The sequence below is a fragment of the Erigeron canadensis genome, chromosome 1, assembly GCF_010389155.1.
Source record: "Erigeron canadensis isolate Cc75 chromosome 1, C_canadensis_v1, whole genome shotgun sequence".
Lineage (NCBI taxonomy): Eukaryota > Viridiplantae > Streptophyta > Magnoliopsida > Asterales > Asteraceae > Erigeron > Erigeron canadensis.
In genome coordinates, this window is record NC_057761.1 from 56,176,196 (window position 1) to 56,235,011 (window position 58,816).

At 34.7% G+C, this 58,816-nt stretch overlaps 10 protein-coding genes across 11 annotated transcripts; 6 read left to right on the top strand and 4 right to left on the bottom strand.

Annotated features, from left to right (window-relative positions):
* Nucleotides 1-1,228: 1,228 nt before the first annotated feature.
* On the bottom strand, nt 1,229-4,380 carry LOC122609824. Its single transcript, XM_043782769.1, has 4 exons — nt 3,897-4,380; nt 2,895-3,180; nt 1,900-1,977; nt 1,229-1,388 (listed from the first exon to the last, which is right to left on the bottom strand). The coding sequence occupies exons 1-4, from the start codon at nt 4,163-4,165 to the stop codon at nt 1,338-1,340; spliced, it is 684 nt and encodes a 227-aa protein (XP_043638704.1). The 5' UTR covers nt 4,166-4,380; the 3' UTR covers nt 1,229-1,337.
* Nucleotides 4,381-7,663: 3,283 nt separating this feature from the next.
* On the bottom strand, nt 7,664-9,321 carry LOC122608583. Its single transcript, XM_043781682.1, has 2 exons — nt 8,455-9,321; nt 7,664-7,918 (listed from the first exon to the last, which is right to left on the bottom strand). The coding sequence occupies exons 1-2, from the start codon at nt 9,109-9,111 to the stop codon at nt 7,811-7,813; spliced, it is 765 nt and encodes a 254-aa protein (XP_043637617.1). The 5' UTR covers nt 9,112-9,321; the 3' UTR covers nt 7,664-7,810.
* Nucleotides 9,322-12,736: 3,415 nt separating this feature from the next.
* LOC122611120 (eukaryotic translation initiation factor NCBP) lies at nt 12,737-15,645 on the top strand. The gene is made up of 6 exons (XM_043784093.1): nt 12,737-12,960; nt 13,948-14,043; nt 14,121-14,225; nt 14,344-14,421; nt 14,695-14,814; nt 15,325-15,645. The coding sequence occupies exons 1-6, from the start codon at nt 12,841-12,843 to the stop codon at nt 15,454-15,456; spliced, it is 651 nt and encodes a 216-aa protein (XP_043640028.1). The 5' UTR covers nt 12,737-12,840; the 3' UTR covers nt 15,457-15,645.
* A 529-nt stretch (nt 15,646-16,174) lies between these two features.
* On the top strand, nt 16,175-19,774 carry LOC122585605 (pentatricopeptide repeat-containing protein At3g13880). Its single transcript, XM_043757727.1, has 2 exons — nt 16,175-17,865; nt 18,437-19,774. The coding sequence occupies exons 1-2, from the start codon at nt 16,175-16,177 to the stop codon at nt 19,170-19,172; spliced, it is 2,427 nt and encodes an 808-aa protein (XP_043613662.1). The 3' UTR covers nt 19,173-19,774.
* A 203-nt stretch (nt 19,775-19,977) lies between these two features.
* Nucleotides 19,978-22,306, top strand: LOC122579963 (tubulin alpha-5 chain-like). Its single transcript, XM_043752233.1, has 5 exons — nt 19,978-20,176; nt 20,507-20,721; nt 20,799-20,998; nt 21,234-21,742; nt 22,006-22,306. Exons 1-5 carry the CDS (start codon nt 20,064-20,066, stop codon nt 22,304-22,306), a joined length of 1,338 nt encoding a protein of 445 aa, XP_043608168.1. The 5' UTR covers nt 19,978-20,063.
* Nucleotides 22,307-22,947: 641 nt separating this feature from the next.
* Nucleotides 22,948-26,109, bottom strand: LOC122608451 (40S ribosomal protein S5). Of its 2 annotated transcripts, none has more exons than XM_043781563.1 (5): nt 26,011-26,109; nt 25,739-25,832; nt 23,933-24,204; nt 23,607-23,810; nt 22,948-23,177 (listed from the first exon to the last, which is right to left on the bottom strand). In XM_043781563.1, exons 2-5 carry the CDS (start codon nt 25,823-25,825, stop codon nt 23,123-23,125), a joined length of 618 nt encoding a protein of 205 aa, XP_043637498.1. In that variant the 5' UTR covers nt 25,826-25,832; nt 26,011-26,109; the 3' UTR covers nt 22,948-23,122. The 2 variants fall into 2 exon arrangements, with proteins under 2 accessions (XP_043637498.1, XP_043637504.1); XM_043781569.1 differs by having other exon boundaries at nt 25,739-25,829; nt 26,011-26,100.
* Nucleotides 26,110-28,375: 2,266 nt separating this feature from the next.
* On the top strand, nt 28,376-32,977 carry LOC122607555 (homogentisate solanesyltransferase, chloroplastic). Its single transcript, XM_043780555.1, has 10 exons — nt 28,376-28,621; nt 29,049-29,170; nt 29,410-29,556; nt 30,036-30,261; nt 30,644-30,717; nt 31,230-31,322; nt 31,429-31,546; nt 31,821-31,883; nt 32,095-32,127; nt 32,751-32,977. Exons 1-10 carry the CDS (start codon nt 28,394-28,396, stop codon nt 32,823-32,825), a joined length of 1,179 nt encoding a protein of 392 aa, XP_043636490.1. The 5' UTR covers nt 28,376-28,393; the 3' UTR covers nt 32,826-32,977.
* A 317-nt stretch (nt 32,978-33,294) lies between these two features.
* LOC122608209 (IQ domain-containing protein IQM6-like) lies at nt 33,295-37,001 on the bottom strand. The gene is made up of 8 exons (XM_043781299.1): nt 36,572-37,001; nt 36,345-36,459; nt 36,077-36,142; nt 35,907-35,995; nt 35,492-35,579; nt 35,147-35,386; nt 34,621-34,722; nt 33,295-34,057 (listed from the first exon to the last, which is right to left on the bottom strand). Exons 1-8 carry the CDS (start codon nt 36,838-36,840, stop codon nt 33,401-33,403), a joined length of 1,626 nt encoding a protein of 541 aa, XP_043637234.1. The 5' UTR covers nt 36,841-37,001; the 3' UTR covers nt 33,295-33,400.
* A 2,751-nt stretch (nt 37,002-39,752) lies between these two features.
* On the top strand, nt 39,753-43,111 carry LOC122608469 (serine/arginine-rich SC35-like splicing factor SCL33). The gene is made up of 7 exons (XM_043781577.1): nt 39,753-39,856; nt 40,199-40,343; nt 41,024-41,101; nt 41,595-41,759; nt 41,893-42,015; nt 42,325-42,447; nt 42,878-43,111. Exons 2-7 carry the CDS (start codon nt 40,207-40,209, stop codon nt 42,990-42,992), a joined length of 741 nt encoding a protein of 246 aa, XP_043637512.1. The 5' UTR covers nt 39,753-39,856; nt 40,199-40,206; the 3' UTR covers nt 42,993-43,111.
* Nucleotides 43,112-43,951: 840 nt separating this feature from the next.
* Nucleotides 43,952-47,167, top strand: LOC122585687 (histone-lysine N-methyltransferase ATXR4). Its single transcript, XM_043757809.1, has 7 exons — nt 43,952-44,308; nt 44,873-44,928; nt 45,061-45,187; nt 45,621-45,690; nt 45,977-46,156; nt 46,699-46,770; nt 46,885-47,167. The coding sequence occupies exons 1-7, from the start codon at nt 43,964-43,966 to the stop codon at nt 47,001-47,003; spliced, it is 969 nt and encodes a 322-aa protein (XP_043613744.1). The 5' UTR covers nt 43,952-43,963; the 3' UTR covers nt 47,004-47,167.
* Nucleotides 47,168-58,816: the final 11,649 nt, after the last annotated feature.

Genomic DNA, 58,816 nt, shown 5'->3' on the forward strand with positions numbered 1-58,816 from the left:
TAACTTTTGCAAAGTGACAACTAGGTCACAAAACCCCCTTCTTTCTGAATTACTTTTTCAACAATTGCTTAATAAAGTCCTTGAGTTCGACCTCAGATTTGCCAAGTCAACTCTATTGCATACGATCTGGTACACTGCATGCAAGTGGGTAGTAGACAGTAACTAGGTAATTCGTGTTATAAATTTAAAACTAGAAAATATATATAGAAAAAAAAAAAGGAAGGGGGGGGGGGTTGGCGGTGGTTATGCGTTGAAAGAGGTTTTAGATATTTGATATATGGAGAAATGTTAAGTAAAACATGCAGTACCTATCTTAGATAAAACAGGGGAAATTATGTAAATTTCAAGGAGGGGGGGGGGTATGTAAAATTAATGAAGGGTTATGTATGTCTATGCGTTGAAAGGTTTAATTTGTAATTTTTTTTTAATTTGACAGTATCCAACCTTAGATAAAGTCTGCGGTACTAATCATTTTCTTTTTATATATTTGTATCAGAAAGTACTACAGTTTCCATACGAAGTTGACAAAAGGGAAGCGTCTTGTGTACTTTTGCAAGACTATAGTAATCGATTTTTGTATCAAAATTTTCTTGATCTCTCCAAATGCGTTAGCAACTCAATCCACACCATATTTCTTAACCCATACTTTCAATTTAATTTTGTATTCCATCTCAATTTTATTTTTCCAACCAACCCATGGGTCTGCAATCTATGCCCAACCTATATCAATGGCAGCCGTGTTTTCATAAGGATCATGTGCAACCTACACTCCAACCCACATACATTATCAACGCCTAATAAAAAGCATCATCTGTTCAACTGAAATTAGTTTTCATCTTAAAATTAATGCTTAACAGCATTGTCTATGCATATGCTTCATACTTGATTTTAATTCACAAAAATATTCGTAATTTATGAGAAATTGAGAAAACAAAAATATTCGTAATTTATGAGAAAACCCATTTGTTGAGCCATCAACCATGGGTTCATTTATATCCATACTGGGATTTGAATCCAAAACCTTCAAATAACAATTCATTTATTAATGGTCGATAAAATCATCTCTTTGTTAGATTGACAAAATAAATCAATAAAGCTATTAATTGTCAAAGTTGAATGTAGTACTTTTAAATATACATGGCAATTGCATTACTGATACATCATCATGCCATCCATTACATTAGAAGGGTAACAAAATAGCATATACTGGAGATACAACAATGCTTGAGACAAAGAAAAAGCAATGGATATCATAGATTTCATTCTTACGGTTATTAATTAATATAGATGTACAAATACTAGTCCAAAAAAACCATAATTGAAGAGTTTACAAATCATCATTCTGAATCACTCTCCATGTTTCCCATTGCCTTCAATCCAGTTGGTCTCTGCATGCAAATTCAAAAACATTGTCACAATTATCATATGACTTTTTTACTTTACCAGATCAATAAAGTAGTACCATGATACAATTATACTTTTGTACTACATCGTTTCTAACAATAATTCCTTTGGGATAAGTTTTGGACGAATGTTTATAATAGGAAATAACTAAAGTTTTGTGTATTGTATATAAACAACTTTAAAAAATGTTTATTGTATGTAAGAAAACATACGTGACAACCATATAGAGGTGCCACTTGGCTGATTTTAATTGGTTGAATACATTTCTTACATACAATAAACATTATTCTCAAGTTGTTTACATACAAGACACACAACTTTAGTTATTTTCTACTATAGACATTCATTCAAAGTTTGTTACATTTCAAGATACTTATCCCTAATTCTTTTTACAGATTTGGTTATGTTGGCATCTTTGTAACATTACTGTCAAAACAAAGTTTATTGATTAAATTTGACGTAAACTCATTGTAAGTAAAATGGTTATGAAAATACCTTCTTGGTGCTCTTTTTTTCTCTGACCTCATATCTCTCTTGGCACATATCGGTCAACCATGCCCCTGGACTTACTAACTGCTCCATTTCAATTTACAATTACAATAAAAGAGGGTCATGTTAGAAGAATATCAGATAATATGGCCAAATAAAAAAAAGAGTATTGGTGTAAGAAAATAATCATTTTTCAACTAGTATTCTTTTCTTTTCTCCCACCAATGGCCAAAATTCCACACAATCAAGCACAACCAACTTGTACCACTTGCAACAAAATTTTCAAATTGTGATTAGTTGGATATTTAATTTTTTGAGGATGTCATATTGTCATATATACTTTCTGCATGTGGTTAAACTATATATAAAAGTTACAATTAATGCTTCTCCCATATTAAGATTTATTTATATCACAGGGATAAATTATGAAAAATGAGGTCAACTAAAAGTTTAGACAATATCAGCGTGAAAATAAATAAAATAAAAAAACATTTATACATAATATATTTTTCCAAAAGAAGGTAAAACAAACAAGTTGTGCATTAATAACATGTACCTCTTGCAAAAAAGAAAACAAGTAACTCGGCTTTTCTTATGTTCAAAACTAGTAGAGATCAGGAAAAAGTACACATAAATTGAAGACTCTCTTTATACAAACTTGGAGAAGAAAAAAAAAAATTCCCAAATTAAAATGCTAATACAACGTAGCACAATCAGCCAATCACCTTTTTACCTTTTTATTAAAATCTTAACCTTCAATTACTTTAAAGATGGGGTAAAAAACCCATTACATGCTCAAATGAATTTTCAAAAAAAATATGAAGGAAAGAAAATCAATCCATTTATAAATGGTAAAAATCTATTTACACAAATTAAGTAAAAATTTGAAAACCAACTTTATGTTTTATAAAACACATACACAAACTCACAAAGGGAGATTAGTGTGTGTAGGAAGAAACATAGAAGATGTAAAAAAATTTGAAGATAGAGTATTTACTTACAAGTATAGTTCTTTGGATAATCTTGGGCCTTTTCTTGGGCCTATGAGAAGGCTTACAACCTTTCATTGCCATGAAATCTTCTTCTTTTTCTTTGCTTGTTAATGCTATGTATAGTTTTGGCCATACATGTTTACTTTTACTATTACTGCTTTCATTTACCCCTCCGGCGCCGCCGTCTACGGCGGAGATCTTTGGCTTCTCAACCACCCCCGCCGCCGCATGCCCCCTTTCCGATGAGGATTTCCGGCTGCTCTCCGATCTTAAAGTGGTTGCTGCCTCAGAATTCCTGCAACAAAATTTCTTGATTTTTTGTAAATTGTGAAGCACAGGCTATATGGATATTTTTTTTAATTAAAGATTATGTTTAACAAAATACCCAGTCTGTACCAAATTTAGTATTTATTTATCTCTGGATAGCAGAAATTAAACAAATCTATGTTTCATTGCAGAATATTGAAGAAAACCAATTAGATATTATTAATTTTCTTAACAAAAATTCTCATCTGGTAAATGAAACAAAGTTTCTTGTTTTATTGCAAATCAAACAAATTTCTTGTTTCATTGCAAATACAGCAAATTTCTTGCTTTATTATAAATCAAAAAACTTGATTTATGCAAATCTTGAAGCACACTCGATGCAAAATTCTATAATTTTTCCTGTTTACACTCAAAAAAATTGTTTTTAAGTTTAATCTGAAACATCAAATCAAACCCATTAAAAAGCTTCAATCTTTGGTGGATTTCTCCTTTCAATCACAATTATAACAAATCCAATGAATTTTCTATTAACAAATCTCTCCCCTTTTAAATAGATATCTGAAAAAAGAATACTTTTGAGACTTCATTTATAAGATCAAATCAAGACCACTAGAAAAGTTTCAAGCTTGGATGGATTTCTTGCTTTAAACGTGGAAATACAACAAGCCCATCACATTTTATTTAATTTTGTTAAGTTTTAAAGATTTTTTTGTAAAATATAAAATTGTCAAAACTATTTTTTACCTTGTGAGACGAGTAGGTGGTGGTGGATGTGGAAAAGGAGGTTCATGAATATCATTATTATGATTCTTATCGGAACTAAAAGAAACAAAATGGGAATTAATTTTCCGGCGAATTCTCCGGCGACCGGAAACTGCAAAAGACGGGTCAGTAGTATTATCATCAGGGTGTCTAACTCTAACACATCTAAGCCTTTTTTTATTTCCCCATCTTAAAAACAAATCTGTTGTGCTTTCTCCCCCTTTGGCTAATCTTTTTTCTAATTTTTCCATTTTATATAAAGAAAAAAAAATCAGCTATAAAATTTTCATGAAAAAAAGAGAGAGGAAAGATCTGGTTAGAGAAATATGAAAGTGAGACAGATCTGAATGATGGAAAGTGGTTAAGTTAAGGAAAATGAAAACACACAGTGAATGGTGTATTGTGTGTGTTTTTTAAGTTGATGAAATTTGGAGGAAGAAGGAGGAGGAGGAATGTGTTGGTTTTCATGAGTTTCATCTCTGTATTATGGAAATGCAAGTTTATATATGTCTTTGTGGGTGTATGTATATGTATAGTTTTGTTGTTGTGAGATAAGTTGAGGGATGGTGTGTGGTGGCCCTTGGATCTTAAAATCAACGGTGGATGATGATTGACACGTCTTTGGTTTGAAAAAATAGAAAAAGAAAAGGGGCAGTTAAACTTTAAACTTTTTCTTATTTGTTTGGGCTTTTGTTGGTTTTTGAGTTTTAAGTTGTATAACCCATATGTTATATTAGAAGGCCCAAAAAATAGATTGTCAATTGGTATAGTGTTTGAGTTTTAACAGCACGGACTTTGTATAATGTCAATTGGTTATACCATTTTCGTTGTTACATACGAGCATAGTACTCGTATGTTGCGACGGATATCATGGATGGCGGTGTCCGTGATGTTGTTGATGATGGACAACGGCAGTGCTTATTGACGGAAATAAAGGGGTGTGTATTGTTTTGGTATATAGAAAGAAGGAATATTTTGTGTTTTGTTATAAAGGATGGGTAATTTGATAATTTTCCATGTCTAAAAAATTATAAACTTTTAACATCACTCTATAGATAAGGTTCGTATATGACTTATCGTTATTAACTTATTACTAGCACGGTACCCGCGCGATGCGGCGGTAGTCATGACGGTGACGGTGTGATGGTTGGGCAACGGTTGGTGATGGAGCGACGTTGAGTTGTGTATATAATTGATGTAAAAGGTTAATGGACATATTTTAAAACATAAAGGATTGATAGTGTAATTTAATCATTAATATTAAGGAGGTAGTGTATGTGAAAGTTTTTTTAAGGGGTGCCAAATAAAAATATTACATATTTTTTAACATTACCAAAAATAAAAAGGGTTATTCTTTTTATAATATAGTATGGATATTGATTTTTTTTCTAACACTATGTTAATTCATTTTGTTCCACTATTACACTTATTATTCTTATATATATGCTAGACGGGGTAAGATTGTGCAAAAGTTGCATAAGGGATTCAAGTAAAAAAAACCTCCTAAATCAATATCTTGTGATGTTTAGGAGAAAGTCTATAAGCAAGATTAAGTCCACAAAATCTATTTCTAAGAACAATACTCAGCCTATGTTAAATTGTTAATCATGTATTGTACTTTCTCTGTATGGTTAGAGCATCTGACCTTTTGTTATAGACTTGATTATACCTTAGGGAGAGTGTACTTGCAATTATTATCGTGAAATCCTAGATGTGAACAGTTTAAAAAAATACACTCACTTTTCAAGGCGATTCCCTTAATTTAATCAGTTTACAAGTTCAGTGATGGCGTATACCCTCCGGTATCACTTACGGTCGTCATTAAGGCTACGAGATTACTCATTAACCCGAAACTGATTGTACCACAAACCAATGACGTTTATGCTCGTACACTGCAGAATCGTACTGGGACCTCTAAACCAAAGAAACAAAGCTTGTTACATAACGCAACACACCGAATAACGGCTCCCTGCCAAGGAGACGTCATACACCAATGATCACCCTCCCTTGGTGCCTATAAATAGAAGGCCTTGGCCTCAGAACAACACACACTAAATTCATGCGATACACACACTTACACAAGGATGGAACTTTTAAGGGGCCAAAGGGGGTTCCAACCCCTCCAAATTTTTATTTTTAGTACCAATTTTTTTATATATTTTTCAAAAATAATTTTCATTTTACATATTAGCCTCTCTAACAAAGCTAAATTTTATGTCTTATTGAATTTTGCCCCTCTATAACAATTGTTCAAGTTCCGCCATTGCACTCACATACTTCATATACTTGGTAGTGTGGAAGTTGTCCATACCTCCATATCAACTGGGAACTGGTAGCAAGTCCTCATTAAACCCTTTCACGTTCTAAACAAGATTAACCCCTATGAAATTAAGTATAAATATATACATATTAAGCCGGTGTAAATTTATGTTTTAAAACATTTAGCAAGTGAACGTTTTAAACTTTAAATTGTTATTTGTTGACTCGTTAGTATGTCATCTATTTTGGGCGTTAACAACTCAACTAGGGGGGGTTTTGTGGCCCAAAGAATCTAAAACATGGACTTGGCTCAAACCCACAAGAACTTTCTGGAAACCACCGTTTGCTTATTTAAATACACCGTCAGTGAAATAATATATGAAAGGTAATTCTAAATTCGTTTATAAATCCTATTGTGTTACCAAATTCTTCTTTCTTTTTAATTTTTTTTTTAGTTTTTATTTTAATTATACTTTCTTTTTCTTTTGCTATTCTTCATATTCAATTATATAAATTTTACTGGAAAAACGGTGTCCAATAATCTGGTTGGATACTTCCTGAGGACCAGCTATATCCAAGTTCGATCATCTGACCAAGATTGTTCGTTTATCTTTGAGCTTTCTTTTGTCGATATCGATACATTTACATCTAAATTAAATATTATACGAGTGATCAATGATACATGTGTCCAATTCATAAATCTAACCCATTTTTTATTTTACATAACTTTCGTGTGCGCGCTAAATTGTTGCGAGTGTTTATCAGTTATGAAAAACAATTAAAAGTTAACTTTTTAGCAATTTTTATTTGTCTGCCGCCGGCCGGATAAAAAATCTTTTTGGGTCATATCATCATAGTTTATATAATTCTTTTAACTATTTCCTAAATATTTTCCCAAACTATTATAGTGGATTTCCTTATCTTGTTAAGTTAAATGAAACTATAACTCGTGATCTTTTTGTATGAATAAATTCGACAATCATAAGATCTAAGTCCTTGTTGCTTTTTGTGATCGAATAGAGTTACGTGCACCAAATATTTTGACTTTTTTGTACGCTCGTCCGTCCTTGTTGACTTTTCTTTCTCTTTTGGATCAATGTTTTAAGACATAAGTTGATATATTAATATTAATATATAGATTAAATAAAAGAATGACATCAATTGATAGGTTGAAAATGATATCTTTGAACATTTTGTCATGTTATATAGGCTGTAAATTTGTAATCTTCGTATGACCCATTCTACGTAGTTATGAACTATTGTTAAACAATGTTCGTTATTTAACAAGACGCTAACCATTGGTTATGCCCTAATTGCACCCTTGGTTCATTGATATCCAATTTATATTTGGGAATTTGCTTTTGCTATTTACTCTGCATTATGAGCTTTATATGATGAACTGATCTAGAACAATGAACAAACTTTATATTATAAGCTAAAGCCAACTTACCAAATACAACTTTAGATTAGAACAATGAACAAACATAGCATTGGCACAACTTCATAAAGATCACATAATCATAAGCTTTTTAATTTACATGGATTATTTACTTAAAATATATATTACACACATATATATACAAATGGTATGAAATAACCGATACCAATATCTTTGCAATTTCTAGATGGCAATTGTGCTAGAGACTTTCATACTGTCCACCATATGTGATTTGGGCCTTAACCAATGGAACTCCTCTAACCGCTGACATTGCTTCATTTGCCTTTTGCACCACTTGCTTTATCCTCTGACCATACATACATACATACAATTATATACGAGTAGTAAAAGATAAAATAAAATATAGACAACTTTAATAAGAATTTAATATAAACTTGTTTTTACTAAAACTAATAATGACTTCTAATTCATCCTTCTAACACCCGAATATAGTCTTGATTATAATCACGACATGAGTACATATTGTTCATAACTTCATATATTAACACTTGTTCCGTACTTCCGTATGGGTTATTTATTTATGATTAATTTAAGGTTTATAGATCAACACGATATGTAATTTTTTGTTTAAAGACAATAATTTATGTGTCATCATCAATTCATCATATATGTAACGATCCTTCTATCATGTATTTTTTTTTAAAGACACGATTTAAGGGTATATATGATAGTGAAATGATATTTGTACCACAAAATTTGATAAAATTAACACTGTTATGCAATACATATTTGTACAGTATGATAAATGCATTAAAATTTGTGATATAATTACCGCTTTCCTGATAGATATGTATATTTATAAAACAAAGTGTCCATACATACCTTGTTTTCTGGGTAGATTTGAATTGTAAGCTTTTGTTGTTTGTGCTTTCTACCATTCCCAAATATGATGATGCAAATTGTAGCAGCAGCCATGCCAACAGAACAAAAAGCACCAATTCCACTTAAGCCCCACTTCCAGAAGTTCAACTTGTTGTTACTTTCCTCCCAAGCAACTATTTCTTGCTTGATCATCTTTGATGGTGATGAACAATCGACTATATGATCACCACTATTTTCTTCATATTGAAACGACTGTGTTTCAATATGAGACAAATTGGATTCTTGGTGAGAATCCAGTTTCATTTCGACAAATTTGTTCTCTTTCTTGAAGACAACTTGAAAGATCGGATCTTGATCCAACTTTAGATGATCATCATCTGATCTTTCTTTAGACTCGTTAATCAAACTCGGTAATTTAACCTCGTCTTTATGATCCAATTGGGACGTGCAAGAAACCATTTGCTTTTCAATTATTGGTTCATCATCTTTGACTAAATTTTGAAGGTTGTGTTTAGTGTTGAAGTAATTCGATTTGAAAAAATTTGAGGGACTCTTGACATAATTTCTTGAAAAGATTTTCTCATCATCCCCATCATTATGGACTTCAAGAAGCCCATCATAACGAATGTTCACCCACTCTTCATCTTCAAGATCCATCCTAAATTTGCATCAAAAGTCTAGCTGGTAGTCTTCTTGGATTCAAGAAGATTCAATTCTAAATAGATCGAAAAGTCGTTGACATATGACGAATTAAATTGTTGAATGATTGAAAGGTGGTTTAATTAGTGGGGATCCTTCACTTGGAGCATAGAGGTGTCTTGTTTCTCTTGGATTGGAAGTATAGAATTTAAGCACAAGACACTTCTAAAGTTTTTAACATATATGGTGAATCGATGATGGTGTGGATGATACATGACATTGGGACATCATTATCCTTTTCAAAACTTGACAAATTTGAGGTGGTCCATGGGACCTACATGATGTGTACGTATATCATTTCATCAAAATGGTTTTGATATATATGCTCCCTTTGATATTTAATGGCGAATTTTCTAGTAAAGTTAGTTTACATTTCTTTGTCACCACAAAATTATCTATACAGGTACAAACCTATATGACCGTGAGTAAAAGTGAAGCTATGCATGAAGATTTTATGGGTATCTCTCACTATTAAAAAAAAATATGATTAATAATAAAAATATATACCTATAAGAAAACTTACAAGAAAAAGACATTATGTAATCTTATTCTCCATGTTAGAAGGTGCAATATATGATATAATTTGATGATCATGTAACCTGTAAAAAGAGATAACAAACTAACAAAGGCCTGCCAGAGTGCCAGGCATGTAAAACCTATCTCTATAGGTGGAAGGTTATCCATACTTTATTACTCCGTATTTATTTATTGCTTTAAAATTAAATATTGCAACTTTAAGGCTTTAATTATTGGGGAGTTAGCGACAATGCTTTCCCAACAAGGAAGACACATATGCTCCTTTGCACGAGGGTGTTCACGGACCGGATTGGTCCAGTTGACTAAATCTCAAACCAAACGAGCGTTCTCGATTTAACATATACTAAACCAAATTAGACCAAATATGTATCCAAACCAAATCAGGCCAGACCATGTGAGCCGGTCCGGTTTAGCTGGTTTGTCGGTTTTTAATTCTTATTCCCTTTCTTTTATTTCCATATAATCTTGTGTATTAATGACAAAGAGTCATAACGAACACTTAAAATTATAACATTTATAACATTATCAGAACACAATATATGTTTGAGCCCACGGTCAAAAGACATTCATCATATAATATTTTTCATATAGATTCCACTTAATTTAATTTACATGAGAAAGTTTAATTTCTCCAAAAACATGAAGTAAAATATTTACATAATATATATTATATTCATTATAATACCAACACATTATCATAAAATACATGTACATATATCTTTCCTTTTATTGTTGATGGCTAGATATCATCAAAAATCATATACATACATACTTTTGGTCCGGTCCGATTTATGACGATTTTTTCTTTGTTTAAACCATAACCGAACCGATGAACCTGGTTTTTCAAAACTTAAATTGTTAGATCAGACTTTAGCAACTCAATCCGACCAAACAAATCCAGATACTCTGGATTGGTTCGATTTTTACGGTTTGACGGTTTGATGAACACCCCTACTTTGCACATATAATCTTCGAATTTGGAAAAGATTAATCAACGGTTGCAACTGTTAACTTTAAATAATAAAACATCAAAAGTCTCTACTCACAAGTTACAACTTAATTATTAATTAAAATGTGGATTCAAATCTTCTATTAGCTACAGTCTATAATTTTAATCATTTCTAGTCCTCGCCAGTCGCCAACATCGAATTAATATGAAGCGGGGCTTCATGAAATATATATGCGGGTCTGTTTTTTTATTCGTATATGTATCACTATGATCGATTACTGTTAATTTGGATAAAGCGTATATCAAATTGCTTCATTACCGTTTATTTATCATTTCTAGTATTCGCCTTTCGACGCTTCACTTCTAGTTTCGGATTTTATCTTTAATTTGTTGTTGTGCTTACCTGGGGACATGTTAGTGAGTTTTACCCGAAATGTGGAGGCTAAGAGCTTTGTGCGTCTAGAATAGCAGCCAAGTTGTGCATAACTTTAACCATTAACACATTATGAATGTTACTAAGTTCCATTGGTAGTTTGAGTCGATATGCGACAAAAACAACACGTTGAATGATCTTGTATGACCCAATGTATCGGGGAGCTAATTTTCCATTTTTACTAAAACTAACGGTACCTTTTTACGATGAGATTTTCAACACTATATGACATTATCTTAATTAGGTGTTAAAAAAATATAATAATAATAAACTTTATTTCTAAAAGTCATCTGTTGGTTAATGTGCATGTAATAAGCCAAAGTTAGTTCATTGGTGGTGTTTTTATTGACCATTTCATGCCAAAGAGATCATAATATTTTATAATTTAAAATAGAGAAAGTCACACTAATTATTTTTCACTAGACGAGTCTACGATTTGATCATGTCGTACTAGACGGCTCCATCATTTAAATCTAGTTAAACTCAATACATCAAAGTTATTTTTTGTGAATGAGTTGACTAGATTAAAATTGTGAATACATGTGAAGAAATAATGATATTGATTTTTTTTTCTTAAATTTAGATATCTATACGTTAAAATGAAGGATCAGATATATCAATATTAATCATAAGATAATATCGAGTAGGCGATTTGCCAATCGCTTATTACCCCCAAGTGCGTTGAACCTCGATATGCCACCACTAGGCTTTGTTGTGCCATACAGTTTGTTGGCTTTAACATGCCTTTGACAGTTTGTTAACTTCAGTGTGTGTGTAAAACGTGATGTTGATAAATCGAAATTGATGTATACTTTATTCTACGTATTGAGTCAGTGTATTATTGAAAGAGATTAGTTTCCTCGAATCTAAGAAACTTTGAATGAATGTCTATAGTAGGAAATAACTAAAGTTGTGTGTATTGTATGTAAACAACTTTGAAATAATGTTTATTGTATGTAAGAATTTCGTTTCAACCAATTAAAATCTGATAAGTGGCACCTCCACATATGTTTTCTTACATACAATAAACATTTTTTTAAGTTGCTTACATACAATACACATAACTTTAGTTTTGTCCCACAATAGACATTCGGTCAAAGATAGTTACATTACAGGAAACTAATCCCTTATTGAAATGATGATTGCAAGTCGGGGCTGAGATTCTATGTTTTTACTCTGGTATTCTCTCGAGTTGAAATTTATGAGAGTAAAAATTTACGAGTAATGAAATTTTTATTTTTTTTTAACGTTCGTCTCACGGGACGGCTAGCCGTTACATCCATACGGGCAGACAGTCACTAGCAACCAATCCACGAAGTCGGGGACCACGGGGAGGAAAAACCCACCAATTTAACCGCTACAGAAGGCAGGACGTTAAACTGGAGGTCAAATCAAGTCTGCTCAGACTCGAACCCTTGTCTCCCGGGATTCAAACATCATTGCAAGACTTCGGAATGCTGCTACCTGCTAGTAATAAGATTTAACTTTTACTTTATGCGGGGCGATTGATTATAATATTTTGACTGATACAACTTGAAAAACTTGAGAAAAAAGGTAGATCTAAATTCGGGTTTTAATTTGCGGAGTTGGATCAAGTGGGCAAACACATAATCGGGTCAAATAAGTACGACCTGCCGACCCGTAAGATTCGTAAAAATCCCGGAAATAATCATTTTCATTTTTAATCCCCTTTTTATTTCAAGCAAAATCAAGATAACAAACTAGGGTTTCGAATTTTAAATAAAAGTAAAAACATATCCGTCGGAAAATGGATACATCAACGGAAAAGAGACCGGAATCCGATAAGAACTCACAATCGGAATACGATTCATCTGAAGATCGTGAACGTCAATCGCGTGAACTTAAAGCTGGCTTACATCCTCTCAAGGTATATATAGATGTATATGTATTTCAGTTACTGATTTTGTGATTAGTAGCTGATCTATGAACATAGCAACAAATTTATAATACAAGATTTAGTTCAGTTTTGGCTAAAATTAACTAAAAACAGGAAAATATTTGTGAACAAAAACTAATAAAAATACTGCAAATTTGTAGTTGAAAAAGAATAATTTATTTGTGTTGTTTGGGAGGTGTTTCATACATATTTTTTGCTTAGAAATAAGCTGAAGCTGGTGAGTGCGTAGGCTAGAAAATAAGCTAATACAAACACCCCTCTTAGATAGTTGTTGTGTATGGCACGTCTTGTGATAGGAGGAGTAGCTCGGTTGCCTGTATGACTTCATAGCAACTAGTTAACCGGTCTTTTGGTTTTCTGTGTGCCGAGGGAGAAGGTGTTTAATGGCCGCATTAAATCCCGTTGTAAGCGGTTGAGGGAGAGTTCTTAATCAAAAGGGCCTTGCTCTTGCTTTTGTTTACTCGTCCCGGCATTATTATTTTCTTGACATGGATATCCTTTTTATTTCACCAAATATATCAATCTTGGAATTACTCTGTTCGATAGCACACCCTTCTTTATGGAATTGGTCGGTTTGGGCCTCAAAACCTTTTGTTGGCCGGTCCTTCTATTGAAAGAGGGCACAAGCTTATATAAGTCAAATTGGTAGTTTGGTACCCTTTAGATGTGGGTCTCAGCCATTGGTATCTGTTTATGTTGTTGGATATTAGATGACATGCATTTACTCATATTACATGATAGGTATTCCTTTTAATAGTTTTATGTTTTAATTGTTGAGACTTGGTAAAAATTAAGGTTTGCTCATAACATTATAGCACAAGATCTAAAATATGGATTGTATGCACAAAGTTCCTTTATTTTTTTATCTTGGTTTAAGATTCTTTTAGATTTGTTGGCATCCTTTAGAGTTCATATTGCACCTTCTCTAATTTTGCTTATGGTCTTTAACTCTGACAGAACAAGTTTGTGTTTTGGTACACACGTCGCACACCTGGCGTCCGGACCCAGACATCATATGAAGACAATATAAAGCAGTTAATGGACTTTAGCACGGTAAAACCTTATCGCTATACTTCACCTAGATGCAAATTTGATTGTTACCTTCTTGTAATGTCTTGAATTCATCACAGGTTGAAGGTTTTTGGGTGTGTTATTGTCATTTGGCTCGTCCATCATCCCTGCCTAGTCCAACTGATTTGCATCTATTCAAACAAGGAATCCGTCCATTATGGGAGGTAGTTTGAACTTTTATCTTATTTTCGATTATTTCACTTTAGCATAGTTTTTAATTTTTACTTTAAAGTAACTTTAATCAGTTGGTTTTGTTTGGTTATTGCCTTATTGGTACTGTAGGATTCTGCTAATTGCAATGGTGGCAAGTGGATCATACGATTTAAAAAGGCTGTCTCAGGACGTTTCTGGGAGGATCTGGTAAGGAAAAAAGAGGCTATCTCTCTTTGCATATGTGTGACACTGGCCTGCACAGTTTCTTTAGTTTCTTAAAATAGTCCAACTCATTGTCACACACTGTAGCATGATTTTCTGCTACGATAAATAGCATTCCAAGATAAACATGCTTTGCAGAATGATTTGATTGAATTGATCATTCAATACCTCTAATGGGCCAAACTTATTCTTATGTTTATATCGTTAATCGTTATAGCACCTGTTAGCTTTATATTGTTTTGTTGGAGTTTGTGCTAGGTTTTAGCATTGGTAGGTGATCAACTTGATTACAGTGATAATATATGTGGCGTAGTGTTGAGCATTCGCTTTAATGAGGATATATTGAGTGTATGGAACCGCAATGCATCTGATAATCAGGTAATTTTACATTCATTACTAAAGATGGCAATGTTATCTGTTATTTCCAACGGGTCACCTGGGTAAATTTTTTGAAGCTTATCTAAAAAAAAACAGGTCGAAAGTCACTGAAAGTGCTGGTCTATTGCATACAACCTACCGAGTCTTTCTATCCAGAAGTTTTTTCGTAATCACGTTTAAGACACAGATCTTCTATTATAAAGTTCTAATTTATCTTGGGACAATGAGAGTTCCGGACCGAAACCCGTAATTTCACAAAATATAACCCGTGGACCGGACCGGACCACATATTTCACGGGTTGGGCTGGGCTCGGTTTTTTTCGGGTGGGTTCAACGGGTTCACGGGTCGACCCACATTATGATCACCCCTACTCCCTACCTAACCTGACTTTGCTTCAAAATGTGCCAAAATTACCTATTATTAATATGTTACCCAACCCTTCCATTTTGCCAATTATAGTGTTCAAATTTAGTATCGAAGTTCGTTCATTCCCATCTTTTTCTTACCAGGCTGTGATGGCTTTAAGAGACAAAATCAAACGGCACTTGAAGCTTCCCCATGGGTATGTTATGGAATACAAACCACATGACGCTTCCCTTCGTGATAACTCGTCATACCGCAACACTTGGTTGAGAGGATAGAGAAGCAGCTGAGCCTCTGCTCTTGTGCTCTGCTTATGATGGTGGATACTTCTGGTCCTTGTTCTGTTTCAAAATGCTTTGGTGTAATACTTTCTTTTGATACCAAAGAACATTTGGCATGTAATTGTCGCACCTGTGTATTTCACCTGGCTCATGTTTATGGATATTTTATGCATGATATTAGATCTAGTCACTTCGTTATCTTTTTATTCTGGTCTAACGGAAGCTATTTTATTTTTCATTGTGGGGGTACACGTTTTGGTGTGACTAGAATTTAATTGTTATACAGTACTTAAATTTTGAACTATACATGACTCTTATTTTGTCATCGTTATCGTTATAAGATTATAAACTAGTTATTGAGAATGGTATTTGAGGTTTAAAAACTTTGCACTTATGTTAAAAACGAAGTCGGTGGTTTACAAATATCAGTTTTTTCACTGTATACAAGTCGAAGTATAGAGTTTTTCCCACCCAAAACAAACCACAAAATACATAAATTCAAACTACCTTAATCCTAACTAGTAACTAGTGACACAACCTAACTATTTACTTCCTGGTTTGGTCACCGGATCTGTTTCAATGGTAACGGTTTTTTCACCTAGTCTCTCAGAATTGTAACAAATGCCATTCCCAGTTATGGGTTTCTAGGCACGATCGACGCCCTTTACGCGCGATCACCTCCCCGTTGGGGATGCTTTTAGTAGTCAATAATCACATGTTTCGCCAACTAAAACCCTCAAAGATTCGATCTATTTCAAACATTGTTTCATTATCTCTCAATCAAGAATTTTGTTATTCTTTAGATAATATTACTTACATAAAACTGGTCCAATCATCATCACTTTCTGGGTGTTCATTACATGGCAAACTTGTTCAGTCACATATGTTTAAAACAGGCTATAATCCAGGCATGTTTTTACAAAATACCCTTTTGAATATGTACTTAAAATGTAACGATATGGATTCCGCTCTCCAACTGTTTGAGGAAATGCCTGAACGAACTGTCGTTTCTTGGAACTTGTTGATTTCTGGGTATACGAAGCTGGGTAAGTACATTTGTGCAAAACAAGTGTTTTGTAAAGCTAGAGTGGAGAAGGTTGGGCTTAGTAAGTTTAGTTACGCGAGTATGTTGAGTGTGTGTGCTCAAACAGGTGATTTGGAGTTAGGGAAGGTTATACATGGGTTGATTGTTTTGAGTGGTGTAGGTGTCGATGCTTTTTTGAGTAATCTGCTTGTTTCTATGTATAGTAAGTGTGGGAGAGTTGATCAAGCACGGGTTGTGTTTGATACCTGTGGTGAGTTAGATGACGTTTCTTGGAACTCGATAATTGCTGGTTATGTTAAAGCTGGTTTATATTGTGAAATGTTACAAGTTTTGGTTAAAATGCATCAAAGTGGCGTGGGATTTAGTAGTTATGTGTTGGGGAGTGTTCTTAACGCATGTTGCACTAATTTCAGGTGGTGTTTAACATGGGGAAAGTTACTACACTCATTGTCTATGAAACTTGGTTGGGATCTTGATGTTGTTGTTGGGACTGCATTACTTGACATGTATGCTAAGATTGGGGATTTAAATGATGCGATTGCCATTTTTGGCTTTCTTCGTGACAAGAATGTGGTCATGTACAATGCAATGATTGCTGCAATGCTTCATAGGCAAAACGCCAGTGATGAAATCATGAAGAATTCAGTAAATCTTTTTAATGAGATGCAAAGACATAGACTAGGGCCTTCAGAGTTTACATTTTCAACAATGATTAAAGCTTGTGTTACGTGCAAAGATCTGGAATATGGAAAACAAATTCATGCACATATTTGCAAGAACAACCTTCAGTCTGATGAGTACATTGGAAGCACACTTGTTGATTTGTACTCTTCATGGAGCTCAATGAAAGATGCGGTTAGATGTTTTGATTCAACTAATAAACAACACATAGTGATATGGACATCTATGATTGCGGGTCATGCCCAAAATGGTAAATACGAGAGGGCGTTGGCTCTTTTCTGTGAGCTGCTTACTTCTGGATTAAAACCAGACGATTTCACGATTTCAACCGTGCTTAGTGCTTGTGCAAATTTGGGCGGTGTTCGGTCTGGGGAGCAGATGCAGAGTTATTCAACTAAAACGGGAATCATAAAGTCGAGTGTGGTATTAAATTCATTGATATACATGTATGCAAAGTCGGGTGACATCGATTCTGCAAATCAGACCTTTGAGGTAGCAGATAAATCCGATGTAGTTTCGTGGAGTGTGATGATATGTAGTACTGCACATCATGGATGTGTGAAAGAAGCTTTGACCCTCTTTGACCTGATGATTAGCAGTGGGATTGAACCGAATGATGTGACGTTTCTCGGAGTTCTTACTGCATGTAGTCATAGTGGGTTCGTAGAGAAAGGACTCAGGTAACCATCTCACTTTTGCTGTTACTTATAGAGGTGACAAAATGGGTGGGTCAAATTGGTTGGATGTGGGTCATTTTTCAGTGTGAGAAAAATCAGGGCAGAATGGGTTGGGTTGTAAAAAAAAAACAATTTTTATAACCATTATCTAGAAATTAATTATTGGATTACTTATCATTTGAAAGACTGTCATTACAATTAGGGAAAAGTGGACTTAAATAAACTTAAATAGATATTTTTGAGAGTGTTGCTTTTGCTTATATAAGAAAAGTTGCTGAACTAAAATAAAAATGCGACAAAAATTGATTACCTTTCTGTTCTATTGGTGGCGGAAAGCCCTGTAATAAATATAGATAAATATTTGAAAAAATGGTTTAGGAGCTTCTATGCAATAAAAAGAAAAATACTTTGGGTAGCTTTATACTCATCAAACCATTCCTCTGTGCTAAACCTTTTGATTTGACTCTTTTGAGATAACACACAATCCGTATAATCAATGATTCAGATTTGCTACATCAACTTCATTATGTGCTTTGTTCTGATGGAAACTGTTAACTGTATTACAAATTGGCAGATATTTTGAAACCATGAAGAGGGACCACGGTATCACACCAAGTGAAAAGCACTGCGCTTGTATAGTAGATCTATTCGGGCGTGCTGGAAGACTATCTGATGCTGAGATTTTCATCACGGACTCTGGTTTTAGTCATGCTCCTGTAATGTGGCGATCATTACTAAGTTCTTGTAGGATACACAAGAACATGGAGATTGGGAAACATGCAGCCGAGAGATTAATTGAGATTGAACCTCATGCTTCTGCATCATACGTGCTTCTTTACAACATCTACCATGATGCTGGAATGGAAGCACATGCTACAAATATAAGAGACTTAATGACTAACCTGAGGATCAAAAAGGAACCTGGTATAAGTTGGATTGAAGTAGGAAACAGAGTTCATTCATTTTTGGTTGGTGATAAGTGTCACCCTCAAAGTGAAAAGGTATATGCCAAGTTAGAAGATATGTTGCGGGAAATCAAGAAAATAGGTTATGTAGATGAACGGGATATGAAAAAGGGGAATAGTTCAATAGTGAATCACCATAGTGAAAAGTTAGCTGTGACTCTAGGTTTGATTGCTTTGCCTCCATCTGCTCCTGTGAGAGTGATGAAGAATTTGAGAGTTTGCAAAGATTGTCATTCTGTAATGAAGCTGATCTCGAAAGTTGAAAAGCGAGAGATAATTCTAAGAGATCCTATCCGGTTTCATCGGTTTAGAGGTGGAACTTGTTCTTGTGGGGATTACTGGTAACATTTCTAGCAGTTGTCCACCACTTGCAGAATGATTTGGGGACATTGTGGAGTCTTAATTTCATGCACTTAAAAGAAATTTTGTCTGCAGACAGACACTTATAAGAAATGTCGTCTCCAGACATTGACAACCATTATGGATTTTTTGTCAAGATACCATCGATTCAGAGCATTTGAGAAGTTGGAACTTGTCAGACTTATTTATAAAGCAGCACGAGCATGAAACAAACCTAGTTTCAAAGGGCCGTAACTTTTTAAGTTTGAGGAGGCACGTAGACCGTGAGCATGCCCCCAAATGGACTTGTCGGAGTAGATATGATGACAGGCTTCCCTTGACGGTTTTAGTCTCACACTCACCCAACCATCGAGCCCAAAGTCTGTAATTAGGACTCCGAATTCTTTTTTATATGTATAGTAATTATTTTATTCATTTGGTAAATAGCGTGAAATCAACCATTCCTATCATATATGTCATGACCATTGTCAGGATTTTACAGTTAATTTTGAATGTTTGGCTAAATATGCCAAAAAGAGAACAAATCCTTGTAACACATTGTAAGTTAGGCCGATATTTTTAATCATATAAGTATATTTTTAACCATATAAGGATAATGTAATGTAATACATTCATTAGAAAGGATCAAAAATTCTTGCAACACATTTTGTGGAATAATAACTTACGCATTCTATGTATAACCATGTATAATGAGAAGTGGGCCGAAATAATTGCTTTCCCCACCAAAAATTCAATTCCAACTCTATAAACATCAACTTTTGTTCTTCATTGATTAGCAAAATCAGTTTGGCTCAAATTAGTCCTCTCTTTCTTTTTTCGTCTCCCTCTAGAAACGATATCCTCGTTTCCAAGAGAGATTAAGAAAGAAAGAGAGGGATGAGGGAGATTGTAAGCATACACCTTGGACAAGCCGGAGTTCAGGTTGGAAATTCGTGTTGGGAGTTATATTGCCTCGAACATGGAATTACACCCGATGGTTTTATGCATACGTATGTATATGTTATGTTCAACAAATTTAATTCGACTTCTACAGAATAGATGTTATTAAGACAATAGTTATCAAAAAATTAGTGACAAATACTTGATGCTATACAATGTTAGTGATTTTGTGAATATATATATAAAAATAAGAGGATTATTACCTGTGAATGTAACTAACTATAACAAAATGTCTATATCATGTAAAGATCTTGTATTCAAATCTCGATTATTGGATTACCGGTTCAGAGGTGGAATTTGTTCTTGTGGGGATTACTAGTAAGTCAAAAAAGTTTCATTTATTTATGACATTTGATCACTTTAAGTCATTTGGCCTGTAGCAATGCCTCATCAAATGAGGGAAACAACTCCTTCGGTACCTTCTTCAGCGAAAGCAGTTCAGGGAAATACGTCCCGAGGGCTTTGTTTGTTGATCTTGAGCCCACAGTCATCGATGAAGTAAGAACCGGTAGCTACAAAAAACTCTTCAATCTCAATCAACTCATTTCCGGTAAGGAGGATGCAGCCAACAACTTTGCCAGAGGACATTACACAGGTAACTTTTGCAATTTTAATCCAAAAATTATATGCATTACCTTGCAATTTTAAAAGTTGTGCAAAATGTATTTGCAGTGGGGAAAGAACTTATCGATCAGTGTGTGGATTGTGTAAGAAAATTGGCAGACAATTGCACCAATCTGCAAGGGTTTATGGTTTTCAACGCTATTGGAGGTGGCACTGGCTCTGGTTTAGGATCATTGATCTTAGAACGCTTGTCTAGCGAGTATGGAAAGACATTGAAACTTGGATTTACAATCTTTCCATCTCCAAAGGTAACGTAAATGTTTCAACGTACATATAATAAGCTACATATTCGTGCAAAGTGCACTGGTTCACTTTGAATCTGCTGTACATCACAACTTTGTGACGCTGATGGACAAATTTTGGGGCTTCTTGCATCTGTATTTTATTTTTCTTTTCGTTTTTAGTAATTTTGTTTGAGTAAATAGTGTTTCCCTAATTTGTCTTCTACTACCTCACCTTCTGCTATTGGTTACGAAATTCTAGGTGTCGACTGCAGTTGTAGAACCTTACAATGCCGTGCTATCCACTCACTCAATGATTGAACACACCGACATTGTGGTACAACTAGACAATGAAGCCATATACGATATATGCAGAAAATCGTTAGATCTTGAAAAGCCATCTTACAGAAACTTGAATCGCTTAATATCTCAAACGATCTCATCTTTAACAACTTCTTTGAGGTTTAATGGATCCATGAACGTCGATATTTCAGAATTCCAAACAAATCTTGTCCCCTTCCCCAGGATCCATTTCATGCTTTCGTCATATGCACCAGTGATCTCATCAGTTCGAGCTTACCACGAGTTGTGCTCAGTTCCTGAGATAACAAATGCCGTATTTGAACCATCTAACATGATGGTCAAATGTGACCCAAGGCATGGAAAATACATGGCTTGTTGCCTCATGTACCGTGGAGACATTGCTCCAAAGGACGTTAACACAGCTGTTGGATCCATCAAAACCAGGAAAACTATCCAATTCGTCGATTGGTGAGTTTAACAGGACTCACTCACTTATGTAGCAACCTGGTTATTGCATTTTGATACACAACAGCTAATTCAAACATTATTTCCTAATTAAGCCCAGGTATCTAGACAGGTGGTGATATGTGAAGGAAAGATTTGTGTTAAAATAACCAAAAACAACTTACAAAAAACACTAATATCTGATTTAGGTTATTTTGAAAAGCATAAGCAGTTTTAGTTGGTAGATTTGAAACTGTAGATTGTTGATAGAGCTTTGCGTCTTCCAGGTGTCCGACAGGGTTTAAGTGTGGAATCAACTACCAGGCTCCGACAGTAGTGCCTGGTGGAGATCTGGCGAAGACAAAACGAGCTGTGTGTATGATCAGCAACAACACCGCTGTGTCGGAGGTTTTCAGTCGGATTGATCACAAATTTGACATGATGTTCGCTAAACGCGCATTTGTGCACTGGTATTTGGGTGAAGGGATGGAAGAAGGTGAGTTCGGAGAAGCACGTGAAGATCTTGCAGCTCTAGAGAAAGATTACGAGGAAGTGCTGCAAGATGGCCAGCAAGATGAGGACTACTGAGGAATAGAAAACTCAAATTTAACCCCTAATTCACACATGAGCATATCTCATTGTAAAATCACTCCATCTGTTGTGGATAATGAATATGAAAGATCCAACGGCATCTGATCCCAATTATTATATATAGTAGAGCCTTCTCAAATATCTCTCACTCTTAACGCGTGTAATGTCTAAACTCTAAAAGGTTATGACTCTGGTGCAATCAAGGCAAGTCAAAAATGTCAAATTGATAAATCGCCGAAGTCCAATTTTCTTTATAGAAAACAGAAACTAAAATCTCAATCGACTCTTAACTTTCAAATTTAATAATCAATCAGTTACTGAAAACTTTACATCCCAACTAAATTATCGCTACCATAAGACTTTTCAGTACCAAAAATATTGGAAGACTAATCAAATTTAGTCCAAAGAATTGACCAACACGAGACTTAAAGAAAAGATTAGCTAGAACTAACCACCTTTACAATAAAAACAATTGTACAAGCAGCATAGGGTCAACTCTTTTATCTACTTAATTCAAGCTTAAATCTATTACACTTCTAGTAACATTAGAAGATTAGTTTCGGTAAAGCATTGTAAATACTAGACACAATAGCAAATCAACCTGCACTATTCACTGAGGTAGTGAAAGAACAAAAACAGAAGACAAACTCTCAAAAGATATCTAATTAATATAATGAAACTCAAGTATAACAAAGCAAGTTTACGCAAGTCACAATCCAAAACATAACATCAATCGAGGTTGATAATTAAATGCTTCACTTGAAATGCCAAAACATAGGAACCAAAATTGAGTGCCCTAACATATAATCTTGTTTAACGGTTGGCCTTGGCGACTCTTTCAATCTCATCCTTCTTCTTAATAGCGTAACTGCACAAAGAGCAAACAAATACGCACCATCAGTGTTTGTACCATAACCATAAACCGATACAATCAGAGTAAACATCAAAAGCAGACCAATCAGAGTAAACAACAAAAGCACACTACCTTTTGAAGGTGGCAGTTTCATATTAAGATATGTTTAATTCCAAATGAGTATAATAAGATTTTAACTAAAAATGGGACATGTCAGATTAGAATCCATGCACGGAGTGCTTGAAGTTCTGAAGAGTAAAGTCATCATAATTAGCTTATCCAAGTAAAGGTTTGAAATAACTTTAATAGTATACATTTTGTAATCACATGTAACACGTTATATATTTTTTATTCTAGAACATTGAACAACAAGGGTCCAGAGACGGCCCATATTGACCCAAACTGACTTGACCTGCTATGGTTTGGGAACGTAATAAACTGTACCTGTTTGAAGATCCCTTGGCAGCATTAATAAGTTCATCAGCAAGACATTCAGCTATAGTCTTAACATTCCTGAATGCACTTTCACGTGCACCAGTGGTAAGAAGATAGATAGCCTGGTTAACTCGCCTTAAAGGAGAAATATCAACAGCCTGACGCCTAACAACACCAGCAGAACCAATTCTGGTGGCATCCTCTCGTGGACCACTGCATTCACCAAAACAAACTGTATTAATAACACCATAATAAAAAAATCTACAAACCACAACAAAGAAACAAAACAGTTGCTATGAATATAACGAATACATTGGCAAATGCAGCTAATGTACCTGTTAATGACAGCATCAACAATAATTTGGATGGGGTTTGCATCAGTCAAAAGATGAATGATCTCCATAGCATGCTTAACAATGCGAACAGCCATCAACTTTTTACCATTGTTCCTCCCATGCATCATAAGAGAGTTGGTCAAACGCTCCACAATTGGGCACTGTGCCTTCCTGAATCTCTTGGCTTGATACCTACCAGCTGTGTGAGGCATGTAAATAGGGTGCTTCGAGGCAGTGGCAGTGATGTAATCCTCAACAGAAAGATCAGACATCTGCATATGCAAACGTAATATTATATGTTTGCAAATAATCATGCTAAGTTAACTTACAAATTCAAAACTTGCAAATTACAAACCATAACCCACGCATGTCTGAACCTAAACAACTTTTCAAAATCAACAAAAACATACTAAGTCAAGATTATCAAGTTTTAATACAGAGCCAAATGTTTAACATTGTCAGCATAAAGTTATTAACTTTGATAAAATGAAATGTAGCATTGTTAGATATAAATAGATGGCTTAATACGTTTATCAACATGTTTTAAATATATTTGGGGTCAAAGGTTGATAAAATAGAGTTCCAAATTTTAGCAAAACGAAGCTATATCATCGTAGGATGTATATATACAGCTTGATTAGGTACCATATGGTCCGATAAGTTTGGGTGTCAACCAACAAGCTTTCAAATAAATTTATGGCAAAAGACTGATAACCTGTAACACAAATCAGCCCACAATTGGTTGCCTATCCATAATGGGGGAGCATACCCAATTCACTCATCGGTTATGGCTATGGGGTGTCCAGGCTCAAACCCGGAACGTTACGCTAGTTGTGTCATACGCCATTGGCAGATATATTAACGTGTTATCGTATATATACTTAAGCTTAAATTAAGCAGCAACATATAAAAATCCAATATATCAAGCAACATTATTTTAAAGATAATACATATATATACACACATACAAAATAAAATTTACAAAACAAAGAACCTGAAAATCATCGTAGATTAAAGAGCATGACTTCGCAAATATCATATGTTTGCAAATAATCACGCTAAGTAACTTACAACTTCAAAACTTGCAAATTTACAAACCATAAGCCACGCATACAGTATTACAGAACACCAAAAATTTAATTTCTCCCGCATCAATTGTGTTATACAAAGCATATTGCATATCTGAACCTAAACAACATTTCAAAATCAACAAAAACATGCTAAATCAAGATTATCAGGTTGTAATACAGAGCCAAATGTTTAACATTGTCAACATAGAGTTGTAAATTTAACAAAAATGAAATGTAGCATTGTTAGATATAAATAGATGGCTTAATACTGTCTATCAGTATGTTTTCAAATATATTTGTGGCAAAAGGTTGAAAACATAGAGTTACAAATTTCGACAAAACAAAGTTATATCATGAGGTGCCATTAGGTCCGACAGGTCAGTCAGTCAATCAACAAGTTTTCAAATAAATTTGTGGCAATAAGATTGATAACCTGCAACCCAAACAAGCCCACAATTGGTTGTCTATCCAATATCCATAATGGAGGAGCATACCCAACTCACTCATTGTGTCTATGGGGTGTCCGGGCTCAAACCCGGAACATTACGCTAGCATCACACGCCATTGGCAGATATATTAACTTGTTATCGTATGTATGTCATATATATACACTTGAGCTTAAATTATGTAACAACATATAAAAATCCAATAAATCAAGCAACATTATTTTAAAGATAATACATATATACATTATATATATACACATACAAACAAAAAAATTACAAGAAAAAAGAACCTGAACATCATCGTAGCTCCAACGGTTAAAGAGCATGACTTCGCAGTGAGACTTTCCATCTTCAGTAAGAGGTGGTAGTGCCTCCATGATTCTGCTATCAAATCAAACAAAATATTTGAGGATAAAAATAATGCAACAATCAAATTAAACCCTAAAAAAAATATATGTATATATATATGTGTGTGTGTGTGTAAATATGAAGCAGATTGAATCGATGTGATTGTGATAAGTTAATAGAGATAGAAAATTTAGTTATGGGGTGGGTGGCTAACCTCAGATTAAGGTTAGGGAATGGAGGAAGCTGCTGCCGCTGTTGTGATGGTTGGTTGTCTAGTGATCTTTCATACCCATTTCACAAACCCTAATTAGGTTTATATGGTGGCTTCGTTATTGGGTTTCCCTATGGGCTTTGTTGTTGGGCTTTTGCTGAAAACTCAAACTATATAAAATACACGAAAAGAATGTTTCATATTCCATCTATAAACCCTTATAAAGGGTATTGGTTTTATCTATAAACTCTTATAAATGGTATTGGTTTTAAGAAATTAAGCAATTTTTTTATTCCCATAATACCCTTCTTACTTCTATTGTTTTTACACCTCCTCAAGTATCTACCGAAAGTACCCTTATCAAAAATTTAAACCCACAAAACACACAACATCTTTCTCCTTCGCATTCTTCGATCACCACCACCGCCTTCATTTTATATTGTCCTCATCTTCTAGCCGTTGCAACGCGCGGGTACTATGCTCGTAAACATAAATAAATATTAACGACATAACAAAACTTTTGTGCTAAAAGTTAAAAAACTGAAAGTTATGTAGCAAAAACTAAAGAAAATGAAACTTTCATGGCAAAAGTTAAAAAACGCAAGTTATGTGGTAAGGAGGAAAGGAAATGAAATTTTGGTGGTTAAAGTTAAAAAACTCAAAGTTATGTAGTAAAAAGTATAGAAAAAAAAACTTTGCTAACAAAAGTTGAAAGAACAAAGTTAAGAAAATAAAATTTTCGTGGCAAAAGTTAAAAAATGTAAAGTTATGCGGCAAAAAGTAAAGAAAGTGAAGTTTTGCTAGTGGCTAAAGTAAAAAAAACATAACTTATGTAGCAAAAACTAAACAAAATGAAACTTTGGTGACAAAAGTTTAAAAAACGTAAGTTATGTGGTAAGAAGTAAAAAAAAATAAAATTTTTGTGGCTAAAGTTAAAAATCTTAAAGTCATGTGGTAGAAGAATTAGAAAATGAAACTTTGCTGATGAAAGTTGAAAAATCAAAAGTTATGTTGTAAAAAAGACAAAAATCTGGTGACAAAAGTTGATTGGCCAAAAGTTATGTGTAAAAAAGTAAATAAAATGAAACTTGTATGACAAAAGTTAAGAAAACTAAAATTATGTAAAAGAAGGTAAAAGAAATGAAAGTAATCTAACAAAAAGTAATTTGCCAAAACTTTAGTAAAGTTATGTGATAAAAATTAAAGTGAATGAAACTTTCATGACAAAAGTAAGAAAAAAGTATAAAAAGTAAATAAAAACAAAACTTTCGTGTCAAACGTAAAAGAAACTGAAGTTATGTGGCAAAAAGTAGAAAGAAAAAACTTTAGTAATGTTATTTGATAATAAGTAAAGCGAATGAAACTTTCGTGACAAAAGTTAAAAAAACAAAAGTTTAAAAAGTAATTAAAACAAAAGTTTCGTGTCAGAAGTGAAATAAATGAAAGTTACGTAACGGAAACCAAAAAGACGGAAAAGTTACTATTCTTAAGCCTTCTACGATTGTTATATATAACAATTATATAAGATACGAGTACTAGTTTTAATTTTTGTCTGATAAATGGTAGTTTTAATATATCATTACAAAGATAATTTAACAAATTACAATAATATAAAATAATAATAATGGAGGAAACTAATTTTACAACAATAAGTCAATAACAGTACCTAATTTTTATCAAAACATGGTACAAAAGAGATAAGATATAGACATTATTGTTCTAACCAAAACTAAAGAAACCTTGGATGTGTTGCACCCAATTCTTGCCAAAACAGAATACACATCATGTGAGAGGAAACTTATATATATTAGATAATACTACATAAAAATTATACCGCCATGTTAAAAAGTTTAGTTTTTTGAACATACGAAATTACCATTTTACCCTTAATAAACTAATATATCCAATCATTACATTATCTTCTGGGAAGTATAGATGACTTTTGGGAAGAAGCAAAAGGAGCCGATTAGTCTTTTTCAACACTACAACCTCTAAAATATGTTACTTTTGAGAATTTTTATCATTGCCACATGGCAAAGTTAAGACTGGCTAATATTTTGGCAAAAATCGACAAATATTAAACCAATTAAGTTAGATAAGTGGTTAAAGTCTTTGTCTTTAGAAACAGAGGTATGGGTTTAATTCTAATGTTTAACAAGGCTATAGGTCTTATTCTACCTTTAATAAAACTGACATCGTGGTTACTTTTTATTAGAATGAAATGAAATTACTTTAATAGGAGATTAGAAGTTAAAAAGAGTTATTGGAAATAACATCTTTTAAACCAGATAAACAATTTTTACAATACTATAGGGGCAGTCTTGCAAAAAGCCCAAACAAAAAGGCAGCAGGAGGCACTTAACTTCATTCTCTCCCTCACATTTTAATGGAGTTATCACTCTCACCTTCTTCCCTGAGACTTCATCTTGCTACATCATCATCTTCTTCTTCTTCTTCACATTACAACACATATTCACCAACCATTGTTAATACTACCAAAACTTACAACCAATTCAATAAAATATTCTTAAGAACCAGCTTATTCTACACTACCACCAAAACAAGCTCATCAAGGCTCCTTTCCAACAAACGTCCCAATCAATTTTGCATCAAGGTATGCATAGTTAATCAATATATGTACATAATTTAATGCTAATTCACTTGATCATTTCTTTTCACTTGTATGTTTTGCCAATTTTGTTATTTGATTTGGGATTCTTGCAAGCATTTTATTTAACTGAGAAATGTGATATATAGTCTTGAATTTAGGGTTTTAGGTGTATAAAAGGGATAAAGTTGCAACCTTTACTGTTCTCAAAAGATTTATCTTATATGGGTATGTGTTAATTTTTATCTTCATAGGAAATTTAATGATATCGGGTTTCATATATGCGTATACGCATTTGCTGTTATTGAACGTTATTTTAGATATACACCTAGTGCTTTAATGTAGTTATGATGTAAACCCACCATCGTGTAAACAGTTTTAGACTTTGTGTTTGTGACAATAAACTTCTCAAAATACTATTTTGGCTGAACAGGCTTGTAGTCAAGTTGGTGCTGCAGGGTCTGAACCAGCGGTGAATAAGTTTGAAGCATTTAGAGATGCATTTTGGAGATTTCTTAGGCCGCACACAATTCGTGGAACAGCCTTAGGATCTGTGTGAGTAATTATTAAGCAATTACTTACGGTTCACTTATGATTTGTAGACCAATGTATTGTCACAACATTTGTTGGGTTATGAATCGACGAAATTTATTCAAAGCATCCCCTCCACATAAAGCAGGCAAACCTCTCTTTATGAAGGAGGACGTGACTACACAGGGAAATTTTGCAGCCTATGGGACTTCTGTAGCATAAGATTTCCAAACGGATAAATGTTTTCGTTGTTTTTTTTATAGGTCATTAGTAACCAGAGCGCTGCTTGAAAATCCAAATCTAATTCGGTGGTCACTGTTGTTCAAGGCATTTTCTGGTCTTGCTGCTTTGATTTGTGGGAATGGTTATATAGTCGGAATCAATCAGATATATGATATCGGAATTGATAAGTAAGCATCAAATCTTTGATACTGTGTATTCATCAAAAGATTACAGTGTTTTTTTAAATAGTGTGATATTAAGTACTCAGAATCAAATCATTAGTTGTAATAAAAGGTGCTGTGGAAAATACTGCCTGGGTATGTTACTGCTGTATGAATTCATAAATTTGTAACAATGTGATGTTTTTGGAGTTTGACATATTCTGATCGTTTAGGGAACTAATAAACAGACAGTTTTGAGATAATAAGTAAGAGACATTTTGTGAAGAATCAGTAAATTGGTGATTTTGTTTGATATCCAGTTTTGGTGCATATGGTATGCAACTGAAAATTTGACCCGTAACTCCTAAGCAGAATTTGTTTGTCCACACATCTACAACTTATCACAAGTTGCAATTATTAGATAATCAGTTTTAATAATCAAACCCAGTAATCCTCAATACAGCTTTGAGTCTTATTTTTATTTGACTTTCATTTTAATTTTCCAGGGTGAATAAACCCTATCTACCTATTGCTGCTGGAGATCTTTCTGTCAAGTCAGCATGGTTTTTAGTGTTAGCATTTGCAGTACTAGGCGTTATTATTGTTGGGATCAACTTTGGCCCGTTCATCACTTCCCTTTATTGTCTTGGTCTTTTCTTGGGCACCATCTATTCTGTTCCACCACTTCGAATGAAGAGATTTCCCGTTGTTGCATTTCTTATCATTGCTACAGTATGTTTTGTTTCTCCTCAATACAATTTCGGTACTTTTTTTTTTTATATAAGTAATTAGTTTGTTAAACTATCATAATTGACACTTCACTATTGAACAATTTACATAGGAAAAAACACAAGATACTAAGATAGCAAACACTACGATTTGGCCCAAGTTGGTGTCCTGTTTACCCATTTCTGCCAGCTTGTATGTTCCTTTTGGCTTTTGCTAAATTTTAAAAACAAGTGGTTTTGGATGCTAATTACTCAGTCAGTGGTCATAGAAAATACTTACGCACATAAGACGAACCCAATTAGCAAACCTTAAAGATCAATTATACATTTGCAAGTAGGAATGATCGATTGTGCATTCTAATATTCTAACAATGTAACATCTTCAGGTTAGAGGTTTTCTTCTAAATTTTGGCGTATATTATGCTGTGAGAGCTGCCCTGGGACTAACATTTCAATGGAGGTTAGATCTCACTCTATGTTCCACTCCCTTTGTCGCATGAAAAGAGTGGCAAAAATGCTGGTGAAAAGGGTAACAGATCAAAACTGTTAGGGCCAGAAGGGCAATCTTTTCTACTGCAGAAATATAAATTGAAATGGGCTGGGCTGAGTTGATATGCAAACATATCCTGTTCATTTGAATAAGAGAAGGTGGTTGTATGCATTAAACATAATCATATTGATTTGGGTCCACAAGCTTCCTGTATCTGTCTTTAAAGAAGGGTATTCTAGATATTCGATGAATAGAGTATCATATTACACCACCTTTTTTAAGCGTCACACCACCAAACATGCTTCACATTATTATACTGTACAACACCTTAATTCATGTTTTGTGGTGTAGGGCTAAAAATGGTTTTCATCACCCATTACTTAATTCATCTATCATGTCAAATGCGACAATTTTTGTGCTAAGTTTATCTAATATAGAACTCACCTTGGTTGATCTTTTTGATAATTTCAAGTTTTCTACAGCTCGCCAGTGGCTTTTATCACATCGTTCGTTACGTTATTTGCATTAGTCATTGCCATTACAAAAGATCTTCCTGATGTAGAGGGTGACAGAAAGTAAGTTCTGAAACATCAAATTTAAAGCTCTTCCACTCATTGACCATCTTGCAATCACTAAACTGGGTATTTCTTTTTCCTGTAATTCATGAATACGTTTTTCCAGGTTTCAGATCTCTACTTTTGCTACAAAACTTGGAGTGAGAAACATTGCATTACTAGGGTCTGGGCTTCTGCTGATCAATTATATTGGTTCAGTCGTTGCAGCACTCTACATGCCTCAGGTGTAAATCACTTTCATTTTTTATGGAATACAATTGTCTGTTTATATAAGCCCCAAACTAACAACATATGGGAGTTTAATGGGGAAAACAAACCCTTAATGAGTTAATGACTTACTGGATAAGTATTCGCTCCTTTAAATAATACATACACTAACAAGAATACTCAAAAATAAATATCTGATATTCTAATCATTTTCCCTAGTAATAACAAATATCTGATATCCCATTTTTCTGGACTGGAATCCATTTTAAAATAGTGAATTACTAAATGCAGGCTTTCAGGAGCAGCTTAATGATACCAATACATAGCATCTTGGCTTCTTGTTTGATTTACCAGGTTTGTAGTTTTACCCCTCTTTACCTGCGATACTAAACTTTTCAGATCAAATAAATTGCTTTTCAACTGCTGAACTTTGCACAGATAACATTAAGATACAAAAGTGAGAAATGGTATTGGTGAATTAGTTATTAAATTGTGTCAATTTTCTGTTTAGAAAGTAGAGAACCAATGCATTTTGTGAAACTCATCGTGCAACTATTTTATGCAGGCATGGGTACTTGAGCGTGCGAATTACACCCAGGTAATACTTAGTGACAATTGTTATAGATTAAAGGTGGAAATTTTAACCTACTTATATGGAAATGAGTCAACTCCAAATTTACTTAATTAGTAGTCAAATGGGCTAATTATATATAAGTTGGTAAAAACTGAATTGGTCAAATGGGTCTAATTCTCAAAAATCATTACACATGCATTTAATTGTAAATAAGTAACACTCAATCTCGTCTTCTGCCGGTTTTGGGTCCCAATACTGTCTTGGACGGTGTATGACAGACGTTAAGATGTAGACAACCTTACCCTCTACCTAAGGTAGAGAGGCTACTTGCCTACTTCCATGTTCTACCAAAGGTAGAAAAGGACCTCTAGCCTTGTTGGGAATGAGATCGAACCCTTGATCTCTCTTTCCAGAGACAAGGCTCCAACCACTTGCTCCAACCCAGCTGAATGTTAAACATGTATTTAAATACCTATATCGACCCGCCTGTTTTTGCCACATTTAAAATTCAGAATTCAATTACCAAATATCAATCACGAGTTTATAGATCAGTATATTTTATAGTGAGTTGTGTTACATGCAGTGAAAGCTGCATGCATCTTATACGTGATCTAACAATCCTAGTACTTCCGCTTGTTATCTTACAGGAGGCGATAGCAGCGTACTACCGTTTTGTATGGAATCTATTCTATTCAGAGTACATTATCTTTCCTTTCATCTGATTTATATTTTTTTGGGACTCTTCTATATGTAATGTATTTTTCATTATATTAAGTGATGTGCAGCCAAATGAAGGCTTAATGTAAGAGTTATCTGAACTACAAATGTAAAATATTTTAATCCGAAAGAGAGATGAAAGTTTACTTCTTGTTCAGTGATCTCTGGATCAGTAAATCAAATGGATTTTGTAACTCCTCCAAAGTCGAAAATGATGGACTACTAGGATATCTTTTTGGTTCAAATAAAAACCATGGTAAAGGATATTGGTAGCCTAATGCCCCCAAAGCTTGAAAGCAAGGTACTACTTGGGTACCCTTCGGGTTCAACTAGAAACCTTAGCAAAAGGATATTAGTAGCCCACAACTTTCAGTTTACAAGGCCTTAAACTTTTTATCTCATACTAATGTGGGATGGGTTCTTACAAAAATGATCAAAACTATTGTAACAGGATTTCACAAGTCATCAGTAGAGTGAAAATAGGCAAACACACATATTATTAGAAAATAAATTCTATACCGAAATTCCTAGTCTAGAGTTTCAAGATTTCTCTTATAATTTCAATCAAAATCAAATGTTCTCATGGTGGTTCTATATGGAAAAAGCTTACATTATCCATGGAATAGCTTTTCCTCCTTCTATCACTTCTATCTCGACTCCCACCATTCCTACAATTCAATCTCCCAGATGAACACACTTCTTCTAAAGCTCGTAACTGTAGCTCTGATGGGTAGTCCCGTACACACCCTATTCGCGGACCTGCTCCTGTTGACCATTGGCAACTAAGATGCTTAGCCAACTGAAAAGACTTCTTCTCTTTATGTGAGTTTATTCTATTCATAATCTTCTCTTGTGGGATTGGATCAACATATGCTTCTTCCCCAAAATCAAAAAGATTCCGCTTGGATACCATGAGTTTGATACTTGACAACAATTCATCTGCGATTTCATCATCATTATCTGAGGAGCTAGCAGATTCGGTTTCGGGGTTAAGTTTGGTCTCAGGTTCGTTCTTCTTGAAAGCCAAAATGATATCTTCTTTTTTTGGGATTTCGAGCGATGTGATTTTTGGCTTTGAATGTCTGGAAAATCTTGGTGGTTTAGAATCTTTGTTGTTGTAGTATTTGTGTTCGGTTTCTTCTTTAGCCCGAGAGAAATCAGGCTCGGATACACAATTTCGCATCTCGTATCCGGTCACCTTCTCATCAGGAACATCTTCCTCATCATCTGGGCTTTTCTGCATAACAAATGCCCCTTTTAGATCTTTAACTTTCAAACATATGAATAAATAACCATCTTTAGGCTATCATGAGGATTTTTATCTGTTTAAAATGTAGTGACATGGTGTTTAGATAATTAGATTTGCAATTTGGAACTGATAATCTTATTAATGGGAATGTCTTCTGATATCCAGTCTGCTTCCTGGTTGCATAATCAGTTTTTAGGTAGAGTTGCAACAAAACTGTATTAGCCAGATTTGCCGCATCTGATTATGGCAACTTGAAACAACATAAAGACATCCTAGCTCTATCTTGCAAAACATTGATTTAAATTTAAAATTCAGACCCATTATTTGCTTCTGATTATTGAATGTTATGATCATTTTCTGAATACCCACATACAAATGCCCACTGAATTCCAAAAACCCACACGGCCACACCCATATGATAAATAGCGTTTTTGTTATAGGCCATTATAACAGAAATGATCTAGAGCATAATACAACCTTTTTTTTTCTTTTTATTGCATGAGGTACAAGGGACTAGAATGCTTGATCATTTAAGTATGCTAGTTACATACCTTGATAGTTTCGACATTGATACAGTGTTGCTCAAGAAACAACATGAAGGCATCAAAGTTTTCTTCAGTTGGTAGGTAATGTCCACTGTGAGGCCAGACAGCCTATTGACGTGAAGAAACTAATATTAACCACATTTCAAGATTGTAATCCTAACAATCTTAAAGAGTAATTCTGGATCTTAGTTATAAGTAGATATGACAATTTGAACCATCAGGTTATGAATGGTCACTTTGGATAGAAATTATATCTTCATCAGGTCAAAAGGGTAAAGTAAAAAATAAAAGAAAAATGGGTCAAACGTCACCGGGTGTCTACTTGTAATGCATAAAATATCCTACGCCGTTTATTAAGAAAGCCATATAAGATACTCATTTAAATCAAAATTTGACACCAGCTATTTTTACAGAAATATGAAGAAAATTGGAAAGAGTTTTGGGGGACCTATCTCCGCCGGTACCAAAAAGTTACCTGGTTTGACTCATTAGCCAACCCGCCCATTCTCCCACTGATATTATATAGACACACCTTTAGAATTCCATCTATAATCACCAATCGTCCGGCAGACAATGTAGCTCCACCAGCCAGAAAACTTGAATGTTGAAATTTACCTTTGCGTTTCATCCCAACATACAAAATACTTGATGTGCTAAGCACAAATATCCACTTGGCATTGGTAGGGCCCGCTCTTGTGTCAATAAGCTTCCTGCTCAGCTTGTAAATAAACTTACCATCCTCCACTGTAGCTTCATAAGCCTCCCGTTCTATCTGAAAATGAAATATATAAAGAAGTTGAATTCTTGTGTTGATTTTAGCATATACGAGTACTGCTTAAGAAAATGACAACTGCTTAAACAAATCTACAAGACTTACAGGACTTAGATACTTGATGCATTGTTGTAGAAGCTTTAAGCGTGGACATTTTTCCAGACTGACTTCTTTCCCTTCCCCTATGTCAAGCCTAGGGTTGTCATAAACTGTGCAGTTTAGCCAACTTGATCTGCATTTTTTTGAGGTGGCAATGGGTGGGGCGGGTTGGGTAATGGGTCAACTCACAGTTAAAAAGGACCAGTACGGGTTGGGTTGATCCGGAAAAGTTAACGTGTTAATAACGATTACAAAGACAAATGTAATTACAAAAATTATTGTAGTTTTTTGAATATAACAATCCAAGAGGTTGGATGTATTAATATATACTATTTGAAATATACACAACCCAGACAGGCATAACGTATAACCAAATTGCCACCTTTAGTGTTTTTTTTATGTCGGTCAGATTCAGACTTACCAATAGAAAAAGGGTTGTTTGCTTTGGCAATGAAGCCATTTGACATAATAAAAATGAAGATTATGACCATAGCGATGACGGGGATCAATCTGTTTCCACAAAATGAAATATAATCACTAGATATAATCACAAAAAAAGAAATTAGATTCGTCAAGAGTAAAAAGACTTACTGCCTCGAGCCAATGCTGTAAGGCAAGTTTACACGCCTTTGCATGTTGTGACGATCCTTTCCCAACCTAAAATTGGACGAATAAGATGATTAGGAATATAAAAATACACTTTAGGTGAATTTCGACTCAGTAGACCCGTTCTGCCATTTTGACCTTTTTCTTTATCAGCAATTTTTTTACGTGTTTGATCCATTAGAGATGAGGCATAACCTATTCCACTATCACAAGTAATAGGAACAAAACCTGCAACTCTGTAAGAAATATGTACCTTTGCGGCTCTAGTTCTTGCTCTTGACCAACGTGAAACAGCGGTCTCTGGTTTTTCAATTTCAAAGAATGATACTGAGCTACACTTTAGTACAGCAAAATCTAACAGCTTCCACCTGTAAAATAAGAGGTCGAAATACTATCAATAACTCAGCAACCCCACTTCATAGATCTTGTAATCTACATATAAGCGTTGGTACCCGGTTTTAGTATAACAAAGGTACTAACCATCTATGTTCAACTAGTATTGCACAATCAGCTAGCTGTCTTCTGGTTCTGAAACTTTTATATGTTTTCTGCAACTTTAATGCTGCAAGGTTACGGTTTGTAAGGGGCTCGGGCAATGGGGATTCTGGCATAAGTAAGTTTGGTTCTGGCATTACATTATCAAAGGTTTTTGCAGGCAAAGCTTCGTCTTTTGTAGAAGAGGACACGTCAAGGGGAATGACACTTTCCATTTTCCTCTCGTTAAAGCTTAAAGATCCCCGCAGAACCATCTTTCTGGGATCACCGATTTCATAACGGATTTAAGGCGAGTCAAGTCATTGATATTTACAAATGCAGTATTATTTGCATAAATTAACTGAGGTTTTAGGTATGTATGAGATCAGCAATCTTTTCTTTAGTATCCTGATACATGAAAGATAGACATTTTAAGAACAAAAATATAACTTGATCATGAATGTCAACTTTTAAGATAGCTCATTAATAGTAAAAAAATGTTAGGTGAAACATCCATATCTTTGTTCCCCAACTAGATTTATATTCATGTAAGGTCCCACTAAATAGCTGTTTATTCATTACAAAAGGCCAAAAAATGCATGCTTAAGAACCCACTAATAAATGACTGTTAGATAGCTAAATGAAATTAAATACAACAGATAAGAGCAAAAGATATGGCAGTCGTCAATCGCACACACAGGAGTGTGTGACCTTCACACCGGGGAGGGGATGAGGCCGGTTGCGACCTGAAGAGTGTGAGTAGACCCCACTTCAATTTTTGAAATATTTATTTAGTGATGTTGAGTGAGCGTGATGTGGTGTGCGAGGTATGTAAGCCAAGTGCCAAACAAGAATCCTACAACTAGTGCTGGACACCTTGACATAGGTATTAGCTCAATGCATGATGTAATGGTAGAGGTGCGAAAAAGTGGAAGATTTAGGTTATGCTTGCTACAACAGCAAAATTAACAAATACTCGTAACATATACATATGCACACACTATATATTATACGATTTGATCAACATAAGATGTCATAGGAATACATCGTCGTCAAATTTTAGGCCATCAAGAATTAATTCTAAACCAAAATACACGATTATAATCACCCACCTAAACATTTCCTATCAGAAATTAAAAATTTTAACACCCATTTGGAAATTTCAACAATAAATCATAAGAAAACATCAAATGAGAGGCAATTATTACCAGTTTTTTTGAGCGTTAGATGAGACAGAATGGGCTTTTATGTTACACACACAAATACACAGAGATAGAGAGTATGGGTGAAAAAGTGGCGTTTAATGTTGGGGCAATGTATTATATTACCTGCAAGCTAGTGGTATATACGATCAAGATTAATTATATGAGGGCACACACAGACTACGACAATGATAGATGAAACAATTGAATTGGAGTGCTTCCAACCACGTGGCACTGATGATAGCTGACTTGTTTTGGTTGCAGTATAGTGAAAATTCAAAGGACATTATATGTTTTTTTTTTAACTCGTGTTACATATGTGTTTTTATTTTAAGATTTTGTTTAACTCGTGTCTTGATACATATGTTTTTCTACGGAGATTGTTGGACCTTCCTTCAACCGACTGATCGACATAATTTTTTACATCCGATAATCTAAATCATGTAGTAGGTAAAAAGATATAATTTAAATCGATACCTCTAAATCATGTAATAGTACGTTAAAAATAAAAGATATACTCGTATAAACTTTGAGGGTCAATGGTGTGGACGGTATGGTATGCCGGTACCAAAAATAATAGGGAAGTGATATTCGTACCACTGTTTCTGATTGATGTACCACAATGTACAAGTTTTACAACTGACTGTACAAGCCAGTATTACATAAGTATGGTACATCAATCAAAACAAATGGTACGAATATCACTTCCCAAAATAATAAGCGGCATTGCCATTCCTTCCTAGCGGTACCGTAAATGCTATTATTGGTTCGTGTTAAATATCTATTTCTATTTTAAAATTTTGTTAACTCGTGTTGTCATACATATGTTTTTCTACCGACTTATGATTGGATTATTTGACTTATATGCCATATATCTAATTTAAATACAAAACCTTAATTATTGTTCCTCATATTTTCACTCCGTAAAATCGAACCGATGAAAAATAATAGTTTGAAGTTTTGTGTAAGTATTAATGGGATATGCACTTGTACTGCACCTGCATAATCGTTCTCCCATACTTTTATTTTGGGACTGCATGTCAAGAAGCTTTGGGAGTTTAAAAGCATCGACTTTTAAAAATAAGTCATTTTTAAAATGGTATCCTTGTATGCATTATAGATTAAAAGCCTGGTGTTTGGTTCACAAAATACTTTGAGAAAGAATATAATATGAAGAAATGAAATTTAACATAATGATTTTTATTTTTATAAGAAAATGAAATCCCCAAGAAATGGAGATTTCATCACATGATGGAATGCTTATATTCCGTTGGGATGAAATCCTTTAATTTTAAACAATCAAACACACTAAGGAATGAAATTCAATTTTAATTTTATTAGATTTTATCAAATTCTATAAACCAAACGTGACCTTAGCCTCAAAACAGTACTAAAAGTCTAAAAAGTTCTTTAAGAATTAAGATCAAAGCTTTTAAATAAAAGAGCGAAATAAAATCTCTAACTCCTAATTCTATCCCCAAACACCTAACCGCATCTCTAGATCGAAGTTGTGCCAAACATAGGGACACCGGACACATATCCTTTATCTTTTTCTTTTTGGCCCTTTTTCATCGCATGGGACAAACACATGAGGGGATGAAATAATCTTGTGAATAATAAGATTGTTTGAGGGCTTAAAAAGAAATAGTATTAACATCATGGACTACAACTAACAACTTATCTATATTATCATGTAAAGCAAACTGTCCTTCCCCTCTAAGTAATTAAGAACTTGAAATGATCATATTACTCTTTTTATTTATTCACTAATTTAAACATCTTTATCTATATACCTATAATACTCTTAATAAAATAAACTACAACATAGATTCTCCAATCCTTAAATAACCATATTAACCCTTACCGCCGACATCATCGCCACAATTGCCGCAGCCACACCTTTATCGTTACCACCATCATCGCTGCATCGCGCGGGCAACCCGTCTCGTAAGATAGAAGCTTCTCGAAAACAAAGTTGTCAAAATAAATCCACATCACCCCCAAATCCATCATTTTTATCGAATTTGATTCATAAGCAAATAATTAGTAAAGGTACTCATCGATCAAATCTTTATAATAATCCAAAAAGGTATTCTTTTGATCCTTTCTCTCTAATCCTCAAATAATCGTTAATGATAGTAATTTGTTATCTGTTTACTGATTCCAATATTTTGTTACTGCATGCTAGAATTCCGATAATTATAGAATTTATACTGTATTTATGAAATCGTTTGCGTCTGATCGATTAGATTTTATTGATATTTTCTCTAAAATTAATTCGATAATCAGTATTTGCGAATGAATCTTATATTAAAGAAGATAAGGATAATAATATAATTACTATGAAATTAAAAGGAATTTGCAGATAAAATAACATGTGTATATTATTTTATTTTATACATACAATATATATATATATATATATATGCAGGTTGAAAAATGAGAGGCAGGAGTTACAGTTACAGTCCATCACCAGAAAGATACCATCGAAGTCCAAGTCCAAAGAGGGGTCGTCGTTACGGTGCTAGAGATCTTCCTACTAGTCTTTTGGTTCGCAATCTTGGCCGCGGGTGTAGGTATGCTTTTATTCTAATTTTGATGTGTCCCTCTTTTCTTGTAATGGTAGCATATCATCTTGTTCGGTCCATATTTTAATAAAATAATGACATTAGAAATTGCAATTCATTTCCTGCATTACGAATTGAAGTCACTTTTTGTGATTATTTCCCTTGATATTTACCACATGATAGAATAAGTTATGCATACTGTATAACGGATTATTACACAATGTTGGTAACTATATTCAAAGTGATTGTACGAGTATCATTGCCCTTCTTTAGTGGATTATGATTTTATCCCCCAAAAGATCAGATGTGATATCGCATTTGCAGAACTCAATTTGACTCCGCTTAGGGTGTTTAGTAATGCAAAAAATCACATACCGTGGCAAAAATGAAGAATCGAAAAGAGGGACTTTAAGTTTGTAATGGACTTGCAAACTTAAGTTGGTTTTCTAAAGTTTATGTTATCTTTTAATTTCATAATTTTATAGTATAACCTTTGACCTCATTCTGTTTGTTACAATCTCAATTTATTGGACAATGATGTATCTTCTTCCACACTGTCTCTCCCACCCTCTTTTCTTCATGTTCTTCCGTATGTAATTATATATACCCGTCAATCATAAATTTGATTTTTATTTCTTTCCAGCAGGCTATATCTACCTGTCAATTTGATTTTTATTTCTTTCCGGCAGGCCAGAAGATCTTCGTGGACCATTTGGAGAGTTTGGCCATCTGAGGGATGTTTACTTGCCACGTGACTATTATACAGGGTGAGCAAATGGTGTTTTAGCTGCATAAAAACATGCTATAGGTCTTCAACTATTTGAAACTAATGATCATCCTAATTAAAACATTTTCAAGTATCATTATGAATTGCATTATATTTTATGTAATTGGTTTAATTGAAAGTGCTGAAGACACCATTGAAGTAAAAAAAGAGGAAGATTGAAGGAAGTTGATTATATAGTACATAATGAAGTTCAATTCTTGAAGAACTTCACCCAATAACCTTGACTATACAAGGTTAGCAGCAATATTTGCTTAATTTCAGCCGAGCCACATTTTGGAGGCAATTTTACGATGTTTAGCTTTTCCCTTTTGTGTAGTTTGTATATATAAATGATGTCTGTGAGAGATAGGGCGTATGGTTACATCCTGAGATAATTGAAAAGATATGCTGTTTGTATGTGTGATTGCGGGCTTTATATATGTTATGAATTTATACATTATTACATTAGTCACTTTTAGCATTTTGTATTACAGAGAGCCACGTGGTTTTGGTTTTGTACAATATCATGACCCATATGATGCTGCTGAGGCTAAATATCAAATGGATGGTCAAATACTTCTTGGCAGGGAGCTCACAGTCGTGTTTGCCGAGGAAAATAGGAAGAAACCTTCAGAAATGAGGGCAAGAGAACGCTTCAGGTAAGTTTTGTGGCATTTAGTTGTCATTATTGTTTGTTGCATTGCCTTTAAATCTCAACAACTGATGAAATGAAATGATAGCTTCTTACTTACCAATACGACCCATGATTAAGTGTGAATATGATCATGGCAGGGGACCTTCATATGATCGTAAAGGATCTTCTGCACGTTATTCACGTTCGCCTAGCCGTGGCAGATCATACTATCGTAGCCCAAGTTATTATTCTCCTTCCCCTAGGCGGGACCGCTACTCTAGGTATGCGTTTTATATTTCGCTATGCTTTAGAATCAGAGGTGGAAAAAATGCGGGATTGAGTTGATGTGTCTAAATGGGTTGTTTTCGAATGGTTTGGATTCTTTTACTGGTTACGTGACGCACTGTTCAAAATTACTAATCTAGTGAAAGATTATTACAGTCTATGTTTTGTAAAGTTGTATCGTTTTAATAGATTAAATTTTTGGAATGAAAAGGATATATACGGGGTTAGGAAAAACTTTGATTAATTGTCAATTTGATTGCCTATCAAAAAAAAAAAAAGTAAAATTGTGAATTTGATCATTGCAGGGGACGTTCATATGATCGTAGAGGATCTTCCTCTCGCTATTCTCGTTCTCCCAGCCGTAGAAGGTCATGCTATCGCAGTCCAGTTTACTATTCCCCTTCCCCTAGACGACACGGCTGCTCCAGGTATGTGTTTATTTTCATCTATGCTTCTGAATTACAGGTGGCAAAAATGTGGGGTGGGTTGATACTTCAAAATGGGCTGGGCAGAATAGTTTAGTTTCTTTTATTGGTTGGAGCAGGGACACACTTCTATTATTAACCTGATACTCCATATTAAATAACTTATGTCAAATACTATTACAAAAGCTATATTGTATCACTAGTTTGAAAATTTTTGGAATAAAAAGAATCTATATGAGGTGGTTTTATACTTTATGCATCAAAAATACACTCTGGGCTGTTTGAATGTTTCAGCCCACCTCTGTTTGACTCATTAGAAAAACATAAAATCATTGCTAATGGGTTAAAAATGCTACTTTTATTCAATATGATCGGGAAAGATTGGATATTGTAATAAGCGTGTGTGTCTGGTCTGTGTGTTAATATGGAATAGGTCCATCTCTCCTCGAGCACGAAGGTACAGAGAAAGGTCTTATTCAAGGAGTCCATACAGATCCGTAAGTAGGAATGTCAGCCCAGGCAGTAGCAGGAGTCCGGAACGTTATTAGTTAATGAATCTAGAAAGGAAAAAGTTGGAACCTCATCTGTATTATGAATTTACTTGTTTGGTGAGATGAGTTTGAACTGAGTTTTTTATTTTGTGGTAATTAAAAGTTGACTTTCATGATATTTGCTTTAAAATTGCTGAACACTCTCACTTCTCAAGTCTGATTGATTGTAGTAATAAGTTATATGATTAGCAAGTTAATGATAATCTATGTAAGTAAACATGTGTTGGTAACCTTTGTCACATCAGGTCACATCAGGCATTGTTTGAATAAGAGGGTTGGTTGCCAAATCAAACAACCTATGTAACTTTTTAAGACCGAGTACTAATGTTTTTGTTATCTTAATTGATAGATGCAAAGATTAAACGTATCATAGTTATTTGCTAGTATTAGTAGGGATAGGTTTTAGGCCCCATAGGGATTCCTTTATTTAATATTAATGCTGTTCGTTTTATTTACATTTTTTAACATCACATGTATCCTTTGACATCATCTTTCATCTCGATCTAAATAAAGACGATCGTAAAAAACCAATCATATGGTTCATTTTCCATTGGCCAATTTCAAAGTATTAGTATGCTTTAAAAAAATGAAAGAAATTTCGTATTATTAATAAATTAAACTTTCTTTTGATTACAACCATACAAAAAATTTAATTATAATTGAGGATTAATCTATACTAAGTGTAAATTAACCAGGATATACTTTTTAGTCTGGTCCCAAATCTATGTTAAGTGGGGATTATTAGGCTATAAAACCCTAAGTGACAGTTAAGTTGTCATGCTAATAAATATTTCAGTTTTTCATGATACCAGTAATTTAAAATATGATATCGGAAAAGCTATATCTTAGGAATGCTCGTACAATGCACAGTTTGTATCTCAGTATTTTGCATCTAAATTTTAATTTAATGATGGCAACATTCTGTTTATTGAAGACCTTTACTCCTAAAAAGAGTCTTGGATCAAAATATGTTACCGTTACTTCGCTCCAAACGCTTTGCACAAACGTTTTTCCCGCCAAGGAAACTGACCTCCTCCTCCTTCTTGTTCTTGTCCACCGACAGTCGGTCTAGCCCACCACCACCACCACCACCCATCCAGGTTTTACTCACCGAATCAGCGGGTCGTGGTGTATTCGCTACTCGGAACATTCAACCAGGCGAACTCATCCACACTGCCCACCCACTTGTTTCTCACCCATCTCTTTCTTTAATTCATAAAGTCTGCTACTTTTGCCTTAAACATACTTCCCCCAAACATCCCCAGGTACCCAATGTATTGTTTTGCAGCGAAGATTGCAAGAAACAAGCCATGGTATGTATATGTAATGTTTCATATATACATTGCACACCACCTGTTTGATATTAGGTCTGTAAAAAAAAGACTTGATTTTTTCCACTAATTTCCACACTATATAAATCATGCTTACTTAGTGGCTTTGATAAGGGATTAAATCTGGACACCAACTAGGCTACATTCTTATGTTATGAAAAAATCCAACCTAGAGGAGATATGTATCTATAAAACTTGGGTTTGTCCAAGTTGTATCATTGGATGAGATGTAACGTTCTTTTTGAGGATTAATATATGAAAAGGCAATGGCTTGTATTGTCAAAAAAAAAAATAAAAAAAAATACAACCTAGGTTTTCCATACGAAGGGTAAGGTGTGTTTGAATGTTATACACTTGAAGTATATTACTGTGTTTTGATAAAATACAGTTGGTTACATGAAAATTTGCGTTATAACATGAAATCAACATTGATTAAGAAACAAGACCTTCTCTTGGTACGTGACTTAGGCACTTAACATTTCAGTTAATGGGTTCAGCTTTTATATAATATCCTAGAAGCCCTTACTGATTAGTTGATTTTATTAGGACTTTTATGAAGTGGAAAAAGAAGCCGATTGGTCAGCATTTGTTGCGCATTGTCAGTAAGGATCTTCCTAATGCTCTTACAATTTTCATAGCTTTAGCCTGTTACATTTGAAGCTTCCTTTTTCTATGGCCTTTGTGTACTTTTATTAATTGGATTATGATTTTGCTTTCAATATTGTATTTTCAAGATTACGGGGTTTAAAATACCCACTTCTTGCCAAAAGATTGGCCTGCATGGTAATATCAGGAAAGTTTGATGCAAATAGTCTGGACATACTTCAACCTGAACACTTGTCTGCTGAAATGATCTCACAGGTACAAGCCTTCATACCGTCTTATAAAGTTTCTACAACTCGTATTTATATAAGGTCTAAATATTACTCATGTCAAGCTTCATGTATCTGCAACAATGGCAAGGTGTGTTCCTTTTAACTAGTTTCATTTGCCCATAGGTGGGCACATACGATTACAGATTTTACATTGTTTTTTTTTATAAGATGATTTAGGAGGTTCTATGCATTAAAATACACTTTAGGCGACTTTGGACCCATTTAATTCGAAAATGAAACGCAACCCAAATCAATCCACTCATAATTAATGGGTCGAAGGTATCACCTCAAATAGTTTTCTAGGCATAATCTGCACTTCTCTGTCTATCCCATTATATTTTTCTTAAAGCTGCTATATCCCAATATTGTTGATGATTATTGACTTGGACTTATGTAGCTATGTTGATGACATTTTGCAGATGGAAGAGGAGCTTGGTTTGTTGAGAGGGGCCCTAGAGGAATCAGGCATCAAAGAGGAGCAGTTAACATGTAATTTTATAATGGTTATCACTACTTATGTCAGTTAAAATTATAATCTGTCCGGACTTGGAGCTAAATTACAGAAAATCAGTTTACAAGTTTGTTGTTAAATATTACTCCGTAGAAAATCATAAGCTTTAGTTTCAATAGAATTTATAAAGTACTGGACTATTTAGGATCATACACGTTGACTTCAAATTACAAATTCGAAAAATGTTTTTGAAAAGTGAATAACCTGAACATATTGCATTATAACTTTTTTATGACTCTGAATAATTGCTAATTTGCCATTTAGTTTTAACCATCGAATGGTATGCTGGAGTACTGGCTAGAATTCGTATCAATGCCTTCCGTATTGAAGTGGCTGGAGGCTCTTATGAAGATCTGCTTGCATCCGCAGCTGCATCAGTAGAATCAGAAGCTGCTGTTGGCAATGCTGTGTATATGCTTCCATCTTTCTATAATCATGACTGTGGTAAGAAGTTCTCTGGACATGAAACTATAAACAACAGCAGAGGCAGAATAGGTTGGTTGGGTAACGGCAAAAGGTTTAGTTTTTGTGCAATTCTCAATGGGCCTCTTGGGGTTGATCTGAAACATATTTTGGTCCAATATTTTCATTGTCAAGTTAATTAAAGTAAGTTTTACTATGGCAATAATAATCCACTTTTTAAATCAAATGATCTATAAGGTGTAATATTTATAAAACTCAGGCAATATTTACTAGTTTGACCAGTTTCCTTTTATGATTTTAGCTGCTTGACCCGTTTCCTTATAAGCTTTTGCTTTATACTGTTAAGAGGTAAAACATAGCCCGTATCAACCAATTCATAGGCAATTGGGTTAAATGCCACCTCTAAAACAAGCTACACATTTATCATGAAAAGTTGTTACTGGCTAAAGAAAATATAATGTATCATTGTGAAACAAGCATGTCTATGCAAAAAGGGTTTAGATAATTCTTAATTATACTTTGAAAACATATTTGACACACTTGCTTGACTTTTTTTACTATAGATCCCAATACACACATAATTTGGTTGGAAAATGTGGAAGCAAGATTGAAAGCTCTGAGAGAAATTGAAGCAGGTAAATCTTTTAACCATTCTTGTTTCGAATATGCAACTATTTATCATCTATGTTGTAATTCATGCGGACTCTATAAAAGAGCTCCATCTTTATGTTTTTGGTTTTCAATGGCAGGTGAAGAGCTGCGGATATGTTACATTGATGCAAGCATGGATCGAGAGGCTCGACAAAATATCCTATCTAATGGGTTTGGATTTGAGTGTAGCTGCCCTCGTTGTATGGCAAATGATTAACCTGGTCTTGTGGGCTGATGCCACTTAGGTTCGGATTAACTCTTTAGTTTTATGTTGTTCCTTAGTACCTTTTTTTTTATATTTTTTTTATATATATAATAAACTTTGAAGTAAAGGATCCCCAGGACCCTTTTTTTATAATGAATCTGGTAAGTTATCGTCCATACTCCAGATCATACTGAATTTATATAGAGCATAAGAACCACTTTCTTTTCCCCTCTCCTATTCTAAACTTAATTAACATGAAGTAACACCATCACTGAACGACACCAATACCATTTGTTTTTACTTGTTTGCAGCGTTTTCTTACATATGAAATTATATGTATTATTTACTTCTGAAATGAATTCAACCAAGTATGATCTAACACATAATTGAGAAACGCTTTTTAATTTTTAAAAAAAAAAAGGTTATACAATAATTTATTTTGTTAAGATCCACTCCATGCATCTATAATAGTGATTTATTTAACAACTAGTCTGTCCTTGAGCATTAGCTAAATAGTTGAAAGACCATTCCCATACATAAGGTTTTGTGTTCAAGCCTTGGGGAGGACATAAAGAAGTCCTTTTATGAGGGTTTGGCTTGGGTTGTCGTCCCTTCGGACGGATTAGTAGGGGGTTTTCTCCCATCGGGTATTTGAAATAGACATTTCTCCTTCGAGGGAGCTCTCTAGCGCGGATCCGGTTAGGACAACGTATGCTAGATCTCGCTGTCAAATCGCAACACGAAATTTTCAACGAAATTCACCTTTAAAAATAATTTAAGAATTAGTCTAATCCCAAAGACCCAAACACCCCCTTAGTAAATTTCTCGTACATAATATTAAAATTATTCCTCCAAGGAACAATCAACAACAAAAAGAATCATGTGGAAGATTTTGTTGTCATAAAATATTACTCGTATCTTTTATGAGTAGTCGACATATTAAAAAATCATTTAATTTTTATTAATAATACTGTGATAACTGATAAGTTCTTGTAACTTGTACTCGCTCGTACTCTAAGTCATCATCTCAATTTTTACTTTGGAGATAAATTTCTTTTGATGATGCTGTTATAGTGTTATGTCAATATCATCATATATTAGGCTGGAAGACAGATCGATGATATGGGTATATTTTAGATTCGAAGTACACATCCAAACATTTTTGAATAGGGTAAGGTCATCGCCGACGAGTAATAATATATGTTATTTTTATTTCAATACTAGTCCTAATACCCGTACGATGTACGGTAGCTATATAGATTGTGTCATAAACAAATCGAATATGCCTCGATCCGTAGGTATGAAATAAATTGTGGTTAAAGTAAACCGATGATTGAAGCTAAATTATAATAAACAGTAATGATAAATACAATATAACTTTAGTTAAAGTTTTGGATTTACCTAAAATTTTTACGATCACATCAAAATCGAAACTTGTAAGCATAGTTGATGACGACAAATAGCCTTGTGATTCTGATCGTAAATTCAAATTTTTGAAGTCACGTTAATAACTTATTTTAAGTAATATAAGTAATAAGAGTTGAACAATTGAAAAAGTGAAAGACACAATTTTATTAATGAGAAAACGATCAATCAAATAAAGTTATCATGAGTTTTGTATCTATAAGCCAAGAGCTAGACTTTAATCTTAAGTCTAATAAAAAAAATTGAATCAATATACAATTAAAAAAGCTAATTTAATAAATTAATTAAAAGGACACATGTTGATCAAGGATTACGCCACGTATCGTTTCAAAAAATCTCAATCCTGTTTTAGTTTATTGGTAGATTTTTTTTCCTTTTTATTAGGTATGCTTTAAAAGTACGGTAATGTTATAAAGATTCTGGTGATTATTTATATATTTTCTAAACAATTATCTATAATAATATCTAATAAAACAAACCACCCATTTTTTTTCTTAAACTTTCTGTTTTTAAAAAATCAAAATTACCCTTATTCTTTATTCACTAATTTAAAAATTTACATCTAATATACTTATAATACCTTTTAATGAAAGTTATGGAAGTTGTCTCTCTACCTTTGGGTAGAGGTAAGACTGTCTACAGCTCACTTCCCCGTACCCTGTCTAGGGATTGGGTCTTTGTTGTTGTTGTGTTGTTGCACCTTTAACGAGAGTAATTTACATTATAGATCCCCCAACATTTAAAATAACTGCAATATCACATGTTAACATCAATTACTTTTACATTCACCGCCATCGTTGCCCCATCATTGTCCCCACATCCGCTCCCACCACCGTCACCACCACCACCTCCGCCATCACTACCCCCAACGCCACCACATTGTGTGGGCATAAGCCTAGTCATTATTTATATTGATTTTAACTATTGGTTGGTCATGTATTAAATATCAATGTTTTAAAAACCGGTATTTTAGTCATATCAGCGTGACAAAAAATTCCGGTATTATCGGTATTACCGGAAATACCGGTCGGTACGACTATTTTAATTTATTTTATTTTTTTAGTAAAAATCCTACAAAACTTGTTACAATTTAACGAAAATAGTCAAAATACAATTATAATCCACTCAAGGATAATACCAAATAGGTATTTCATAACATAATATAAGATTTAAAGCTCACAAATAACCAAAAAAAATAACATTTAAGTATCTTAAAAATAGTATTCAGAATATCTATACAACAACAAAAAATACCAGAAATACAGGAAGTCAGAAACGGTAATAACGGGAATACCGCCGGTATTAAATAGTAAAAATATTGGGCTTAAAATACCGGAGGACCCTCCGATACCGATAATACCGGTTGGTATTTACCGGTATTTAAAACATTGTTAAATAGCACCAAAATTTAATACATATATTTAACCTTACCAAATTAGTCACATGTATTTCCTTTGATAGATCAGGTTGTATAAGAAAAACAGAAGCCAAAGATACTTAATGAATTCTCATGCAAAACTAAATAATAATTGACGTACGTGACGATGATAATTTATGTTAGTGAGTGGCAATATTGGTGAGTAGCGATGATGGTAATTGGTAGTGATAATGATGGCGACGACATCTATGGATGAATATGTGGAGAGATACGAGTTTCTCATGAGAGAATCATGATTATGAAAATAAGAAAATAGTTTGAAAAAATGGTTTTATCTTCGAAGGTCGCATTAGGTTTTAAGTTGGTTATATCTAGAATTCTTATAAATTTTTAGAATATTTTGAAGTTAAAAGAAAGAAAAAGGAGGGGTGGAAGGGTTAAATGCATTATAAGCAAATATAGATATATATCAAAACGAATTATAAAAGTGGACAAAATAACAAATGTAAATAAATAATAACTAAATGAATACCTGCACGATATGATAACCAAAGTGGTGGCGGCGTTGTGGTGGTGGAGGCAGTTGTTGGTGGTGCTGACGAGTAATGTACATTATTTATGTAAATTAGTACTCGTAGATGTTATAAATTAATTTTCATTAAAATAACTATATCATGTAGAGAGATCGAGATTCTCTAAAGTTGAAAATCTTGACAATTGATTTTAATTTCAAAATTCAAAGATCAGTTTTGAATATTAACCATTGATTTTAATCCAATCATAATCCATACAACTTACTAATAAAGTTATTTTCAACTTTAACGGATCTCAATAAAGATGTTTAAAATAGTGAATAATGGTGAGAATCATTTTAAATATATTACTCGTAAATTATTTTTTGATAAGGAAGGTAAAGGTGAAATTTTTATATAGTAATGAATAGATAATTATAAGAGGTAATGATGTATACTCTTTTAAAAATCAACTTAATAATCAACTTAAAATGTATACAACATGACAAGGGTAATTAATTTAACCTTGCTTTGATAATGTCACTTGTCATAATCATCTTGTTACATTGATTATCTAAGTTAATTTATCATTTTATTATAATATTATGATTAATAACTATAAAATAAGATAGATGCGTTTTCAAGTGGTCAATCTATTGGGCTTGGAAGGGAGACCCATTTGGTTGTTTCTCGGTTGCCTCTGCCAAGAAGTAGCTTAGAAAACCCACTGGTCTCAATAATGTGTACCATTTTACATGGAACAAACTGGTTCCCGGTAAAGTCAACATCATGGCTTGGAGACCGGAGATGGATCGACTGCCCACAAAGGATGCTCTTGCTAAAAGAAATATCCAGGTTCCTTATAACCTTTGTGTTCTTTGCAATCAGTCCCCCGAAACAGTTAATCATTTATTCTTATCTTGTGAATTAGCTAATATGTTGTGGTGTTACATTAGTACTTGGTGTAAAATACCACCTATGTTAGCTTTTTCCATCCGCGACCTCTTTTGTCTTTATGAAAGGGAGAAACAGAAAATCTCTAGCCATCCGAGCAATTATTATTTTTGGTTGTTGGTGCTTATGGAAAATGAGAAACAACAAATGTTTTAATGGAGTCCCCCCCTCACGGCTTCGACTTATAAAAGAAATCAAAAGCTTTAGCTATTTGTGGATCAAAAGGCGAGCAAAGAACATAGAGGTAACTTGGGAGATTTGGTGCGTAATGCGGATCCACAGCTGAAAGTATAACCTAGGCCAAAACCTAGCGAAGACGATACTTGGCCAACCAAGTTACCGGCGTCGGAAATTGGATATCTCGGTCAACCGAGATAAAGAGACAGTAAACACTTTTGTTTATTAAAATTCAATTATATATAACCACCCAACCAAAAGGGTATTACACGATTTATATAAGAAACAAAAGACAGTAAACATAAAAACACAAATCCCTAAACTTATGGTCCAAGAAAAACAAACGAATCACAACTAGAATTATTGTCTTCCAATGGTTAAATGGGCCTTCTGTCGTGGATTGGTTCTAGCCACTTTCATCAGTGGGCTGGACGTTGTCTTCCACTTGGGCTGTTATGTCCAGATCCGTATCATCCTCCCCTCCTAAAAAACGACTTGACCCCGAGTCAGCATCTAAAGGGTCATCCTCAACATAAGGAGCGAGATCAGCAACATTAAAAGTAGCAGAGACACTATAATGACCAGGTAAATCAATTTTATAAGCATTGTCGTTAATGCGTTCAAGAACACGGAATGGACCATCAGCTCGAGGTTGTAACTTAGCAAAACGCCCATGTGGAAATCTTTCACGTCTCAAGAATATCCACACGAGATCACCAACTTGAAAAACGACCTTGCGGCGATGTTTATTTGCACGAGCTTGATATTGTAAATTGTGTTTAGTGATTTGAGCTCTTACCTGTTCATGAAGCAACTTAATTTGAGCTGCTCGATCACTTCCCTCAGCACTAAACTTATTAACACCTGGCAGTGGCACAAGATCAAGCGGTGTAAACGGATTTCGCCCATAAACCACTAGAAAAGGACTACGTCCTGTGGAGCTATGAGCGGACCTGTTGTAAGCAAACTCAGCATGGGGAAGAGCAAGATCCCATTGCTTCTTGTTGTCACCCACAAGGCAACGCAGGAGATTACCCAAGCTACGGTTAGTAACTTCTGTTTGACCGTCAGTTTGAGGGTGATGAGAAGAACTAAATTGCAATTTTGCTCCCAATTGTCTCCAAAGAGTGTGCCAAAAATGGCCAACAAACTTCACATCCCTGTCCGATACAATGGACTTTGGTATGCCATGTAACTTAACGATCTCAGAAAAATATAACCGTGCAACCTTTAATGCATCATACGTTTTTGAACATGGGACAAAATGAGCCATTTTGGAAAAACGATCCACAACAACCATAATAGAGTCCTTCTTCCGTTGTGTAAGGGGTAAACCAAGGACAAAATCAATGCTAACATCCTCCCATGGTCCTGACGGTGTGGGTAAGGGCGTATACAATCCCTGGTTAGTGTTGTGAGTCTTAGCAACATGGCACGTGCGACAACGATTCAGAACTTTCACTACATCACGCACAAGTTTGGGCCAATAAAAACGTTCAGCAACGAGGGATACAGTTTTAGATCGCCCAAAATGACCCGCTAATGCTCCAGCATGACATTCAAGAATAATTGATCCTCGAAAGGATGATAAGGGAATACACAAACGATGCCCCTTAAAAAGCAGGTCATCTCGCCGAAGATAATCACGAAATGGAGTAACCGCACATTTTTCCCAAATAGTTTTAAAATCGGGATCATCTTGATACAAAACTTTGAGGGGGTCAAAGCCAGCAACCTGAATGGTTGAAGAAACAGTTAGGGACGGATGACGACTAAGGGCGTCGGCGACCGTGTTGGCGGTTCCCGCTTTGTGACGTATAACAAAATGAAAATCTTGCAACGTTTCAACCCACTTTGCATGTCGCGAGTTGAGCTTAGCTTGGCCTTGAAGAAACTTTAATGCCTGATGATCAGAATACAAAATGAACTCGTTTGGCAGCAAATAGTGTCGCCAATACTCAAGGCTTCGGACGATCGCATAAAACTCCTTATCATAGGTGCTATAACGACGGCGGGTTTCATTAAACTTTTCGCTAAAATATGCTATAGGACGGTTCAATTGGATCAAAACACCGCCAATTCCCACACCCGAAGCATCACACTCGACCTGGAAAACATGATCAAAATTTGGCAACGCTAGAACGGGTGCTGCTGTCACACACTTTTTTAAATGTTCAAAAGCTGCTTGAGCACTAGGGGACCAACAAAATTTACTACTCTTCAAACATTCTGTGATTGGTGCCATAATTGTGCTAAAGTTTTTAATAAAACGTCTATAAAACGAAACAAGACCATGAAAATTTCGCACCTCATGTAAAGATGTCGGTGTCGGCCAAGTTGTTATCGCTTCCACCTTCTGATTGTCCATGCGTATACCATGACCGGACACTGGGTACCCCAAAAAGATGACTTCCGCAGACAGGAAATGACACTTCTTCTTGTTGGCAAATAACTTTTGATCACGTAGTACTAACAAAACCTGCCGCAAGTGTTGTAAATGTTGTTCCAAAGTGTTGCTATAGATCAAAATATCATCAAAATAAACGACGACAAATTTACCGATGAAAAGTTTGAAAACATGGTTCATTAAACGCATGAACATACTCGACGCGTTTGACAACCCAAAAGGCATAACCATCCATTCATAAAGCCCATCGCGTGTCTTGAAAGCTGTTTTCCACTCGTCCCCGACCCACATACGTATTTGGTGGTAACCGCTCCTTAAATCGATCTTTGAAAATATTTTTGCCCCATCCAGGTGATCAAGTAGATCATCAAAATGCGGTATCGGAAAACGGTATTTAATGGTGATCTTGTTCATAGCACGACTATCAATACACATTCGAAAGGTACCATTGGGTTTAGGAACGAGCAAAGCGGGTACAACACAAGGACTCATGCTCTCACAGATGAGGCCTTTGTCTAGGAGTTCGGTCACTTGTCGATGTAACTCTTCATATTCCATTAGGTTCATTCGGTAGGCTGGCTTGTTTGGAATACTTGCACCAGGGATAAAATCGATGCAATGTTGAATATCACGCATTAAAGGTAACCCGGCTGGAATGTCATCCGGAAAGACATCACTAAACTCGCGAAGAAGTGGAAGCACGACTGCTGGATATTCTAAAGTTTCTGGATTTTCTCCGATCACTACCAAGGCTAGGACATGTGTGGCGGCTGTTTGTTTTGAGAGACCAACAAGGTCAGATATTGACAATGGCGGTTGTTGCTCATTGCTCGGGTTTAGTGGAGCCAAAGTAATGTTGAGACCATCCTTTTTAAAAGAGTATGTATTACGAAAACCATCATGCTTGACACGCCTATTATACAACCATGGACGTCCCAAAAGAATGTGACACGCGTCCATGGGAATCACCTCACACCAAATTTCATCAGAATATTTATTTCCAATTGAAAATTGTACCAAACATTTATGAGTAACCTGAACCAAGTTCCGTTTCTTTAGCCACGTTAGTTTATATGGTTCACGATGTGCTTGAGTGGGTAGATTAAGCTTTTCAACCATCGTAGTGGCTACCATGTTTTCGCAGCTTCCACCATCCACAATAACCATACACACCTTGCCTTTGGATGTACACTGAGTTCGGAAGATATTGTTACGAAGCCATATAGTATCATCATCAGGAGTAGTCGGAGCAACACTTAGAACTCGGCGAGACACAAGAATTTCACCTCGATCAGGGTAAAGTAATTCAGTAGGTTCCTTCTCTTTCTCCGTGTCATATCTTGGTTCCTGCTCGTCTACAAAAGAAAGTATTTGCTTGTTGGGGCAATCTCGTTTAAGATGACCCAAACCTTGACATTTAAAACATCGCAAAGCACTCGAAGTCCCCGGCAGATTAGCCGAAACTGGGGCTGTAGTTAACACAGGTGGATCTGGCTTGCTAGTGCCAACTCGAGGAGCTATTGCAGGTGACCTTGAGGCTGTTGGAAGTTTACTTACTGACTTGAGTTTTTGATGGAGCTGTTGTTCAACTCGCAATGCTAGCCTAGACACATCTGAAAAAGAATAATATTGTTGCAATATTACCACGTCCGCGATATCCCTTCTTAAGACGCTCAAGAAGCGTGCAATAACCTGTTCTTCATCCTCTTCCGCTCCACAACGCATTCGCATGCGTTCAAACTCGCTAATCAATTCTTCAACCGTTAAAGAACTCTGCTTGAGGTTTTGATAGTCTAAATATGCATCTTGTTTGTATGTAACAGGAAGAAATTTTGCTTTCAAAAGGCGTTTCATCTTCTCCCATGTTTCAACTTTATGTTTCCCTTCCCGAAATCGTTTATTTTGCACATGCTCCCACCATAATGAGACTGATTTTTTTAATTTCATAGCTACGAGTTTTACCTATAAGTTGTCAGGGATGGCACGAAGATCAAATATTCGTTCAACAGTTTGAAGCCAATCCAAAAAATCATCGGGTTGTAACCGACCTTCAAATTTTGGTATTTCGGTGCGCAGGCCCAATGCTCGTAGGTGCTCAACCTGCTGCTGTCGTGGCGCTTATGGTGTCCTGGGTGTCCTGAGTGGAGGAGGACGTTGGTGTGGGTGTCGGGGTGCAAAAAAATTGTCGAATTCGTAGTTACTATCTTCTGATTCATTCACAACAGATTGCGTTTCTGAACTTCTTTCCCCTTCTTCGAACCTAGCAAAAGGATTAGTTTCTAATTCATGGATCCGTCGACGAAGTTGTTATATTTCAACATCACGAGGATCACGTTCTTCACCGTTGCCTCCAGCGGCGAATCGACGGTTATGTGGACGGCGATCCCTTCCTGACATCTTGGGCTCTGGTACCACTTAATGCGGATCCACAGCTGAAAGTATAACCTAGGCCAAAACCTAGCGAAGACGATACTTGGCCAACCAAGTTACCGGCGTCGGAAATTGGATATCTCGGTCAACCGAGATAAAGAGACAGTAAACACTTTTGTTTATTAAAATTCAATTATATATCACCACCCAACCAAAAGGGTATTACACGATTTATATAGGAAACAAAAGACAGTAAACATAGAAACACAAATCCCTAAACTTATGGTCCAAGAAAAACAAACGAATCACAACTAGAATTATTGTCTTCCAATGGTTGAATGGGCCTTCTGTCGTGGGTTGGTTCTAGCCACTTTCATCAGTGGGCTGGACGTTGTCTTCCACTTGGGCTGTTATGTCCAGATCCGTATCAGTGCGAGTTCAATTTTTAGAGATTTCGATCGTGATCTGGTGGGTTTAAAAAGCTTCTTTCAGTCATTTATCAATTGAACAACTATAATTTTGGAGATTTTATGGTGGTCTGGTGTCTCATGGTGTTCAGATTTGTATGGGGTGCTATAAAAAACGAGTTAGGGTAAAAAGTGGTGGCGCGACCTCTAGTCTCGGAGATTTTTTTCTGGGACTTTCTCAGGTTTTTTCCATCCATTTTAGCTCCCTTGCAGTTAAAATCCGAAATTAGCTGGTGTTTAAGGGTGTATAGTGTATTTAGGTCACGTTTGCTTGCTTTTGATTCATGTTATATTTATCTATATTTCTTGTAGTTGTATTTCCTCATGTATGCTCTTGGTTGCCTAACGACTATTAATTCAATCTTTTGTCTTAAAAAAAAAAAACCACTACTGACACACAGTAGTCACGGAGATGGAGAGAGTAGTAGAAATTGATAAAATCAAAGGCAAGTAAAAAGTGAAAAAGTGGCTATCGTAGTATAGGATTCCCAAATCTCAAGCTTTTGTTTGCTAGTACTCATTCTTGTTCGTTGTTGCGCCATATATAGCCCATGTTGTAAACAGTGTTGTTTTTCCTTTTTCCAGCATGTTTGTAAATACTAAACGAGCATGGTACCCGTGCAATGCGGCAGCGATAACAGTGACAGTGATGTGGTGGCATCGACAAACGGTGACGGCAGCGACAACCGTTGGTGGCGGCAGACGCGTTAAGTGGTGTAGGTATTTGATATAAATATATTTGATTCGAAAGAGTGGTAGATATATCTTTTAGAAGTTTATGAAATGATTGTGTAAGTTAATTAATTAAGGAGTTTATGGAATGATTGTGTAAGTTAATTAATTAAGAGTAAAATGGTAATTTCGCATGTCACAAAATAGTAACTTTCAATAGTAATATACATCTGTGCAGTACTTATGAAGATCTTAAAGATTGAAGGCGTAACTTTCAATACGGGATAATTCAACCATATAGACAGTTGGGGTTTATGAAATTGTGTTAACACAATATGAACTTATGAAGGGGTTTACCATAAAAGATTAAAAGTCTATTTTAAAAGTTGAGAAGCTGTACAAACTGCTAGTCCCTTTTCATCCCTTGTTCGTCTATCATACAAGGACAAGTGAACACCATTGTGTTCAACTAATCCGTTATGTTGTCTTTTTATTAATGTTTATGTAAATGATAAATGAGATAATGACGTAATCAAAGGAAAAATCAGAGCAAAACTTAATAAATTACATTTATTATATGTTAAAAATTTTAAAGTGATCTTTTAGACTATCTTTTGAGAAAATGTTAGGTAAAACATGCAGTACTTATCTTAAATAAAGTAAGGGGGATTATGTAAAATTCAAGGAGAGGTTATGTAAAATTCAGAGGGCTATGTATGTTTAGCAAATTCAAATGTTTAATTTGTATTTTTTTTAAAAATATAGTATTAAGTTTAGGTAACATCTACAGGATATTTTTTGATTTTTTTTAAGTCGATTTATTGTTACCTGTCGATAAAATTTGTAGAAAAGAGGTCCCGAAATCTCACATAATAAGAATGCTAAATGGGGACAGCTGACTGTGCAGCACAGAAATACTCATGTAATGCAAATAGATTATATGGTCATCGGTATGCGAGTCATTCTGGATGGGCTCATTTTCCTAAGATTCCCCTGCCACACCTCTATTAAAAATCACTTACCTTTTTTGTATACGGTTTACTCTTTTACATTATTAAGCCTCCACTATTTCTTTCCTATTTAGGAAAGTTTCAACATACGAATTTGCATTAATGTAAAACCAAGTAAAGGGGAGATTTATTTGGTTTAAGTTATGAGATGAGAGTGGCTTTTTTATTTCAAACGAGAGAAATGTATGCGTGCGTTGTGACGTATGGAGGTGATGGCGGTGAAAGGTGATATATCTGACGGCCTCTGCCCTTATCCGTACGGGCTCTACCATCAGATTTAAAAATTCATCAAAATTATATCGAATTACCTCTCTTATGAAAAAGCATGAAATTTTAAGAACATCCATATAATTTTTATAATTTATCGGTGTACGGTTTTTGAGATAGAAGACTTTGAATGAACTAGAGGAATAAAATTATTTATGAATGAGTGAGAAAAAAATGAGTTGTTGA

Bases quoted from the DNA above. Each gene is read 5' to 3' on its own strand.
- LOC122609824 (XM_043782769.1), bottom strand. From the start codon at position 4,165: ATGGAAAAATTAGAAAAAAGATTAGCCAAAGGGGGAGAAAGCACAACA. The intron at 3,181-3,896 runs GTAAAAAATAGT...ATTTTGTTGCAG, and splicing joins CCACCTACTCGTCTCACAAG to GAATTCTGAGGCAGCAACCA. The intron at 1,978-2,894 runs GTAAGTAAATAC...GAAATGGAGCAG, and splicing joins TTATCCAAAGAACTATACTT to TTAGTAAGTCCAGGGGCATG.
- LOC122608583 (XM_043781682.1), bottom strand. From the start codon at position 9,111: ATGGATCTTGAAGATGAAGAGTGGGTGAACATTCGTTATGATGGGCTT. The intron at 7,919-8,454 runs GTATGTATGGAC...ATGTATGGTCAG, and splicing joins AAATCTACCCAGAAAACAAG to AGGATAAAGCAAGTGGTGCA.
- LOC122611120 (XM_043784093.1), top strand. From the start codon at position 12,841: ATGGATACATCAACGGAAAAGAGACCGGAATCCGATAAGAACTCACAA. The intron at 14,044-14,120 runs GTAAAACCTTAT...AATTCATCACAG, and splicing joins AGTTAATGGACTTTAGCACG to GTTGAAGGTTTTTGGGTGTG. The intron at 14,815-15,324 runs GTAATTTTACAT...TTTTCTTACCAG, and splicing joins GCAATGCATCTGATAATCAG to GCTGTGATGGCTTTAAGAGA.
- LOC122585605 (XM_043757727.1), top strand. From the start codon at position 16,175: ATGTTTCGCCAACTAAAACCCTCAAAGATTCGATCTATTTCAAACATT. The intron at 17,866-18,436 runs GTAACCATCTCA...ACAAATTGGCAG, and splicing joins TTCGTAGAGAAAGGACTCAG to ATATTTTGAAACCATGAAGA.
- LOC122579963 (XM_043752233.1), top strand. From the start codon at position 20,064: ATGAGGGAGATTGTAAGCATACACCTTGGACAAGCCGGAGTTCAGGTT. The intron at 20,177-20,506 runs GTATGTATATGT...TTTGGCCTGTAG, and splicing joins CCCGATGGTTTTATGCATAC to CAATGCCTCATCAAATGAGG. The intron at 20,999-21,233 runs GTAACGTAAATG...ACGAAATTCTAG, and splicing joins CAATCTTTCCATCTCCAAAG to GTGTCGACTGCAGTTGTAGA.
- LOC122608451 (XM_043781563.1), bottom strand. From the start codon at position 25,825: ATGGAGGCACTACCACCTCTTACTGAAGATGGAAAGTCTCACTGCGAA. The intron at 24,205-25,738 runs GTTCTTTTTTCT...TTGCATATGCAG, and splicing joins GGAGCTACGATGATGTTCAG to ATGTCTGATCTTTCTGTTGA. The intron at 23,178-23,606 runs GTACAGTTTATT...CTCTTTGTGCAG, and splicing joins GCCAAGGGATCTTCAAACAG to TTACGCTATTAAGAAGAAGG.
- LOC122607555 (XM_043780555.1), top strand. From the start codon at position 28,394: ATGGAGTTATCACTCTCACCTTCTTCCCTGAGACTTCATCTTGCTACA. The intron at 31,547-31,820 runs GTGTAAATCACT...TACTAAATGCAG, and splicing joins CAGCACTCTACATGCCTCAG to GCTTTCAGGAGCAGCTTAAT. The intron at 31,884-32,094 runs GTTTGTAGTTTT...TATTTTATGCAG, and splicing joins CTTCTTGTTTGATTTACCAG to GCATGGGTACTTGAGCGTGC.
- LOC122608209 (XM_043781299.1), bottom strand. From the start codon at position 36,840: ATGGTTCTGCGGGGATCTTTAAGCTTTAACGAGAGGAAAATGGAAAGT. The intron at 35,996-36,076 runs GTAAGTCTTTTT...TTGTGGAAACAG, and splicing joins TACAGCATTGGCTCGAGGCA to ATTGATCCCCGTCATCGCTA. The intron at 34,058-34,620 runs GTATGTAACTAG...TTTGTTATGCAG, and splicing joins TCAATGTCGAAACTATCAAG to AAAAGCCCAGATGATGAGGA.
- LOC122608469 (XM_043781577.1), top strand. From the start codon at position 40,207: ATGAGAGGCAGGAGTTACAGTTACAGTCCATCACCAGAAAGATACCAT. The intron at 41,760-41,892 runs GTAAGTTTTGTG...TGATCATGGCAG, and splicing joins AGGGCAAGAGAACGCTTCAG to GGGACCTTCATATGATCGTA. The intron at 42,448-42,877 runs GTATGTGTTTAT...AATATGGAATAG, and splicing joins AGACGACACGGCTGCTCCAG to GTCCATCTCTCCTCGAGCAC.
- LOC122585687 (XM_043757809.1), top strand. From the start codon at position 43,964: ATGTTACCGTTACTTCGCTCCAAACGCTTTGCACAAACGTTTTTCCCG. The intron at 44,929-45,060 runs GTAAGGATCTTC...TGTATTTTCAAG, and splicing joins GCATTTGTTGCGCATTGTCA to ATTACGGGGTTTAAAATACC. The intron at 45,188-45,620 runs GTACAAGCCTTC...GACATTTTGCAG, and splicing joins CTGCTGAAATGATCTCACAG to ATGGAAGAGGAGCTTGGTTT.